The sequence below is a fragment of the Vipera berus genome, assembly GCF_964194415.1.
Source record: "Vipera berus genome assembly, chromosome: W".
In the NCBI taxonomy this organism is placed as follows: domain Eukaryota; kingdom Metazoa; phylum Chordata; class Lepidosauria; order Squamata; family Viperidae; genus Vipera; species Vipera berus.
The window spans coordinates 51,826,656-51,897,632 of NC_138210.1; the positions used below are offsets into that span (position 1 = coordinate 51,826,656).

Genomic DNA, 70,977 nt, shown 5'->3' on the forward strand with positions numbered 1-70,977 from the left:
CCCGCTTAAGTAATGCTCCATGCTGTCTCCCAAGTACAAATTATAAAGGAGGCTGCCACGAGGCTGCTAGTGTCCCATCCACCCACCCCACCCCACCCCATCCCCTTTGTGTAACAGTCTGCAGGAAAGCAAAGCCAGTGGGGGTGGGGAAAGAAAAGAAATAAAACTCACATTGTGCTGGGTGTAAATTTAGTGTCTGCTACACACAACTTCTTTGCTGGTGTCCTTCCTTCACCCTGTTCTCCTCCCCTGCCATCCCCACCTCGCCCCCCCCCCCAAGTAGATTCTGTCCAATCACATACGTGGTTGTCTATCTGACCCTTTTCAAGATATTCTGTCTTTCTGGCTTGTATGGAGCATTTGGCCTCTCAAGAATAAATTTCTCAGCAAAGCAACATTGTTCAACCTGTCCCTCCCTGTGCTGCTGCGTCACATCTGGTGAGCCCGCTGGGCAGATGTGCTTCCCTCTCTGGCTGGAGTGATCTTCTCTCCATCCAAGGAGGGGTCTGTATCATCCCAGCTTCCTTTCCTTCTCCAAGGATAGTTGTGTTCCCCCTGTCTTGGTTTTTAAACTGAATCATGCAAACTTCCATCTATCCCAGGCTTCCCCCCTCCTTTACCCCCCCCCCCCCTTAGAGAATGTCTTGCTTTTTTACTTGTTAGTACTAGGTGGTATTATCCCATTCCTTCTTGTCTTTGACTCTTACACTGTGGATAATGTTGACTAGGATCTGTACACTTCCAATAACAGGGGTGCCTTATTTTGTTTTTAATAGCACAGTTCCGACGGCAGATTAGAATTATACGCTTCCTTTGTCCAGCAGAGAAGAAATAATATAATATATATACAGGGTGGAAACATATATTCCTCTCTTATCACATCTTCACTCCTGTATGTATCTATATAAACACATTTATGCTTCCCTCACACATCTTCTTGGTCGCTGCTTTAATTCTGATCCTCACAATGTGTAGGGTTTTTACTCTTCATGGTGAGGGTGAAGGTGTACAGTACAGTAACTCCTCTGTTGTGTGTGTGAAAGAGAGCATGTGGATACGTGTGTGTGTGTGTGTGTGTGTCCTTCCTCTCTCTGCCTTTTCTGCCTTTTAAAGCAACTGAGCAAAAATTTCACAATCTCTTATTTGACCAAAGAAAAGGACTGAACAAGAAGAGATACTGAACTTCAGTTTCCTCAACTGGACTCCTCCAGATATTTTTGACCACAACTCCCATCAAGTCCAGCCAGTGTGCACATGACCTCTGGGTGGGTCTGGACTTAGATATGTGAAAGATATCCTGTTTAACGTGCCTTTGATGGCAGATGCTTCACAAAGATTTAAGGGGGTAGCAATCACTGTGTACAATATGCTGGACAACCAAACTATGAATGCTGTGCAGCCTGTCCTGTCCTCTTTAAGTTATTTTTCCCTCCTCAAGTACAATGGGATACTTAAATCTGCTTTTGCACATCAATATTTTATCTTTTGTTTCAGGTAGCGTAAGAGCTTGGAACCGTCTTTCCCCACAATTTCTTGGCACGTTCCACAACTCGCCCAATAGCCACCCTGAATTCCTGCTACATTCATACCCCAGCTGTCTCTCACATCTGCTAAATATTTGGGTTTCTCTAAGCAGTGTTTGGCCAAGATTCATCTCTTCCCACAGCCTGATTCTGAGGTTAATACGTCGGTTCACCAATTAAAAGACGCTGCACAAATTCATGCTTTGCAATCCTATTTGTCTGGCTACAGCTGGTCCTTTAAAAAGAGGGGAAAAATGGTCTTTATCTCTTTCATGCTCTCAACTTCTGAATGGGATGTCTGCTAACATCCCCCCCCCCAACACTTACTTCTACTACAACCTTCATTTCATTCATTTAAATGCAGGGGTCTTCAAACTTGTCCCTTTTATGACTTGTGGACTTCAACTCCCAGAATTCTGGGAGCTGAAGTCCACAAGTCATAAAAGGGCCAAGTTTGAACGTTCACATTTTAAACATTGCAATCTCACTTTTTTCTGTAGGATTCCCAAGACAGGTATTTCATGTCCTCCACTAGCTCTGTTGCCAAATTCTTCCAACTTCTTTTGCTGTCATTTCACTCTGGTGTGTTGGACCTGTAACATTTTTCTCTGTAAAGCCCATTCTGCCAATCACCTCCTTCTTTTGCTCTGGGGGGGGGAATCCCCCCCTTTTTCCATCTTCACTTTCACACCAGTTTCCACCATACATTTTTGATCTTCTTGTGATTCAAGCTGTTGACTCTCTGTTGGTTTAATTGATTCCTTCAGACAATTTCATTCATTCCGTTGTCGTTTCTTTTCCACTGGTTGATTGGCGGGATGGTGTGTTTGGTTATACAAGCCTTTCTGGATGTCTTATAGGTGTGCAAACACACCTATTTGAATTATACTCCACCTGGATACCTCATCTTTGAAGTTGTGGTAAGTTGCTCTAAGTTGCTCCATCACTGCCAGTTTGTAAACCAATTCATGGCTCTGAGCCCACTCCTTCACATCCCTGTCTGTTGTCTTTTGTAAACACCACAGAGGAGAGATCAGATATTCCTCTTTTCCAAGGCTCTTTCTTTTTCCTTTGTTCCCAGCAAAAACGTGTAAACATGCTCCCCCCCCACTATCTTCATAGGGGCTGTGGGGGGGGAAGAGCTTTTCTCCAGAAGTTTCTTGTAAACATGGAACATTGAAAGAGTTTTATTTGCTGTTGAAATTTGGCAGTCGATGGAAGATGGGCAGGCAGGTCATCGGTTGAACCGATGGATGGATGGACGGAGGGATGAAAAGAAAATGAGAGAGAAAGGGAGAGACTGTGGGAGAGAAAGTGGCAAACCTGCTCCTCCTTTTTCCTTCTTTCTCCATTGGATGGGGAGGGGGGTTGCTTCCAGTTTCTGCGGTTTTCTTTCATTTGCGTTTCCCCCCCCCTCTCTCTCTCCCTCTCATTTCCATCCTTGTGCTCTTGCTTTGTATGGTTCTGGGATGCAGGGAAGGTGGGTGGGATGAGAAGGGATGGGTGCGCTGTAGTCATACAGGTCCCCTGCTCCAAAGGTGGAAATTTTGAGGCCAGGGGTGCAGTAGCAGCCAAGGGCCGCCTTCACTGAAAGACTGGGAAGGAGAAAGGTTTGAGGGAAAGGGGACAAGGGCAAAGGAATCGAGGAGGGGAGGATGAACACAGGAAAAAAGAGCAAAACAAGGGACTTATTTACTATTTGTTGAGAAACATGAGGGATTAGTATCTCAGATGTGCTCAATTCACCCTCCCTACCCCTGGCACTCATTGGAACCCGAAGCATGCAGGAGCAGACCATTAGGAAAAGCAAAGGGGAGATTCATGATGTTATTTCAAGGGAAGTTGTGAGATTCAGGTGTGTGCAGGGGTCAAAAAAGTCAAAATGGCAGTTGTGACCATGTGATCAAAGCCCCACCCTCTTTTTATACAGATTGCACAGGTGATATATAGAAAGATTTGGTCTAGTGCAGGGGTATCTTTTTTATGACTCGTGGACTTCAGCTCCCAGAATTCCTGAGCCAGCATGGCTCAGTATGGAAACCTCTCCATTTCTCCTCAGCATGGCTAGCTCAGGAATTCTGGGAGTTGAAGTCCACGAGTCATAAAAGAGCCAAGGTTTCCTACCCCGGTCTAGTGGTTAAGGCACCAGGCTAGAAATCAAGAGATTATGAGTTCTAATCCTCCCTTAGCATGAAATCTGGCTGGCTGACCTAGGGCCTATCACTCTCTCTTAGCCCATCCCACCCCACCAGGTTGTTGTGGGCAAATTAGGAGGAAGAGGGAATACTGTGTGTGTATATACCACCTTGAGTTATGTATAAAAGTAATAACAGCGGCAAATGAATAAATAGACCAGGTGTGGCTTTGATGCCCTGACTGCAATTTTGACTTCTTCTTTTTTTTGCTATCGTCAGTGGTAAAGGTCTTAGGCTGGGGCTTTATCTATTATAATTAATATTGATAATTATATCTTATCTGGTTACCTCAAAGTCTCACAATGCTCTGGTTGGCTCATAGGCCTCCCCAGAAAAAAGACTGAACCCCCCCCCCAAAAAAAAAGAGCTTTTCTGGAGCAGCTGCAGGTTTTAATAAGAATGCTGATTTCCATGAGCCAGACTTTGTACTGTAGATGTGGGCTGCTTCTCTGTCAATGATCTTTTGGGTCATAATTATGTAACTTCTTGCCACAACAAGACTCTTCAATGTATTATGATGATGATGATGATGATTATAGCAGTTTATTTCTCTTGGGGGAACATTAGCAGCCATTAATGGTTGCAGCACAATCAACACAGTACCTCATCTGGCTTTGTCCTCCCCAGTGGGGTCCACTCCACAGAGTATCAACATAGACTCCATTTTAAGAAAAGGAAGTCTTTATTGTGAAATCATCTTCTGAAGTAGTCCAAAACAGTGTTCCTCAACCAAGAAGGGAGAACTTCAACTCCCAGAACTCCCAAGCCAGGATGCTGGCTGGAGAATTCTGGGACTTGAACTCCACACATCTTAAAATTGCTGAGATTGGGAATCACTGGTCTAAAATCTAAGCATCACAACTCTCTAGAGCAGGGCTCTTCAAACTTGGCCCCTTTATGACTTGTGGACTTCCACTCCCAGAATTCCTCAGCCAGCGTGCCTGGCTGAGGAATTCTGGGAGTTGAAGTCCACAAGTCATAAAAGGGCCAAGTTTGAAAAACCCTGCTCTAGAGAAATCCTCCCGTCATGCAGTGCTTTCCTGTCCACTCACCTCCAAAATTGATGGCACAAGAGGCCACAATGATGAGCAAGCCCCCGACCAGGGCCACGACACTCAGCAGCTTTGCTACCCGTCCCAAGCGCCGAGCCCCATCAATGTCTCCCTGCTGAAAGCTGTTACGGGACTGAAGAGGGAACAAAAAGAAAAATGATGTTAAAAATATAAGAGCTCACCTGAGCACCTCAACCATTTCCACATGACCCCTGGGCATTTTTTTCAAGCTCTGACTGAAAGACTGCAAAGGCCATGTTTGATTTAGAGACCCAGAAGAAGGAGAAGCTGAGATATTAACCATTAGACAGCTTCTCAATCAGGCATGAAAAAATCATCTACTGGGGCAGGGGTGTCAAACTCAATTTCATTGAGGGCCGCATCAGCATTGCGGTTGCCCTCAGGGGGCCAAGTGGGTATGGCCAGGGTGGGTGTGGCCTACTGGGTGGGTGTGGCTAGAGTGCGTATGGCCTACTGGGTGGGCGTGGCCAGCTCTACCTCGTTCGCATCAAGGGTGCCTATGGGGGCCTGGGCAGGAGTGGGACAGATCTGAGGGTCTCTGGCAGAAGGAGGGTCTCTGGGCCAGGGCCAAGGCAGTGGGGGCCGTTCCCTCACTGTTTCCAGGATGGCTTCGTGGGCCACATGAAACCACTTCGCGGGCCAGATCCGGCCCCCGGGCCTTGTGTTTGACATGTCTGTACTGGGGTATCTGAAAAGTCAGGATGACAGCCTGAACCACGCAATCAAACCCATCCCCTCTTTATGTGCATTAACTGCATGGTTGTGACACCACTTTGACTTTTTGCCCCCCTCCCCTCAGATCCTTGCCCACTAAGCTGAACTTGTTAGCACGATAGATTTATTTTTTTTTCATTTGTGCATATGCGCACATATATAGACAGATTAGCATGTGCAAATTTTACACAGGCCACAGCATTGTACTGTCCTTTCTTTTTTGACAAAGCAAGCGGGATCTATTTCTCCCCTGGCACGAGGGGCCAAAAATGGAAATCGAAGAGAATACAGGTAGTCCTCGACTTACAGACACAGTTAGGATCAGAATTTCTGTTTGTTAAGCGAGGCAGTTGTTAAGTGAGTTGAGACCGATTTTAGGATCTGTTTTGCCACACACCTTAAGCAAATCACTGCAGTTGTTAAGGGAATCTAGCTTTCCCCATTGACTTCATTTGTCAGAAAGGCAGCTGGGAAGGTCACAAATGGCAAAGTCACCTGACTCCGAGAAACTCCAATTGTTTGAAACAAGCTGATTGCCAAGTGCCTGAATTTTGATCACATGATGTGGGGATGCTGTGACAGTCATAAATGTGAGGACCAGTTGTAAGTAACTTATTTCAGTGCTGTTGTAACTGCAGATGGTCACTGAACCAATGGTTGTAAATTGAGGACTGCCTGTATCTTTGGCTCAGGGTTGAACTGTGGGTCCTTGCTGCTCTCTGAGCTTGGTTCTTTGTTTGCAGACATCTCCTTACCCAACTAGGCAACATCATCAGTGTGAGGGGGAGTGGAGCTTGCTTCCTGTTTATATACAGTAGCTTATCCTGCCTGTTCCACTCCTGCATGAGTAAGTGTACTTCTCTTCTTTTGTCTCGTGAGGATGAAGTGTTGGATGTAGCAGTAGGTAGGCTGGGTGGAAAGGGTGCATGCAAACCAGCATTCAGCCATGCTGGGGAAAGCGTTTTGCAGGATCCGCGTAGCCGGTGGTTCTTTTAATTGCCCAATCCCGCCTAGGCACTTACCATGACCGAGTACACGAAGGCCACAATGTTGATCGGCCAGATGGGGCAAAAGCAGGACAGAGCAGCCAAGAATATGTAGTCTCTGGGTTTTGCCCCAGCCTCCCCAGCTGCCGAACCGGTTGCTGAGGCCTGCCGACTCAGACTGGCCCGCGAAGATGCTGCTGTGCCCGCAATATGCACCTGAGAGCCGGACAAGCTGCTCCTCGCAACTGCCCGCGGGCCTCCATTGACGCTGTTCTGTGGCTTCAGGTCGTTCAGCGACGCTGACTTGGACCGTGCCGGGGGGCTGCCAGGAGGGGCTGGGGTGGTTCCTAATTCCTCCGCTGAGCCGGCCCTCAGCCCCAAAGGATCCCCATTCAGTTGTGGTCCCCCCACATTCTCCTCTTCAACGGTGACGGTCACCAGCATGGATGACGGAGGGGCTTCTGGTGCTGGGGGGCTACGAGGTGGAGGTTCCAGCTCTGGTTGTTGCTCCAGCTTTCCCTCTGGCTCAGTTTTTGGCTCCGGCTCTTTCTTCTCTCCTTCATCTTGCTTTGCCTCTGGCTCTGGAGGAGCCTCATTCTTCTCCACATCATCTGACATGACAGGCAAGGATCTGGGGGAAATTAGAGGAGGCTTGAATTCAATAACATCAAACTAGGAGATACCGTAAAACTAGGTAGAGGACAGGAAGGCCTGGAGGAGCGTTGTTGGTAGAGGACTGGAAGGCCTGGAGGAACGTTGTCCATGGGGTCACGATGGGTCGGAAACAACTTCGCAGCTAACAACAACAACAACAACAGGAAATACCTTGGATTGCATCAACCCCAGAGCTTGCTCTCTATGTCTGAATTGCTGTGAGGAAAACAGGGAATAACAGAGACCCTCTTTCCATGTCTTTCAACCCGAGGCTCCAAGATTTTCAAGGAGACCTTTAGAATTCCTAAAGTGATAATTTGGGGATAAGGACTTGGACACGGAAATGGCTATTAGCAGAGAAACGTCTGCAATCCTCCCACAAAGGATGAAGGGCTGCAAATGTTGATGGAGTTAGCAGAGATGGCTAAATCGACTGCTTTGGTTATAGAAAAGAACACAATTAATTTTGTTGCTACTAAGAAACCTCTTCTGGACTTTGTGCTTGAGCTAGAAAAAAAAATGAAACTTCTGATTTTGGGTTTTGCTGACTAGATTTCTTGATATAGAAATGGCTACCATATAGCACGGTGTTATATAAAAATAAAAAGTCAAGGTGTTATTACCTTGTTCTACTGGGCCAAAAGGAGTCAGAAGTCAATCCTTTTTTCCCCCCTCCTTTACCCAACACTTTTTTCTTCCCCTATTTTCACATTATCTTCGTTTTCTTTGTTTCTCTGTATTTTGTATTTTGATTAACTAATAAAATTTGCGGGGGAAAAAAAAGAAATGTTTGCAATCCCTTTGATCTCTTCATACTGCCAGGAACGGATATTGTCTCCTCTGCATGTGATTGGTTTTCCAGGGCCGGAGTGAAGGTAAATTAAAAACCGCTGGTGAAAGTCAACACGAGGGTTTGACGTCTGTTTTTCAGAAATAATAACAAGACAAGAGGATGTTGACAGCAGCAATATATGCTGCTGAAATGAAGAAGGGTGTGAGGTTTATTCAATTCCAGTACTTGAAACAACATTTATGACTTCCAAATTTCCATCTAGCGCTGGTACACACAAACACGCAAAACTACAAAAGGTCCAGGTCTTCCTCCTTCCTCTATTTTCTGCAGAGTAATAGGATTAAGCTTTCATATGAGGTACATTTTGGATGGAAATTTGCATTTTAGAAATAATGGCTTTTATTATGTTTAGAATAATAAATCCAGAACTGGCGTTAGACCTTAGTTACTTTTTAAAACTGCCTTTCATTTTTCCGTAGTATTACATTTGGGGGAAAACCCCCATCATCCTATTGATCAGAAATTGATATACTGACATTTTATGTATGCATATTAAATCTAAATTCATTTGGATTTCTATAATAAATAGACAAATTGAGCCTTGGTGGAGCAGTGGGCTAATGCCTCCTTAAGTAACACCAGCTGCCTGCAATTAGTGCAGGTTCGCATCCCACCAGGCTCAAGGTTGACTCAGCCTTCCATCCTTCTGAGGTAGGTAAAATGAGGACCCAGATTGTTGGGTGCAATAAGCTGACTTTGTAATAATGCCGCTTGGGGGGGGCGAAAGCCCTAATAAGCAGGCATATACATAGAATGAAGGCTATTGCTAAGCACATTGAGTTGTGCTTTAGATTGTAAGCCACCCTGAGTCTTCGGAGAAGGGCGGGATATAAATGGGATTAAAAAAAATATAAATAAAAAATGTTTAGTAAGGCATAGATTGTAAACATATTACTTTGAGCTTCTGCAGAATACCCTTCCTTTGCACAAGGCTTTCTCACACTTTGAATTGATTTTTTTTCCAAATAACAATTAAACTGAAGAGTTATAGCTAACATAAGGATGAAACGTGAAGATCCAGCCCAAGGACACCTTACCACCAACACAGCCTCATACAGATAGTCCTTGACTTATGACCACAATTGAGCCCAAAATTTATGTTCCTAAGCAAGACATTTGTTGAGTTTTGCCCCTTTTTACGGCCCTTCTTGCCACAGTTGTTAAGTGAATCACTGCATCTGTTAACTGCATTAGTAACACAGTTGTTACGTGAACCCGGCTTCTCCACTGACTTTGCTTATCAGAAGGTCGCAAAAGGTGATCACACGACCCCGGGACACTGCAACCGTCATAAATATGAGACAGTTATCAAGTATAGGATTTTGATCACTTGGCCGTGGAGATACTGCAATGGTCATAGGTACAAAACCGGTTATAAGTCATTTTTTTCAGTGCCGTTGTAACTTCGGACGGCCACTAAACAAACTGTTGTAAGTCAAGGACTACCTGTATCCCCATCCACCATCTTTCACCTCATTCTGAGGTGTTGAGAGTCAGCCTGAATGACGGTGGGAAGAACAGTGATGAGTTCCAGGCATCAGATGAAACCTGACCCATTGTGATTGCCATCTGGAAGAAGAACAGCTCTGAGATTTACGTGTAGTAGCTAATCTGAAACTGAACAGAATTTCAAACTGTCAGCTTAACTTTTCAGGTTGACTTGAGAGGGCTTATGCTGGCTAAGCTTATGCTTATGCTGGCTAACATAATTTAAGTTAAGTATGCCAACATCAATCCAACATAGAGTTGAATAATAGGTGAGAGAAAGGGAAACAAAGAGGAATTTCACGTTTGGCAGACAAGATTTAATAATAATTTAAAAAATACACCCTCGTGTTGCAATGCACACCTGGTGACTTCACAAATGTCTCTACTGTTGGTCTAGGCCAGAGGTGGAGAACTACGGCCCCTTTATCACTTGTGGACTTCAACTCCCATAATTCGGGAATTTGGGAAGTCCACAAGTCACAAACTGGCCATAGTCCCCCCACCTTGGGTCTAGGCCAGGGGTAGGCAACCTTGGCTCTTTTATGACGCATGGACTTCAACTCCCAGAATTCCTGAGCCAGCCATGCTGAGGGGAAAGGGAGAGGTTTCCAAGCTGAGCCATGCTGGCTGAGGAATTCTGGGAGTGGAAGTCCACAAATCATAAAAGGACTAGGTTTGAAGACCCCTGCACTAGGATAAGCGGTCCTAACCTGTGCTGGCAGAGTAAAAAAAACTCCAACCATTGGGATCCAGAAAAAGAGCCTCTCTGCTGTAGCACCTGCCCTTTGGAACATTCTGCCCTCTGGGATGAGATTTGGTCCTAACTCCTATCCTTCCACAAGGACCTGAAGATCTGACTCTGCCAGTTAGCCTGGCAACCCAATGGGAAAGTTCTACAGTGGAGGTGGTTGCTTTTATTACTGTAAGATGCCTAGAGCAGCCTCATGGTGAGATAAGCACCAAATAAATTGAACAAATAGAGGAAAATAAATAAATCTATAGAAGAGAGTTACTGCTGTTTTTTATTTTTTATTTTAATTCCATTTATATCCCGCCCTTCTCCGAAGACTCAGGGCGGCTTACAAGCTTAGCAGTAGCCTTTTTTTTTATTTAAAAAGTTTTACAATACATTTTGACTTTAATCCCCCCCTTCCCCACCCCTACCTAACCCTCCCTATCCCTCTCCCCCAATCCCTCCTTCCCCCCCCCCCGACTTCCCAGAGCTAAATACAGGGTGTAAAATCAAAAAACAAACATAAGCACCCCTATGTTATCAGCAATAAACTATTAATTCTATCTCCCTCTAGCTCATATAAAATGAATACAAACAATATTAATATTACAAATGAAGTAAAAAAGAAAAAGAGGAAAACAGAAAAAAAGCTTTACTCAAAATAGATTTTCTTAATCCCAGTCCTTATTCATATTAATTTCAAAAAAAAAGAAAAAAAAACTTTCACCTACTATTTAGATTCTCCAACCTTTCTCTAATTTCTAAACAAATTCTCAGTTACGCGCCAAAAGCACCTATCTCTATTAACCTTAATAATCTCCAACCAAACTAAACTATGATCAAAAATAGTTCTTGCATGTATCACACCAAATGTCTCGCATTTCCAAATCATCCTTGAGTTCAAATAAAAAAGTAAAAAAAAAAGGTTTAAGCAGTCTATTAGACAACTTGTTGTTAATTAGGAGCTTGCATACCCATTCTTAGTTCAACACATACTTTTAGTCCATAACCCTCATATACTTTTCTAACAAGCAAATAACATCAATCTTAAATTGTGTTAAATATTAAAAAAAAACTTTCTTTCTCCTCTATGATAAATTTAATCCATTGACATTCTAATTTAAAAATTTAATCACCAATCTTAACGCCCCAAAGCTTTTGGAGCACGTCTGTCATGACCCCCAAAACTTCCACAGCTTCACTGTAAGTACACTTTGGAGATTCCATAACTTTCTGCTGGTCTTGCTCTTGCTCTCGTCTCGCTCTTCTTAGGGCGGCACGCGTCATCCTCTGGCCTCCTACAACATCCGATGAAACTGTATCTTGATCCCCTCCAACACCATTGTCCTCTATCTGTCTATCTGCAACATCTTGAAGCTTTCCCTCGCCGTATCCCTTTACAGCTTCCAAAAATGATAGGGGGGTTGCTTTTAACACATTGCTATAAAAATCACGTGCCTGGGCCACAGTAACCAGACGATGTCTTTTACCTTCATGCGTCACCACCAGTCCAACTGGAATCTCCCATCTAAACTTAATATCACATTTCTTAAGTTCCTGTACTAGAAATGCAAAATCTTTCCTTCTCCTTAAAATCTTCGAAGGAATCTCTTTTAAAACCAAGACTTCTTGCTCAGCCACTACCAATTTAGTATCATAAGCAGCTTGAATAACTTCATCTCTAATTACTCTCTTTGTAAAATAGACCACCACATCTCTGGGTAACTTCCTCTGTCTTGCAATCCATGAATTTACACGAAAAATTTTGTCCATATTTCCCTCAATTTCAGATGCTGGCTGGCCCAATACCCCTTCCAGAGCCTCAGAAATCAGCTGCTTTAAATCTTCTTTACAATTCTCCTTTAAACCCCTGATTCTAATAGCATACTGCATCTGATGATACTGAACAAGGCTCAATTCTCCGTCCATTTTATCCCTTATATTTTCATTTTCTAATACCTTTGCTTCTAATATAGAGTTCTTTTGACTGAGATCCTTCACTTTTACATCCAGCTGTTGCACAGATTCAGCTACAGATTCAATCATAGACAACATGTCCACCCTCATTGCTCTAAACTTCTCTTCCATCTTCTTCTCCAATTTCTCCATTTTCTCCTCCATTTTCTCCTCCAGCTTTTTCAACTTTTCATCCATCATGTCAGACATCAATTGTGAATGCTTTCCAAGAGCGTCTTGTAAATCCTTAAGCGTCAATGCCGGAGGAGGTGCAGGAGGAAGCAAAGCTTGCAATGAGGTCTGTTGCACCAGGGAAGACCCCGCACTCCGAAGAACTTTAGAAGTTTTAGCCGCCATCTTCCCCACTTTCACTTATTGCGCACTTTCACTTTAAAGCTATAAAATCCATTGAGCTAGAGAGTAAAGATAAGAGTCCACATCACCTTGACCTCCTGTACCGCTCTGCCTGCATCTTGACAATCAAAAGTATTTCCTTTTGGCAGGGGTGGTTGCTAACGCCTGGCTCTGCTCCATAAATCCCGGAGCAGGGGCGCTGCGCAGCTCGGAGCAACCCAGGCTTCGGGGGGGCTCAATCCTTCAGCCGCCCAAACTCTCAGCTCAGGCGGCCCCGGAGAGCTCAACCCCTACCTGGGGCCTCACTCCCTCCTCTTCTCCCGAGGAGGGGGCTTCAAATCCATCTAAACAGCTGATCTGCGCTGTTTACGATGGAAAAACAGCTGCGGAGCGGGCAGTCCGAAAACGGCTGTCTTCGGCGTCGCGTCGCCACCGGAAGTCCCGCAGTAGCCTTCATTCTATGTATATGCCTGCTTATTAGGGCTTTCACACACCCCCAAGCGGCATTATTACAAAGTCAGCTTAATTGCCCCCAACAATCTGGGTCCTCATTTTACCTACCTCGGAAGGATGGAAGGCTGAGTCAACCTTGAGCCTGGTGGGATGCGAACCTGCACTAATTGCAGGCAGCTGGTGTTACTTAAGGAGGCATTAGCCCACTGCTCCACCAAGGCTCCCAGATAGTGGTTTTTTAAAAAAATGTTAACCACCTTATCTGCTTTCCCAGGGCAATGCAATGGCTCAGTGGTTAAGACGCTGGACTTGTTGGCTGGATGGCCAACAGTTTGGGTTCAAGACTTAAGACCAACTGCCGCGCAACAGAATCAAGGCCCATCTTCATCTAGCTTCTGCCCACCTAGCAGTTTGAAAGCATACAAATGCAAGTAGATAAATAGGTACCACTTCAGTGGGGAGGAAGCTCCGCTATGTCATGCTGGCCACATGACCATGGGAACATCTTCGGACAGCACTGTCTGAATGGCCTTGAAACAGAGATGCCACCCCTTATTGTCAGCAATGATTAGTGGAGTAAAATCCACGGGGACTCCTCTCCTCTCCTTTTCCTCTTTCCTTCTTTCTTTCCCTTCCCTTCCCTTCCCTTCCCTTCCCTTCCCTATCCTATCCTATCCTATCCTATCCTATCCTATCCTATCCTATCCTATCCTATCCTATCCTATCCTATCCTATCCTATCCTGAGATTTCTTAATGATCCCCCTTTCAAATATTAACCAGGTTGTGCTTGCTTTTGGAGGTCAGCAGGACTTCATAATACCTAAATGTCAAAACTTGGGATACATTCAAAATTAATGTTTGAATACAAGCTAACATAAAGCCCTTCATCCTTACAACATGTTTAGGCATTTGAAAAATAAAGGAAAACTGCTAAGAAATAATATACTAAGACTTTTAAATATATATATAGACATTATTTTAATTTTAAAAACTTACATCATTCCTTCTCATCTCTGACATCCTGATATTCGAGCTTATAGCTTCTACCATTGTCAGCTAACGTGAAACTTTGGCAAGACCAGGCTGGGGAAGAAACTATTATAGTAATTCATAGTTCACAGGAACTATTGTGGTTGCACTGCAACTCACCAAGGATCAATAATTAGACAACACACACACACACCATTTTCATTTTGGAATGCAGACCTAATATCAAGCTTACAGCAGGAGACATTTGGCTTATAGCCCCAAAACTGATTCCTAACTGATTTTTATCTTACATAAAATTTATGCCCTCTTGCACCGATGCTGAGGATATAAAAGAGTTGTGGGCACTCATGGAGAGGAGGGAGCCTCAGCTGTGTTAAATTCTTCAGGCCTTCAATTCCTACTGCTTCCTTTCCAGGTTCAAGACTTTTTCATCCCCCTTTTCATGCAGACACGAAACTGGGAAGAGGAAGCTGATGTGGACCTTTCCGCCAGGTTCGATGGTCAGGGATTCATCTTAAGATCCAACTCCCTGCTCAGTGGCCATTCCTGATACGTATTTAAAAACAGGTCTGAGGCATTCACACGTGCCCTTCTTAGGCATAAGTTAAAGATGCAAATTGTTTCTTAAACTGGCCTTGCATTACGACTTGCCTTGCTTGGTGTGAGCAGGTTTGCCTGATGCTCATCTGCCATGCAGACTGCTATAATTCCTGCATTGGTGTCTTCCAGATTGGAGGCTTGTAATGCACTTTTTATGGAGCTAAAGGCAGTTCAGGAACTTCATCTAGGGTCGAGTGTGGCAGGCTAATGGAAGCAATTTAATGGTCTCACCCATCATCCATTTGAGCAGTCTGCATAAATTGCTGATTAGTTTCTCAGCTCAGTTCAATACTGGATCCTCCCTCTTAACTCTGTAATTGCTAGAGTTCAAATGATCCATGGAAAAAAAATCCTTCTGCAAGAAAGTAATTCCCTCTCCCACCCCAGCCTGCCTCTTCAGATCCTACAAAGTGGTTTGATTCACTTCCAGTAGAAGTAAATGTTTTCCATTGGAAGGTCAGATTTACCAGAAACTTTTTAGATGGCACAACTGGCTTTTCCCCCAAAATGTCTTTTCAAAAATGTGTTAAGAATTTGCAGAAGGTGACCCTCATTATCACTTCTTAATTCTTGTTAGCCCCGTTCTTTTGATACACGATTGCCAATTTTCCATTTTTATATCTACTTAATATTTCATTATTGGCACATGCGTTTTGTTTTTAAAACAATAAAACCATCTGAAGCTTTATAAACACTTTAGGCAGCTGTTAAATAAGGAAATAAAAACAAGATATAATTGTTGGGATATTTTCCCCAAGAACTGCCAGACATTAAGCTTAAAGCACCAAAACGGATTCTTATCTTACATAAAATAGTTAACTGTAAATCAAGATTAGGAGCTATGATTCAGAGGAATATGTGGAAGTTCAACAGTACATATTATTAATTGTACATAAATTGTGCCTTCATTCAGTAATTCAAAATAATAGTCACCCAGTCTCTAAGCATATTCAGTCCAAGGGATAAATGAGACATCAGTTCACCTTTCAGTGCAAATTTAGTTTCAAACCAAAATGCAAACAACACTTAGTTGTTTGTAAAAAAAAATGCCGTTGTAGAGTTTTAAAGATGTAAAAATGTATAAATAAAAGGAAAGAGATCATAAAACGGTAATGATAAAAATGATAGAGACACATATATTATGCAAGAAAAGGATTCCTTGAAAAAGTATGCCTAGGACAAAATTGTGTTCCAAAAAGTGCAGATTAGGAAAAAAAAGAAAAGAGACTAGGCCTCTTCAGGTTTTTCTAAGCTCAAAGTGGTGTAGAAGTGGGACACAAACAATTGAAAATGAGAAGCAAACAGGAATAAAAATGGATGGATTTAGCCATCTTTGCCAAATCTACTTAGCTTGAGTTATTACCTTGTAAATCTATTGCAGAATATATTAATTCAAAAGAGATGAACTCATTTGAGTCAAATGACCAACAATGCAAAATATCTGGAACATTTTTTCCTGACTAAAATTTGTATGAAAGGCTATAAGCTTCATCCAAAATTTAGATATTTTTTTAACCCCACCTTTATTATTCTTTTTTACAAATAACTCAAGGTGGTGAACATATCTAATACTCCTTCCTCCTCCTCCTTGCTCCACAACAACAACCCTGTGAGGTGGGTAGGGCTGAAAAAGAGTGACAGGTCCAAAATCACCCAGCAGGCTTTCACGCCTAAGGCGGGACTAAACTCTCAGTCTCTGGTGGTTGGCCCGAAGTCATCCAGTCAGCTTTCGTGCATTAGGCAGGAGTAGAACTCACTATCTCCCAGTTTCTAGCCAGGTGCCTTAACCACTAGAGCAAACAGGCTCTTTTATTATTCATTTAGCCTTTTAATATGTTTGTTAACTGGAAAAGGTACTATTGGATTCCAATTTTTTTTGCCCCCACAACTCTTCTTTCAAGATCCATAATAGGGGGTGTAGCAAAGATTGACTCACATAATCAGGAATCATAAAGGGCAGTTTACACCTAATCAAAACAGAGAGAGTACCATGTTACAGAGCTCACTGGGCAAGAGATGAGGACTACAAAATCAGATGTTGATCCAATACAGAATACATGAACTGCAAGTTAACAATGAATTCTGGAGGGATGAGGCTGTTACAGGCTGCTGTTAATGTCATCCTTAAGTCATCTTAAACTCAGAATTTAGTTTAAATACTAAATACTTTAGTTTAGGTTTGGTTAACCACGGCTTATTACATTGTCTAGGTTTGCACAAGACGCTAAGTCATAAATAGTGCCTTGCAAACCACAATTGTTCATTAACAAAACACATTCCACAAAATAAAACATCCTATGGCTTCATGCAGCATGTGGCCCAAGTGATGTTTCAGCTAATGTGAGAGAGTTTCAACACATCCTGTGCAATCCCTCTTGATGCCAGAAAAAATTCCACCTGGAAATTCTGAATGCTGCAGTCTGAACACATCTAGAGGATGCCAAGATAGGGAAAGGCTGTATACACACCTACCTGGAAATGACTCCAACAGAACTCAGTCAGGTTTACTTCGGAATTCAACATTAGAAAAGTAATCTTCTCAACGAGTATGTGCTCCTGTATTTACAACGTGGTATTTTATGCTTTATCTCCGTATGCATACACGCACACCCTTTTATAAACAGGCTAGAAAAATAACCATTATTGTTACAAGTAATTATATAGCATATGTCTCCAGATGGCACATTCCCATTTTTTTCTGACATGCTATATAATTAACATACAATCACCAGCTTCTGATGCTGGCACATGAATGCCATAACTGATTTTTTGATGGACACAATTGTCCCTTAGAGAAAACCCTCAGACAGGGAAATTCCTTGTGTATAAAAAGGCATAGCGACTTGCTGATAGTCTTATGAGCAGCGTCACCAGCACATACAAAACAACTGCTAACCCGTTATTTTGTATTAATTAGCTGGCACACATTTGTGGCACATGGCCTGGTGGTACAAGTGTCTCTTTCCATTATTTACACACATTCATGAAAAGGAAACATCTGACTTGATTCTCTAAACTTTTTGACTGCTCATCGAAAGGCAAAAGAGTAATCCCAAGAAAAAAAAATCCTTGCCAATGCCTCCATCTTTGTCTGACAAAGCTGACTGGGGAATTCTGGGAATCCATGCATCTTAAAAGTTGCTGAGATTGAAAAGCACTACAGGATAAAAGGCATGCCCAGCCCCAAATCTTGGTATTTTTAATCATCTTCTCTCTTTTAATCTGATGCAGTTCTATATATTTTGAATTCATCTGTTTTGTTCTCTGAGGCAACCATAACTCAAGCTTGCAAAGAGATTCCTAACAATAAAGCCACATTATTTCACAGAAAGAATTAAAAGCGGATGGAATTTCAGCAGCTCTGTCTTGCACAAGGAATAGAAAATATCTGAGTATTAAGTTATGCAAGTTTTCTAAAACCAGATTAATTTTTATCATCTGGGATGGAGAACAGGTGCTAGAGTCACTTATCACAGAACAGCTACATTGGAACAGCTTCTTTTTATTACAAAAAAACACCTGACACAAAGATGGGACTTATGGTCCTCAAAATCGTCTCCCCCACTCCCATTCTTTCTTTTGGCTGGGTTGGTTGGGGTTGGTGCGAATCCAACCTGTGTACATGCTTTCCATTCTAAGCAGATGCCTTTTTCTCTACTCCTCCACTGATTGGAAGCCTTCTTGTCTAAAGAGGTTTGAACGGCTTGTATTGATTCCCTTCTCTTTACGGATATATCTCCAATAACCACCTTGATTTTTTTTGTTTCCTCCGTCTTGACCTCTGTCTTCTCTCTCAACCGTCCCCATAACTATTGCCTGGGGAATCGTACATATCTCAGATCACTCAACATCATCCAAGCACCCAAACCGCTTGAATCGGCTGTTTCCTTCTCCCCCACACTTCCCATCCGCTCTTGAGGGTGAACTCACTTCCACAAACCCTTTGCTTACACGCGTTTCTTCTCCGCCATTCAACCCTCCCCCAGATCTGGCTTTTACCATGGACAGCTCCTTAGGAACCTCTTACTTTCCGCCGCCAATCCCCGCCGCCCCGCTCCCTCTGCTCTTCTTTCTGCTCTACCTCGTGGCTACTCCCTCCCTCCACCAAGTTGATCCCTCGCTCCCTCCTCCGGTCTACAGGCCGTTCGCTCCCCTCCCCACTTTGCTGCCTTCAGAAAGCCCTGATGTCACCCTGCCCCTCTCTGCTCCACACACGCGACTAAGCGCGCATAAGGATCCTTGCGTTACTCCGTGTCCCACCAGCCTTCGCTTTCTCCCTTTTCAAGGTAGGGCGCGTCGTCTGGAAGACCCCCTAACTCAGTCAAAAGCCTTCATTGCCGAGCCCTCCCTCCATCAGTTTCCAACTTCATCGCACACCCTCTTCCCGCATCCCTAGTTCACACCCATCTTGGAGCAAAGAGGGCCAAAACCCTGTCTCTCCACCCACCCACCCCCCCGCCATTTCGCCGGGCAGGCGCGCGCGCACAGACACACACACACATACACACACACACACACGGGGCCGAAACGCCTCTCGTCGCCGATGTCTCCTCGCCTCCGCCAACCCGCCACTTTCCTCTTTCAGCTCCTTCCTCCCACGCACTCCCCCCCTCCCACGCCCTTATACCTGCTGCTCAGTCTTCCCGGTCTCCAGAGGGAACCTCATCCGAGGATGGGATCCACGCCCACCCAGCATTCCTGACTGCCCCTGCCCTTATTCCGCATCCCGACACTTTCCCACAGCCTGCTGCCCCCCAGGAGCAGGACGCCCCTTCATCTACCAGCGAGCGCCGCACTCCTCTCACCCACACCCAGCTCGCTTCGGTCTTTTTGGTCTCCCCCGCCCGCTTGCCGCAGCAACAACCGGTCTCCCGTTATAGAGATTGAGAGAGAGAGGTTTGGGGCGGCGGGTGTGTGTTGTGTGTGTGTGTGAGAGAGAAAGGCTGGACCCAAGCAAGGTCTCCCGTTCTCCTACCTGAGCTTCTGGCTATGTCCGGTTGGCAGTAGGTGCTGAGGTGGGGTGAACAGAGAGCTAGAAGGTTGGATGGCCCCCCTCCCTTACTCACACATCACACCCCTCCTTCTTGCTGCTGTAACCCTCCTTTCTCCCCTTCCATGGACAGGAGGCTACTGTAGATGGGAAAAAATGCAGCCTCCGCCCCCCTTCCCTCCCTCCCCCCCACACCCACTCCTCTTACTTGCTCGCTCGGCAGCTTTGTCTGCAAGGACGCCCCTTCCCCTCCCTTTGCACTGGTGCGCGTCAAATGGTCTCATCGACCCTGCTTCTTCAGTGCAAGCTGTGGGGGGAGTAGTTGTGGTTTTGAGTTTTATGAAGAACCAGCTGATCTGGCAGGGGCAAGAGATTAGCAGAGATGGTGCTGTTGCTGGAAAGTCCCATATATTCCCGGATATATATATATATATATATATATATATATATATATATATATATATATATATATATATATATATATATATATATATATATATATATATATATATATATATATATATATATATATATATATATATATATATATATATATATATATATATATGTGGATCTTTGGTTATTCGGGTTTTTCCCCGCGTAGAACTAAAGTTGTAGGCGCAACGTTTCGACGGAATCCCATCCGTCATCATCAGGCTGGTGGCTTTAGCTTCCTTCTTCTGGGAGAAGGAATATATATATATATATATATATATATATATATATATATATATATATATATATATATATATATATATATATATATATATATATATATATATATATATATATATATATAACGCCTGTCTTTCCTTGCCAATGATAAAAACTTCACATTGACAAGCTACAAGTGCAGAGAGTATGGAAGAACTAGAGTCCCAGAACAATTGAACACCATTTCCTCTGGGACTGCCCAGCGCAAATCAAAACCTGGCCAAATTAGGAAGCACTGAAAGCTCCCATCGAAGGTGCAGAACTGAAACGCCAGCCTAGGAAAGATGGGAGAAACCAGACTAATTAATTATGCTTCGGATCCAAACGAGCTCAGCAAGCTGATGCGGGAGGTTTGATGCAGAAAAATGTTTTCAGGGGGAAATCCTGCTTCCTCAGGAGAAAATTATATAAAATCTCTCGGTTCCAGTCTTTCATCAATTATTTATAAGCTGCCCAGGCTGCTGCAGGAGGGAGGACAAAAAGAGCCCACAAATTAACTCCAAACACAGCAGAGCTCCAGTGCAGCATTTAACAGCTTGCCAGGGCACAGCAACTGCATCACACCACAGTTTCTGGCTCCAAAACATTCAGAATTGCTCTTTCTCCTATAAAGAAGGCTATGCCCACTAAGCCATAACCCAGAAAGCAGTCTCATGAGTAATTGAAAGAAATAAGGAAGTGGTTTAGGAACTCACTTAGAATGGAGATAGGCAACCTGATGTTTGATCCATTACACATTTTAAATACATATGAGAGGTCCCAAGATAATGTGATAATAAAAGGAGGTGCGAGAGAAGCCAGGAACCAGGATACTTCCCCCCACGCCCACCAAGTGATACCAAAATAATCTGACAATAAATAGACACAAGTGTGGATTTTTCCCTTCAATTGTTTTACTAAAATCTTTTGCTGCTGAGACACAGATCCAGAAAGGGCTCACAGAAGAGGAAAGGATGGAGAGGGGGAAGGGCTTACGAGAGAAGGAACAGGGAGAGTGGATATAGGTGGACACAGCTTCATTACATTTGTGTTAACAACAAAAAAAAACCCACAAAGGAGGGTTATTTTAAATGTCAGGGGATTTTTTTTAATATATATATAATACAAAAAAGCGAGAGACTCTAACCCCGAACTGTGGGGGTCGCATGCAACAAGGGGGGTGTTCAGCAGGTGGGGCATCAATGCTTGGTGCGAAGGGCTGATGCGCTTGGAACACGAATCACGAGAGAAGCTGAGGAAATGGAGCATTAAAAGACACCATGGAAGAATGAGGCACTGGGCAAGGAGGGGAATTCAGAGCAGATTCTCAGCATGGAAATGGAGAACACTCCACACTGAAGCCACGGAGAAAGAAGTACAGCCCTTCTCCATCTCATCTCACTGCAGCCCCCACAACCCCAGCCATGAGCACAAGGCACCCAAGATGCCGTGATAATCCCAACCTGCACCCCCTTCTAACTTCTCTGTAGGCTCCCCAAGTTTTGTCAATCCCTCAACCAACCCCATTATTTCTAACTCAGTACTCCCTTCTCCTGCAATGTTGCTTATACTATGTCTCACAACTATGCCAGTCTTCAGTCCCCCTTGGTCTGTGAGCTGAGCTTACTAAGTCGTTCGGTCTCGCTGTTTCACTCTTTTTGTGTAGTTCCCTTGGGGGGGGCCACAGGGGGCACTGCTGGAATAAGCAAGATCTACTTTGATAAAAAGACTATCGTTATTTGGCTTAGACCATGGACAACAGAAATGAAAGCATTTCCAGGACTGTTCCGAGAGCCACAAGTTAAAGAGTAACAGAGTAAGGGAGTCGATAAAATGAGGGTGCTCTCAAAACGCACAAAGTCCTTTCGTGGCCCTCTGAATAAGAGTTGCTTCATTGGCTGAGCAGATGCTTTCTCAGCTCCACTATTTTATGAGCACAGGCAGGGGGAAAAGAATGAATGAAACTGCCATTACATTAGAAACCCATATATGGCCAATGAGTATCCATCTGGGCTTGGAAGGCTCCAGCTGCCAGTGAGGGAGAGGGACGGGTCTGGGAGGGTTGGCTTCTGTCTCCCCACTCCCAGAAATCACCAGGGCTGTGTGGGGAGGGCTTGGCTCACAACCGAAGCTCCCTCCATGGGCAGCACCGTGACGGCAGCTGAAGGTGGAGCCGAGACGGCTGCAGCGAGGGGGCAGACCTCACCCGTACCTGTGGAGGAAGAGAAATAGAAAAGTCAGAGTGTTCATACCCAAACTCTTACTGTTATTGGCCCAAGCTTTCAACTTGCTTCCTACATCCTCTTATTACTACCTTAAACTAGTTCGGGTTTAATCATCCGGTTTGATGAGGTAAAGGAGAGATGCAGCTGTCCCTTCTCCAAAATACCCTATTTAGCCACAGACTGGTAGAATTTCTCTCTAAAAAGCTGAACAGATTAAGTATTTTAAGTCTGCGGTATGCTAATTAACTGTTAAGCCTGAAGACAATATGGAAACTCGGTTTATCGCTTAAGTGCCTGGATTAGGAAACTGTAGAGTACAATATTAAAAATAAAATGGATCTGTCCAGGATGCATAGTGCAAGCAACGGTCTGTAAAGGCAAAAAGAAGCTCAAACACTTACCAATGGGTTTTTATCTGCTGATAACATAAAGGTATTTGTTGATATCCCCAACCCTCCTGGTTTTAACATTAAAAAAAATGACACAAATCCCGTAGAAAAATATTCAGATAAATACAACACTCAATGGACCATGTGTGGCTTTTTAAAAACTAGAGCTCAAATCCTGAAGATGAACCTGCAGGAAGATCAGTCAAATCACACTAGTCAGATACTGCTATACGCAGCACTTTAAACTGGCAAAGAGATGCTAAGTTAGGATGCAGCTGCCCCCAAGGAGCTGGGATTCTCCCTTTTCTCACTCAACATATAAGGATGCCTAAACAACCCTAGGGGGAAAATGGGCCTCCCCTCCCCCTTCCCAGGACAGAAGGAAGTGGCTCTTGCCTGGTGGCCCGGCCAGTGTTTCACCGCAGCGGTTGGCCCTCAGTGGCCACGGCCCCTTCTCCTGCGTGCGTCTGCAGATGCCCGTTGAGCTGAGCTGGGGTCTTGCAGTGCACGCCACACAGCTTGCAAAGGAAACGCTCCAGCCGCGGGGCGGCTAGTCCATGGTCCTTGACCGCGTGGACCCTGAGGTAGGCCGCTGTGGTGAACCCTACGGGAGGGGGAGAAGGACAAAAACCAGCCAGGTCAGTGTCCGGCCTAGTGAAAGCGTTAACCCGGTGTCCTGCAATGCTTGGTTGTGCTTCATCTTAGAGGTGGCTGTGTCTTGAAACTTAGTGAAGGATCTATTGCAACAAGCTTCCCTAATTTCAGAGACAGCTTCTCATCCCAAAGACAGCTGTTTCTTGCCACCAAGCAGGTTATTACTGCACAAACAGCACATCCCACCCTAAGGGCAGCTGCATCTTGCTACTAAGGAAATCAATATAGTACAAATAACCTAAACCTCTTAACATAAAATCATCAAACCTTCAACAGAGACATTTTGGTAAGAGAATGTTAGTAGAATCCCCCTACAAGAGATTTATAATGTTGTATTTCTATTATTTAATTCACTACAAACTTCAGAGCTAAAATTGAATAAAAATTAATAATTAACTGCTATTTTATGTTTCCAACATTCCAGATATATGAACATATAATTATAAATATATGGATAACACACATCAGTCAAAAATGTAATCCAGGAGATATAATAAAAGCACTGTTAAATTTTTAAAAATTCAACAATTTTTAATTTGCACATTGTCCAATAATTTTAATTAATGTATTAAGGCTATTGCATTGTCAAGATCATTTGGGATACTGATCTATCAGATGGATAGAGCGGAAACAGACACATCCACTGCAGATGCCTTTCAACCATTCTTAAAATTATTTCTTGTACACGTCTATCAATTCATTGGACTATATCCACAGAAATAAGAAGCATAATCTTTCACTTACACTGCATACTATAAATCTCTTCAGTGTCCTACAAAATGAAACTAAGGAAATGCTTTGATACATAAATGGGAGAAAGAAATACTGGGAACCATTTGTATTGCCCAGCAGTTTGCTTATTGTAAACAAATATAAATTGGCAGCCTGATTAACGCTTGTGTATTAAGAAAGTTTAGTTCACAATTTCCAAGGTGTATTATGGATAATCTTAACAGGCCACATCTGCATTTTTGCAGAACTGCTCATGGGCAACAAATTTGGTTCCATGTTTAAAGGTTTTTAATATCCTTTCCATAAGGCCTGAGTCATTTATATAAAGCTATTTAGCTGTATTCTAGTTGATGGAAATTATGCAGCTTTTAAAAAACATTTATGGAAATTTAGTAATATTCAAATAGGCTAGAAACTAGGAAACTAATTCTTGTACTGCATTAGGTTATGAAGCCAATGAGTTGACTTAAGCCGGTCATTCTCCCTCAGCTCTAGGAAGAAGGCAATGGCAACCCACTAACTGAAGTGACTCACTCAGACAGTTACCAGAAGCTGAAACTGACTTGAAGATACCCCCTTGCAAAAAAGGGAAAGTAATATCCAGAACAGAGATTAAATTGGGGTGGGGGCTGAGGCTGGGAATAGTACCCAGAAACAAAGTTGAACTTAAATTTATCTTCAAACAGGTTAGTCCAGAACAAAGAGATTTATGATTGAGATATTCCTCAAGAAAAGAGTGTAAGTGTAAAGCTTGAAAAACTAATTTACCTGGGATTAAATTCCAGTGAAACTGAATGAAACCTAAGAAAACCTGTACACATTTGCATACAGGGTCTCTTAGCACATTTCAAAAAAAGAGTAATATTTATATTTACAGTTAAGTTCAAATGTTACGCATCTGAGCCCTATTCTCTTACCTTTGTTGCACAGTTCACAGACATGATTCGGCCCTTGGCTGTGTACTTTCATGTGGTCTGTGATATAGGCAGCACTCAGCATCTTTCCACACACGTGACATGGGACCTTTTCCTCATGACGGACTGTGTGAGCACGTAGGCGATCCTTAGTGGCAAAAGCTGCTTCACAAGTCTGCAAAAATAGGAGCAAAGGAATCCTATGAATGAATGTTATATCCATTGGTCCATTGCTCAATGCATTTAACAGCTAAAGACTAAAGTGCACATAAGGTGTTAAGGTGGAGATCATCTTTGCTCCCTGTTGCATCAGGAAGATTCCCCAGAACACTTGAGCATAAATAAATAGAAGACAGTTATCAATGGAGAAAAAATACCTCACATTTGAAGGGTCTCTCTGTTGAGTGGACTTGTCGAACATGGCTGTTCAAATGGTCTGGCCTGTGAGAGGAAAGGAAAAAAAAGTAAGATGAAAAATGGTTTTCTTATTCAATCTCTAAAAGGGGTTGGGGTGATTCTACTTATCCACCAAAAAAACCTTGTGTTGAGGAATATTTGGGGGAAGACTGGAATAACAGTGGTAAATTTATTTTGTAGTAGGATTTTATATATTTTTTAAAAACTTGGAAGAATCATGTACTTAACTGCTGCAAAAGCAGCACATATAGAATAGGAACAGCCTTCAGAATTTTAGTTCCACTCTGGAAATTGTCATTATGTACAATACATACCACTAGTGGTGGAAAATACATGTTTGACACTTTAAAGAATTAACTAATGAGAATTTAGATAATTATATGCTGAGCAATTCATAAGAAATTAATCTGTTGGACTTATGGAGGGTCCATATCGAGCAAGTCTGGAAATTAGAATCCTGGATGTGACATTATGGTTTTCACGTGTCAGAACATTTACTATTAAAAATGAGACTGTTTAACTACACCTGGTTTAATTGGAACTAATTTCTGTAAGATTTTGCTTCTAGCATTCATAATAATGGGAACAATTTGTAAATAGATTCAAGTAGTGTCTGCTATAAATATTAAATAAAAGTAGGCAGGAGGGATTTATTGCAGACAGTGGTACATCCTGTTTTATGCAATTTCTTTTGCTTCAGACTATACTTGTATTTTGAATTCAATGACTGTCTTATTTAGCGACCATTTGCAATTATCACAGTAATGAAAAAGTAACTTAACCAGCTCAAACATTTATAGCCTTCACAGGTTTGTAAAGCAAAGAAAAACTGAAATAAGATCATAAGCACAGTTGCAGTTTCATTTAGTGACTCCATCCCTTAATGACTAATTGCCAGTCCCAATTGTGGTTGCTAGAGGACTATCTTTAACAAATCTTTCTAACCCAGCAAGCATCAAAGGTATTAGACTTTTTTAATAGAAGTTTTTAATTATTATAAAGTGTTTAAAATATTGAAGATATCTTGTATTTTTGAATCCAAAAGAATCAATTCCTTTTATAAAACAAACTGGTTTATAACTATTGGTTCTTTTTAAAAGGAACTTTCCTTAAGTAAAATGTAATAATTGATCAACCTGGCAATTTATTTGGGATGCAAAATTACAAATGCTTGGCATCTGCAGAACATGAATATACTGTAAACATTAAAAATATCATATATTTAAAAAGCAAGCATAGTGGGGGGAGGGGGAGTGAGGGCAGCAAATAGAAACCAAGGAAGTTTCTTGAGTACCAGCAACCTTTTTGATTGCTATTATCCATTTTTCCCTTGCCTTCCACATACAAGGTGCAACTTTTATTCAAAGTCTTTTTTTCCAAAACAGCCAGAAAAATGTAATATCCCTGTTAGTAGGCAAGTGAAAGCAACATAACTTTTAATTTTATTTGCTAAGACTCATCAGCTGGAACTATTTTTCCTGTGTATTTTTTTTTAATTCAACGTTTGTGGGAATGTCTGAAAATCACCAACCTGGTAAGCTTATTTGCATTTCTGAAGTGGAACACACATTCTTATTGTTTGGAACTTGCCTTTAGGGCAAGGATGTAAAAAAGTGTAGTTCATAAGCCATATGCATCTCATCAGCATCTGTCTGGTGGCCTCCAGAGTACGCAGGATCAAAACCGACTTCTTTGGTATATTTTGGAGTGATTTTAACAACCAAACACTTTAGAGGCAAAATCTTAGACCTGTTCAAAATCCCAATTTCCCTTTCCCTCTTGTGTCTTGTTTTGAATCTTGAGTCTTCCCCGCTTTTCAGTTCTAATTTTGAACTGAAGAAATTGTGCAGACTCTAGGTCTAAATACCGTTTGAGATTTCTCACTTCTGCTCATGCCAGTTTTAAATAATTTATTTTTCTTACAATCTATGCCCTAAATTAAGCAGTTTCAGTATTTTAGTCCAAGGTATTCCAGACTCTTGCTATTTTATAGTTCTATTTCTTCTGGGCAGGTGTTTGTTGAAATATTCTGGAGTGCCAAAGTATTTAAAACTTTTAACCACAGCACACTGACAAATATTTATAAGCTTGTTGCCAATACAGTACCATAATGTCATTACTTGATACACTTGCAAGGTTTTATTTCTGAAAATGTGGCATTTCCTTTTCCCACAAACTGACCACATGGTTTGCTGCTTGATCCAAGAATATTTTCTAATATGTAAAAATCAGACAGCCTGGAATCTTTTCAGACTCTCATTTTGAGGAAAATGTAAGGCATTCCATGTTAACATGGAGTTAAAAACAAAGATCTCCCCAAATGTAGTATGCTGGCAATGATAAATTTTGTTTCCCCCCACTTCCCATAACATTCTTAGTATAGACTTCTTTATTTGGAGAAATTCTAAGTCATTTACTACCTAAAGAGCAAGTTATTTTTAGAATGTCTTTGAAGAATTGTTTCAAACTGTATCAAGCTGACGAGGTAATTTCACAGGTAATATCAAAATGAGTATGCATTGGAATGAGATTAAAATGTTTTTCCCCCATTTCTTTTTAAATTCAATAGATCTTTTGTTCTCTGAGGTTCCAAACCTAATTCTTAAGCCTGCCAAGGCATTTCAATTCACTTTCGGTGTCTTGTGCACATAATAATCAGAAAACTGCCTGAGAGATTCTTTTATGTCAGAATCCAACGGAACTATGGCAAGAATTGGGAAGCTTTCCAAGTTAAGGTTGCACATTGTCACCTGTAGCCACACCAAGGAGAAATATGTTCTCACATTTGTTCACTATTTTTCTCTCAGCTGCTATTTATATAGAATAAGGAAATTGTTGCTAAGGTTAATGATGAAAAGAAAGCAAAGATTTCCTAAGGAGTTGACTATTATGGAGACCCATAGAACTAAGTGTCTACCAGTGTCTCTTAGAATGTTATGTAAAGATATATGGGGAAGTTAATAAAGGAGGAGGGCCTGGTCTGGCCCACAAACCTCCCTAGATGATTTGGGAACTTGCACTCCTATATTATTATGCCTTCGTAAGTCAGTTTGGCATGTGGTATGTGTATTTGTCTTTACCAAAAAGGGGAACTATTTTTCTCACATTTCTCGTGCAAACACTTTAAAAATTCCCATATGAACTGCATCGGGAGAAGGGCGGTATACAAATTAAATTAAATAAATAAATAAATAAATAAATCCTCCCTGAACCCTCAACTCCCTCATACCGAGAGAAACTCTTCCCACAGTGGCTGCAGATGTACGGCTTGTGCACAGCACCATCATGTGAACGGACATGATAGCTCATGCGGTCCTTCCGTTTGAACCGTTGCTGGCAGACAGGACATTGGTAGGGCTTCTCATCTGAATGTGACAACTTATGCCGATTGAGATGGTAGACATCCCGGAAGGCTTTCCCACACATCTCACAAGCATGGTTCTTCCGGATACGTTTGCCTGATGCTGTAGTGGTCACTAGGCCTGCACCTGACCCTGCTGTGTTTCCAGTACCCTCAGCAGGGGCAGGTGTTGCTGGGGCTGTACCACCGATGGCAGAAACGCTAAGCAAGCTGAGGGGAACCATAGTGGGCATCTTCATGGTTGTGGGTCCAGCGCGAGAAGCTTTTGCTCCTGTGTGTATAGCTTCATGACGCCGCAGGTTGTAGCCATTCTTGAATTCTTTAGCACACAGGGAGCAGATGTAGGGCCCTTTACTCTTCGGTTTCTTCTGGGCCTCAGCTGCCTGTGGGTTGGCAGGAGCTGCCTGTGGGGTAGGGGCTTGCGTGGTCTGAGTGGATGGCACTACCTGCCCACTCCCACCTTCGGAGGCAGAAGGCTGCTGCTGTTTCAAGGCAGCTGTATCTACTGTGGAAGCAGCTGGTGCAGAAGCAGTGGCAGCAGCAACCACAGCAGCTGCAGCTGCTGTTTCTTGTGCTGCAGCCAAAACAGGCAGGAGGTCCACTTGGAGGGACTCCGCAGGGGTAGTTGTCTGTTGGGGAGGAGCAGTTGTGGTGGCAGTCTGAAAAAAGAGAGATTGTATAATTGAGTAACATAGTGATGAACAATGAAGTCTGAAACCCTACAGTAATCTAGCAACTTAAATACAAAGCTAAGTAAATTCTCACTTCAAAAGCAAGCATAGTTTTTCCTAGCAAAAAGAGCTGGATTAATCAATATGCAGCATGTGCTACTAAGCAAAATAAAAGCAAATTAGTTTTTAATATACCAATATTTGAGAGTTCCATCATGTGGAGAATTTCCCTTTTCTGCTCCCAGAATGTATTACAATGTCCCACTACTGAGACTAAAATAGTTTCCTTGTTGCATAACAGATAAGTGACACAGTGTGTGTATTTAAAATTGATTGTTTACAAATATAAGGAACAAAATCAGCACCTGTGAAATATCCTTGGAATAAGAGTAGAAGAAAAGTAGCTGGCTTTTGTCTATGACAGTGCAGTGGAGGGAGTAATTCCACAGTTCAGCAGAAAGATATTGTGATATGTTGAGTTCTATCCCATTTGTTTTCCAGAGAATGTCTTTCTCTACACTAAACAGAGGTGATCAGTTTTAATGTGTGCACAAACAACTGTCATCTAGACTTAAGGGTATATAGATGTGCAAATGCCCAAATGATGCTTTTATGTTTTAATACCTGCAAGGCAGAACAATCTCATTTTTCTTATGGTTTTCCTTCAGTACTATGTATTAGAGATTAAGTCCATGTAGTAGTACTCTCTAGAAATGAATGCTTTTGACTAGGTTGAACTTTCCAATTATACTTTTGCCAAATGGTTGGGAATTTCTATGTACTGTACTGTACTGTGAAGTGAAAATACAGGCATCCTAAAATGTGAAAAAAACTGTAGCAGTTTATAATTATTTTTCTTTTTAAACAATGCCTACCACTAGTTTAGCTTCCTGGAGGAATCACTTTAATTTTACCTTGATGTTCTCAGCACTGCAGAAATGTTCATTCACAGTGATAGGGAGCATATTTTCATTTTTTAAGACAGACCTGCTTCTAATTTATCCTGAAGAATTACAGTAATAAAATTTAACTTAAAATATTTATTTTTAAATGATACTGAACAGTGATCTCTCTTGCAGCACATAATACAGTTTTCTTAGTATAAAACTAATTATACTCTCTCAAGTCTGTGCTGTTAAATAAGTTTCTGAGTCAGTTTCAAAAACTATTTTTTAAATTAAATCAACCTTGAAACCGCTTCCATAAAAATGACCACCCTGTTGCTCAAACATGCTTGCTTTCACAATTTCAGAAAATTTATAGGCAAAATCAGTAAGGGAAGGCCTACCCTCTTCCTCAGAAGCATCAGATGATCAGCTATTACAAGGTAGATTTATAGAACCCATCTAGGAAAAATTTAGTTGCATTTTAAAATGCATGATTATCCTCAATCATGCATATTTCAATAAGTTTATCTAATTTCTCTCTAGTTGCCCAGAGCATGGAGTTCTGAGATTACAGCACTGCTAAAATTAAACATAAACATATATATATATGAACGATTCCTAGGTTTCAAAAATCAATCAATTCTAACAAAAACATGTAGATACTGTTGTCATATTTAGGCATTTTATTTTGCCTTTCATACTTACAAAAGAAGTGCATCTTCACACCACAAGGTATAAATATTATGTTCTGCATATTATCTGTACTGCTGATTAAAATGAAGGGCAGAAGTATAGTCCAGACAATCCAAGGTATAAGTGAACAGTGATACTGCCATACCTATCTCAAAGACAGATTCTCAGTATTATAGTGATTGCTCCAACCACTCAACAGAAAGCACGGAACAGGAACTATCATATAGTTTAACTTTTCTAAGACATATGTAAGATTGAACATATAAACTTGTGAAAAAGTAGAGAAAAATGCCGCTTATTAGATTTATATATAAATTCTTGTTTGTGATATAATAATCTTGTGATATAATAATCAATATACAAGGCATTCAGAAAGTTTTCAAACTCCCTTCACTTTTGATTCTATAATTGTTGAAATTCATTTTTTCTCATTAATCTACACTCAGTATCCCATAATGAGAAAGTGGATACGGAATTTTAGAAACGTCTGTAAATTATTAAAAAGAAAAAAAATACCCTGAAATATCAGATTGGCATAAGTATTCAGACCCTTTGCAACAACACTTGAAACCTAGCTCAGGTGCCCCCCATTTCTCTTAATTGTTGCTGACATGTTTCTACACCTTGATTGGAGTCCGCCTGTGGTAAATTAAATTGATTGGACATGATTTGGAAAGGCACACACACAGCTGACAATGCATGCTGTAGCAGAGCAAAAGCCATGAGGTCAAAGGAATTGCCTGTAGAGCTCAGACAGGATTATTGCAAGGCACAGATCAGGGAACCTCTATAATAAAATTTCTGCTGCACTGAAGGTTCCTACAAGCACAGTGGCCTCCATAATTCTCAGGACCATCTGCTACCGGGAACAAATTCCCATCGTCCAGTACGCTCACACAGAGAAGGCCTCCTCAGGGTACCGTCAGCTAGGCAATGTCGGCTGGCGACCCCCAGGGGGAGGGCCTTCTCTGTGGGAGCACCAGCCCTGTGGAACCAGCTCCCCCCTGAGCTTCGGATGGCCCAAAATCTCCAATCCTTTCGCCGCGGCCTCAAAACACTCCTTTTCCACCAGGCTGACCTGGACTGACAGGCATTTTAATTAATTATATTTAGAATTTTTAATTTATTTTTAGTTTTTAATTTTAATTTATTGCACAGATAATTTTAATTTTATTTTTATCTTGATTTCTGTACTTATTATATGTTTTGTTGTTAGCCGCCCTGAGTCCTTCGGGAGATAGGGCGGGATATAAATCCCATCAATCAATAAATAAATAAATAAATGGGAAAAGTTTGGCACAACCAGATCTCTTCCAAGAGCTGGTCACCCGCTCAAACTGAGCAATCAGGGGAGACCGACCTTAGTAAGAGAGGTGACCAAGAACCCAATGGTCATTCTGAGTTCCAGAGATCCTGTGTGGAGGTGGGACAGAGTTCCAGAAGGACAACCATCACTGCAGCCCTCCACCGATCTGGGTTTTATGGCAGAGTGGTTAGATAGAAGCCTCTCCTCAGTGCAAAACACATGAAAGCCCAAATTTGCAAAAAAGCAACTGAAGTACTCTCTGACTATGAGGAACAAGATTCTCTGATCTGATGGAACAAAGAATGAACTGTTTGGCCTCAATTCTAAATGTTATGTCTGGAGACAAGCAGGCATCGCTCCTCACCTGCCCAATATCACCCCAACAGTGAAGCATGGTGGTGGCAGCATCATGCTGTGGGGGTGTTTTTCAGCAGCAGGGACTGGGAGTTTAGTCATGGTTGAGGGAAGGCTGAATAGTGCAAAGTACAGGAATATCCTCAATTAAAACCTGTTCCACAGCACTCAGGACCTCAGACTGGGCCAAAGGTTCACTTTCCAACATAACAACAATCCTAAGCACACAACCAAGACAACACAGGAGTGGCTTAGGGGCAACTCTGTGAATGAGTGGCCCAGTCAGAGGCCTGACTTGAACTCTATTGACCATCTCTGGAGAGACCTGAAAATGGCTGCCCACCTAGGGTCGCCATCCAACCTGACTGAGCTTGAGAGGATTTGCAAGGAAGAATGGTAGAAAATCCCCCCAATCCAGATGTGCAAAGCTTGTCACATCATAACCCCAAAGACTCAAGGCTCTCATTGCTGCCAAAAGTACTTCAACAAAGTACTGAGTAAAGGGTCTAAATACTTATACCAATGTGATTTTGCTGTTTTTTCCTTTTTAATAAATTTACAGACATTTCTAAAATTCTGTTTTAACTTTATCATTATAGGATACTGAGTGTAGATTAATGAGGAAAAAAATAAACTTCAAAAACTGTAGAATCAGGCTGCAGCATAACAAAATTGATAAAAGTGAAGGGGTCTGAATACTTTCTGAATGCACTGTAGGTGTCCAGATCAGACATTTTTTGTAACTTTGAACGAGTTAATTTTATTTGGAAATAAATCTCAATACGTTCAGCAAGATATAGTCATGAAACATGCAAAGAAATATTGTCACTAAAATGATATAATTACGGTAACATGCCTTAGAAAAAAAATGACCATAAAACGCTACATAATCTTTGACCTCCAATTTCAGAAAATGATCTGTTAGCTATATTATTAACAAGTAGGTTTTAGTGCTTTATAAAGAAAAATATATTTAAATATAATCTTTAAAAAGCAAAACAATTTATTGACATAGAGTATGCCAATCTCACTTGCTTCTGTGTCCATGACAAAAGATGGCAAAATGGTAAGATAAGCAATTCTAAGTCTTTCAAAATTACAGCTGTAACGGGGGGGGGGGAGAGGAGGGAGCCCCCTCTTTCCATAGTCCCAAACATGGGTGCAAATTGCTACTTGTTCTTGTGGGATACAAATAAAAATCCAAAGCAATCAAGCCACAAAATGAAGAGAAAAAGTGGGTAGACTTTTGACTTATCCCTGAAAAAACTGGCATCTCAGCTACAAGGTCAAAGATAGCAACCTGTGTTTCATGCTATTTATCTACTATAAGCAGTAAAGGCATGGATGTTTATGTTTATGCCTGCTTGGTAAATGAAGCTCCAATTGACTGCAAGACTTACGTGACAAAGCTATTCCAGATGTATTGTGTTTTGGGATACATCATCTCAAACCATGTTTGGATAGTAAGTACACGGAAGCATTTTTTTCCTAGGGCTGAGCAACACTCATCTGTCAGACATCTGTCAGCATCAAACGTTTTGCATTTTCCAGAAATACAGTACCATTTTTATGCAGATTGGCTTTATTTTTAAATAATCATGAGGAAATCTTAGGGTGCAGTTATACTGGGAGTTAGGCCCCATTGAATAATTTAATCTTTACTTTAAAAAGCAGAACAAATCCAAAATGATGGGTCAAACTTTTTTTTCTGTTCAATCCTGTCCAATACTCAAGACTTGTCTGAATTAGTCTCTGCAGTTTTTTTGGCAAGGTTTTTAGAAGTGGTCTGTCATTGCCTCTTTTCCTAGGGCTGCAAGAAATGACTAGGCCAAGATTATTCAGCTGGCTTCGTGCCTAAGGAGGGACTAGGATTCACAGCTCCTAATTTCTAGCCTGATGTTTTAACCACTACACTAAACTGACTCTCACCAGTTTTATTAGTCTTGGCCTAATCATTATTTCAGAGCCAACAGTATCAAAATGAAAGTGACTTCAAATAATGACTAGATTATTATAAAACTCATTTATAGCAACAGCAACAACTTTCAATAAAAGTCTTGCAAAGGGTACGATTACTTCTGATATACATAAAATCTAATCTGCAATAGTGAGACGGTTGCTTCTAGCAATTGTTTTCCAAAGAATCACTTGATTTTCCTTTATTGCCTAAATAGCTCACCTGGAAAGGACTTTGACTACAGCCCTGAGCAGCAAAAAATCTTGACTGGATTTCAGACCCGACCTGTAGAGGATTCTGAGTATGACTCTGCTAAAAAAACAAAATAAAGATCAGGGAATTTTAATAAAAAATGACTCTTATGACAGGCAACTGCAAGAGTTAAATTCAAAAACCAATAGAGAGAAATAACTTAGTGATTCCACAGGAAAGCTGATTTAAACTGGAAGAGGAGCTCATTATAAAAAATAAAATACCTTAAACCAGGTGGCAGCATGACCCTTAGAAAGGATAAAATATAAATACAAATATAACAGCTGTAAAGATCAGAAACCATTTTTATACCCTTTTCTTTCCTTCATTTTTTCTTTGCTATTTATCACTTTTCTTTTACCTTAAATTTCTCTTTAAATTTGAGTTGTTTTTACCTTATAAAAAAGGCTTCTTTAATAAAAATATTTTTGAAAATGTCAGCCATATTGAATTTTTGGATTGGGAGAAAGCTCAAACTTTTCTTTATCTGAGCTAAGTAATTTTAAGCACTGTATGCAAGTATGAACAAATTATGAATACATTGCGAAATTGAGTTGGAAATGAAAAAATAGCAGGAAAAAAAAAGAATTTATAACATTAAGTACATCAATTAGCATTCAAATTCAAATCACATGAAACAGCATGGTGTCAAAACAGATAGTTGATTATGTTTGCAGCCAAAATAAATTGAGATTCTATCTAGAATACTAGAGTTGTATGAAAATGTTCTGTAAGGAGACCAGAAAAGATAACTGGTAGCAATAGATATAGGCAGTCACTGTATATGTATGTGCCTTACATTTCTGAAGTATAGAATAAAGGCTATGATGGGGGAAGATAAAGAGAAAGCTGCAGATGAAGTTGAGGTGTAGTGTATGAAACTTAAGAAAACAGTTTAAAGGAGAATTATTTAGAAGTGGTTTGAAAACTGAGTGGTGGTCTATCTGAAAAATAGAAGGCCTTGATTGTCTTCTGCAGAGAAATTTCTGATCAGAAAGAAAAGGTACTGGAAAGAAATACAGCATTTCTTTTGGGGGAGCATATAACAGGAAAAGGCTAGTCTTTGCTGATAAACACTGAAAACTGAGGTTCAAAGAATTAAAGGTGGTAGCAAATTAAGGCAAATAGTTAAAGGTGGTGGAAAAAAGACGTTGAAGCAAATACAATCAACTGACTTGAGGCCTCTGAGCCATATGCACATTTTTGTCCCAAAACACTGGGGAGTAAACGAATGGAAGAGACGTGCCTCTTATTAGGCATATCTACATCTATTTATATAATATTAACTATTTATTGGCAAGACGGCAGAATCCAGGATTTACATGTATGTTTGAAACTGTTGGGGAATGGACTAAAACAGGCTTAAATAATTACAAAAGGGGAACAAATTAAGACAACTCAATGGAGTGAAGAAAGGACAGCATGTCAAGGCAAGTCCAAGGCAACACACCTGGGGTGGGGGGTTTGACCACCCACACCAATTCACCCCAAATGTTGGAAAGTTAAATAAATGGAGTCAATATGCCTCTTCCTAGTGATGTCTATAGCTCTCTATTACTAGGTCAGATGGAAGACTTGGGGATTTTTCTGTATTATCCTATGGCAGACCACCTACCCTTGAGAGTTCATACCAAAAAACATAAGAGGAAACAGGTGGAAAATTCACACTACACCTGTTGGCCCCAGAAGGTAGTCCATAGCCACCCCCTACCGTAAGTGCATGCGCTTGAGGGCAAGCAAATACTGGGGACCGGAAAAGAAGAAGGAAGCACCTTTTGAGCATGAGTGGCCAAGTTCAAACTAACGCGGGGTGGAAACCCCTGGGATACCGGCCTGACAAGCAGGGAGCCAACACGGATAAGGGGCATGATATTGGCAGAGGGTGGTGGGAGCGTGGAGGGAGCAGGAAAGGGAGGGTTACGCGCGTGTGGCAAAACTAGGGCGAGGCGACTAAGGCGCGCCTATCTTGGGGGGCATTTTGGAAAGACAGCTCCCTCGGAGCGGGGCTGAGGAGGCACCGAGGTAGCAACTGGCAGAGGAAAAAGGTGGGGGAGCAGCGCGAGGGGCTGGGAGAGCAAGCGCGAGAGGGAGGTGACCGTTGGCGGGGGGGGAGAGAAGCGCGAGGGGCTGGGCACAGCGAGCGTAGAGAACGAGGGGGTAGAGGGAGCGCAAGGCAACGCTGGGCGGAGGGAGGTGACCGTTGGGGCAGCGCGAGGCGGACGGTGGAGGGGGGGAGCGCGTGCCGAGTGCGCCCTACTGGCCCGCGCGCGCAAGGGCCCCCGCCCGCTGAGATTCCCGAGGGGAGGGGCGGGGCAGGGAGGGTGTGAGTAGGGAGCCTAGAGCTGCAGCTTGCGCTCTCTTGTCCTTCCCTGCTCGCGCTCCCCCCCCCTTTTTTTTTTGCGGAGAAGGGAGGGGGAAGGTGGAGGAAAAAAAAGGGGGGGGTTACCTGGAAGATGAAGCTGCTCCAGTTGCTCGGGTCCATGGCGGCGGTAACGAGCGGGGGAGGGGGTTCGGCTCGGCGAGAGGGGGGGTCGGGAAGGGAGGGGGGAGCGAGTGGGGAGCAGCAGCAACGTCGCGCGGGCGGGGGGAGTGAGGTGGGAGGGGGGATAGAGCGAGGAGGCAGCGGCGCGAGGATTCCTCGGCGCGCACGCTGATTGGCCCCTTCTGCGCGCGCGCGCGTTCCCCCCCTCCCGCGCCACAGCGTTTCTGAGCGGGAGGGGGAAAGGAGGGGTGTGGAGAAGGCGGCAGGTAGTGATTGGGTGGGGCTGTAGTCCTCGCTCCCGACGTGCGCGGAACCGTACAAGGGATCCCACGTGTGGTGCCTGCTGATTGGGCGGACTGGCGAGCGCTGTGACCGTAGGGCTCATTCTTTTAAAGACTAAAGTTGACTGGCCAATGCCAAGACGGCCGCGCGCGAGTAACGGTTGTCTGTCTCTTCGCCGTTATTTTTTTTTCTTATCTGAGTGACATGGACCCGTTTTACAAAATGGCCGCCAGCCTTGATCTTTTCACCTTCTAATTTGGTTACATTTTTGCTGCCAGCCGTCCATATTATTCGGCTTTACATCGATTTAATCTTTACTGGAAAAAGCGCGACAAGGATTAACGAAATTCATATTAGCCTGTTAAGTTTAAATTATTGTATTGACCAGTAAAGAGCTCCATTGCAGAGGACAAGTACCTTATAATGTAAAGTATACATGTACCTTGCGTTCTGAGAAGCTGTAACACGGGATTTTTTTCTTCTAACCCACCTATTCAGGAAGCATAGTACCTTCCTCTCTTGTAATTTAGACAGTATACAAAATAAAGCATTATCAATGTTTAAATAATAGACAAATTGATTTAAAAATTATTGGGGGAAAAACAAGTTAAGTGATCTTGATTCTAGCAGTGTTACCCTATAAATGCCTGGGTGAAAAGGTATCTCTTAATTGATGAGCCAAAGATAGTGTTGCAGAATTAAGAGACTCAGACCTCGGAATCAAAAGAAGTTTGTTTTATTTTGCGCGCAAAAGGTTCAGATTAGAAAGCAAAGGCAATGTCTGAACAACTTTCCAGGAAACAAGCAGGTACATTTATAGTCTTCAAAAGTCACAGAACATGGAAATGTAAATTATTAATTCTGATTGGTTACATGGATTCTAAGCCCCCTTCTAGCTCATCCCTAGCCCCCCTTTGCAGTGCGAAATTCTAGCTAAATATCGTGCAACCTTGTTTCTAACAATGGTCACAGGCACCTTGCTAGCATCTAAGTTTCCTGTGCTATGTCTGTGGTTGGGTACAAGCGAGACATATGTGGTTAGCTGTAACTGAATTCTGTGACAGCTATAACAAAGGTGCCCCAGGGGTGAATGTGTGGTTTGACATTTTCCATTTCCTTGTTCTTCTTCTAACTAATACATGCATTATTCTCTATGCCTCACTGTTGTGTCCTACCTCACATTTATGACATACAGCATCCATATGTATTATTTATATTTTTCCTTATGGCCTGCCTCATTCCCCCCTGTTGAGACTCAATTTCCATTTGGACAAGGAGTCTCACCTTCCATGTTATTCCTTTTTCTCAGCAAGCAAAGATCAAAACCATTGTATATTAGGATAGGTGAACAGTATAGCAGAGCAACACTTTGAACTGACACTTATCAAGATAGAGATAGATAGCGACAAGCAAAGAGAGAAAGAAGTATTCCATGAGTTAGACTTCATCCTCCTCAGGCACTCTCTCTAAGCCCCAAGGTCCAAACCGCACATATATTCCACCATCCGGATCCTTTCTTTCCCTTGGAATCCCAGGTGTGTATCCATTTTCCAAAGTTCCCTCGAGCATAATTAATTCCTTTTCAATCCTTATCTCTTTCATTGACCTCACAGCCAATTGTCTCAATAGGGGTATTCCACACGGGATGAAGGCTAGTCCTGTTATCCCACATAACAACAGGAACAGCAATTGTTTGACCCATGCTGTTCCTGGTAACCATGAGAACCATTGGTCAGTTCCTTGGATTCTCTGGCCAATTCTGGATGCTCTGTCTTGCAGGTCCTTTGCCACCTCTGTGACCACTCCTGATTTATTCATGTAAAAGCAGCATTCTTCTCCTAAGAAGAGACACAAGCCACCTTTCTCAGCTGTCAGGAGGTCTAGGGCACACCTGTTCTGCAAGACTACTGCTGCCAAGGAATCTATTTGGTCTTGTACTTCGACCAAGGTCCCAGCAATCTGAGTTAGCCTTGTTGAAATTCCTCAGAAAGCTGTTTAAACTGGGTTGTAGAATGGGCTAAGCCTCCCACACCTGTTCCAACTGCAGTGCCTATTCCTCGGATAGGTAACAAGGGTATCACTAGAGGTACTCTTTTTTGCACATGTCCTATGAGAGGAACAGGGAGGGCTTGTTCCCCATTAACAACACCCATCTTTGGGAAGAGGTGTACCAGAGTACAAGTTCCAGTCTAAGTAGTAGGCAAACATACATACACATTTTCTCCACACAAGAAAAAGACTCCATCCTCTTCCAAACACACTGCCATACTCATGGAAAAGGCATGAAATCTATGATTATACTCATTGCTCCAAACCTAGTTTTAGTCTAGGAATAACACGCTTAGGTTTAGGAGCTGGGGTTGGCCTGGGGTGCACTCCCCACTGGGAAATAAGACCAGGAGTGGGTTTGCTCCAGTCCCTCTTTGCCGAGTATCTCCAGTGGCCCCAAAGCCTGGGCTTTACTTGTCCCTTCAGGTTCTTCAACAGCCCGAGCCTTCCTCTAGGGTGAAAGGAACTGTCTGACCATTCTCACAACATTTGGGACTACCATCCATGGCTTTCTTACCCAATAGGCCACTTGTAAATAGTATCCATAGCCATAGGAGATTCATGGTTGACAACCTGAAATAGGTCAATGTCATTTTCTATTATTTCTATTCCACACTCACAGTCATAACAAGAGGAATAATTACAATTACAAGGTTACCACGTTCGGAGGATGGAGGGGATTAGGTGGAATTTGGGAAAGGACAGTATCAGTATTGGATGAATCACAAAGCCTAGTCTTATTTGCTAAATTTAGTATCCACAATCCCAAGACTCCCAACAGACTCCAAAGAACCCACTCCCAGGGTGTTTCAAACATAAGTGTCCACAGAAGATACACACTTTCCTTGGTCACACTTAGTGATTTTAGGTGCAACACTTGTTACTTTGGGTGTGGGGTGATTCCAGAAGAAAAGGTTTCCAATGCAGCAGGTTACAATCAAAATAATTAAAATCACTAATGCCAGACACATTACACCTATGACTATATATTGTCGGACTACCATTTCTCGAGATAGGTCCAACCTACACCACACAAACCATCCCTAACACATTAACAATTGTTTTTCTTCTCCTTGTTTTCAGCCGTACGTAGAGGGTCAGCTTCCGGAGTGACACCAGTAGGGACTCTTCTGCCCCGTATGTTGCCTGCCCATTGCCGGTAGGGCAGCTATAGGGGGCGCTTCTTCAAGTGTAGCACTAGAGGACGGGTCTCGTCCTGCTCTGCCTCCCAACAGTCATCAGCTGCGGGCTTAACTCAAGTCCAGTGAATCCAAGACTTGGATTCTAACACTTTTACTTCTAGGGGAGAACACATGACCACAATATACGGGCCTTTCCATCTAGGTTTCAAGTTTTCCCCTTTCCAGTGTTTTACCCATACTTTGTCTCCCACTTGGATATTATGACTGGGAGTACTCAGAAATGGTGGGCTTAGGGACACACAATAGTGTTGGATTTCTTGTATTTGCTTATTTACCGTATATACTTGAGTATAAGCCGAATTTTTCAGCCCACTTTTTGGGCTGAAAAATTCCACTTCGGCTTATACTCCAGTCAACAAAAAAACTTACCGAGGACTTGTGCGCGGCCGAGGCTTTGGTGCTTCCGGGATCGCGCGCACCTCTCCCAAGCCACCGCCATCCGGAGACCTGCCGAAGTTTGGGGAGGTTTGGGGAGGTGCGCGCGCACCTCCCCAAACCTCCCCAAACGTCGGCAGGTCTCCGGACCTCCGCGCCTTGCCTGCCTGCTTCTTTCCGCAGCGGAAAGAAGCAGGCAGGCAGGGCGCGGAGGAACGGAGACCTGCCGACGTTTGGGGAGGTTTGGGCGCCTCCCCAAACCTCCCCAAACGTCGGCAGGTCTCCGTTCCTCCTGCCGACGTTTGGGGAGGTTTGGGCGCCTCCCCAAACGTCGGCAGGTCTCCGTTCCTCCGCGCAGACCTGCCGACGTTTGGGGAGGTTTGGGCGCCTCCCCAAACCTCCCCAAACGTCGGCAGGTCTCCGTTCCTCCTGCCGACGTTTGGGGAGGTTTGGGCGCCTCCCCAAACCTCCCCAAACGTCGGCAGGTCTCCGTTCCTCCGCGCAGACCTGCCGACGTTTGGGGAGGTTTGGGCGCCTCCCCAAACCTCCCCAAACGTCGGCAGGTCTCCGTTTCTCCTGCCGACGTTTGGGGAGGTTTGGGCGCCTCCCCAAACCTCCCCAAACGTCGGCAGGTCTGCGCGGAGGAACGGAGACCTGCCGACGTTTGGGGAGGTTTGGGGAGGCGCCCAAACCTCCCCAAACGTCGGCAGGAGGAACGGAGACCTGCCGACGTTTGGGGAGGTTTGGGGAGGCGCCCAAACCTCCCCAAACGTCGGCAGGAGGAACGGAGACCTGCCGACGTTTGGGGAGGCGCCCAAACCTCCCCAAACGTCGGCAGGTCTGCGCGGAGGAACGGAGACCTGCCGACGTTTGGGGAGGTTTGGGGAGGCGCCCAAACCTCCCCAAACGTCGGCAGGAGGAACGGAGACCTGCCGACGTTTGGGGAGGTTTGGGGAGGCGCCCAAACCTCCCCAAACGTCGGCAGGTCTGCGCGGAGGAACGGAGACCTGGGGAGGTTTGGGGAGGCGCCCAAACCTCCCCAAACGTCGGCAGGTCTCCGTTCCTCCGCGCCCTGCCTGCCTGCTTCTTTCCGCAGCGGAAAGAAGCAGGCAGGCAGGGCGCGGAGGTCCGGAGACCTGCCGACGTTTGGGGAGGTTTGGGGAGGCGCCCAAACCTCCCCAAACGTCGGCAGGTCTGCGCGGAGGAACGGAGACCTGCCGACGTTTGGGGAGGTTTGGGGAGGCGCCCAAACCTCCCCAAACGTCGGCAGGAGGAACGGAGACCTGCCGACGTTTGGGGAGGTTTGGGGAGGCGCCCAAACCTCCCCAAACGTCGGCAGGTCTGCGCGGAGGAACGGAGACCTGGGGAGGTTTGGGGAGGCGCCCAAACCTCCCCAAACGTCGGCAGGTCTCCGTTCCTCCGCGCCCTGCCTGCCTGCTTCTTTCCGCAGCGGAAAGAAGCAGGCAGGCAGGGCGCGGAGGTCCGGAGACCTGCCGACGTTTGGGGAGGTTTGGGGAGGCGCCCAAACCTCCCCAAACGTCGGCAGGTCTGCGCGGAGGAACGGAGACCTGCCGACGTTTGGGGAGGTTTGGGGAGGCGCCCAAACCTCCCCAAACGTCGGCAGGAGGAACGGAGACCTGCCGACGTTTGGGGAGGTTTGGGGAGGCGCCCAAACCTCCCCAAACGTCGGCAGGTCTGCGCGGAGGAACGGAGACCTGGGGAGGTTTGGGGAGGCGCCCAAACCTCCCCAAACGTCGGCAGGTCTCCGTTCCTCCGCGCCCTGCCTGCCTGCTTCTTTCCGCTGCGGAAAGAAGCAGGCAGGCAGGGCGCGGAGGTCCGGAGACCTGCCGACGTTTGGGGAGGTTTGGGGAGGTGCGCGCGCACCTCCCCAAACCTCCCCAAACTTCGGCAGGTCTCCGGACGGCGGCGGCTTGGGAGAGGTGCGTGCGATCCTGGAAGCACCGAAGCCTCGGCCGCGTGCAAGTCCTCGGTAAGCTCCGGGCGGTCACTTGCTTCGCGTCTCCTGAGGGAAGGGGGGGCGACTGGAGCGGGCGTGTTTCCTCGCCTGCTGGGCGCCGCGATTTGCCCGGGGAACGCGCGGGCCCCGAATGGCAGCGTGGAGCGAGGAAGCGGACAGCCAGGGCTTCCCCGAGAGCCGCGGCCACACAGGGTATTCCTGTGTATTCAGGCTTGCAAAATGGCGGATCGAGCCTCTGCTGGCGGCAGAGGCTTGCAGAACGGCGGATCGGCTTATACTCGAGTCAATAACTTTTTCCAGTTTTTGGGGGTGAAATTGGGGGTCTCGGCTTATACTCGAGTCGGCTTATACTCAAGTATATACGGTAACTCTCCCACCATTTGACTCACCCATGAAGTCCCTATTTGACTTAAGTTCCCTACATGATTTTTCAAATTAGTGTTTATGAGGGGGAGGTCTTCCAAACATCATTTCATAAGGAGATAGCCTAATTCCCTTTTGAAGGGTGCATCTCACAGACCAAAGTGCTAGTGGCAATGCATCCACCCATTTAAGGTGAGCTTCAAGGCACACCTTAGTCACCTTTTCCTCTATTCTGCCTTGAGTAAGTTTCTAACCACTTCTCATGCATGCTTTGTCTTGGTAAGGAAACATTCAGGCCACCCAGTATAATTACACACCATAACTAGCATTGCTTTATATAGTCCACATTTTGGCATTTCTGTAAAATCAACAACTAAAGAATCCATGGGGTGATATCCCTTAGGCTGGCTTCCTGGCGGAAGAGTAGGTCCTTGTTTTGGATTAACCTGGGCACAGGTATTACATCTCTTGGTTGCATGGGCACACAGCAAGTGAAGGCGATTAATGTACACAATACGACGGAGGGCTTCAGTTAGTGCACTCTTCCCCATGTAAGTAGTTAGCTGAGCTTCTTTTACTACTGGCCAGGTTAAATTCTCAGGGACAAAAATCCTTCCATCTGGGAGTATGTACCACTCTCCCTGTTTGTGTCCTTGCAAGTCTACACTTGCCTGTAATTCCTCAGCTTTGGAATATTTAGGGCTCAGTCCTCTTGGCATTTCTAATGCTACACAAGCTGTCATGTCAGGGTAGGGTTGGCTATCTCGAGTTGCTGATAACCTTGCTTCATCAGCTGCTGTATTTTCTCGGGCTACATCATCTTGTCCCTTTTGATGTCCTTTACAGTGCACGACACTACTCTTTTAGGTCCCCGCACAGCTTTGATGAGTCTTTCAATCAAAAGAGGATGTTTAATTTCTCTTCCTGCTCCTGTCAAGAGTCCTCTCTCTCTATAGAGTGCAGCATGTACATGTAATGTGAGGAATGCATATTCAGAATCTGTCCAAAGTCAACAATTTATTAGCTTCCTCTATCAGGAGAGCTGTGGCTGCCAGAATTTTTAGACATTGTGGCCACCCTTTTGAAACTGCATCAAGTTGTGTTGACAAATAAGCTATGGGCTGTTGCCAACTTCCCTTTTCTTGAGTCAGGACTCCAATAGCCACATTACTCTTTGAGTCCACATACAAATTAAAAGGTTTCTCCAGATTGGGAAGTCCTGTGACAGGAGCTTGAGATAAAGCTGATTTTTAAAGTCTCAAAACAAAAGGCTCCTTTTCTCCCCCCTTTGTGGACTCATAGAGTGGTTTGACTAGCAGGGCAAAATTCAGTATGCAATGGGGCAAGGGTAGCTTCTCTGCCGGAGACGAATAGGCACTGCCAGAGGCTTCACTTGGATGACTAGTGGTGCATGCTGGGCTGCATAACCTGGAGGATTATCTTCTGCCCATACTTGGGGCACTCCAAATTCCTGCCACGTATCGGGGACTTGAACCTCTTGGGCCACCATTATTCACCACATCTCATCTGGAGGGTACTTCATTACAAGTGCCATTCTGTCTTCTTCAAATGACAATGTCTCTCCCATTTTTCATAGCAGGTCTCACCCCAGCAAAGGAATGGGACACTCAGGCATATATAAGAATTGATGTTCAATGTCCCTTCCATTTAGGGAACGTCTCAGGGGCTTCAAAAAAGAATGACGATTAACAGAGCCATCAACTCCTTGCACATTTATGACATCAGTAGAAAAGGGAGCCAATAACTTAGTAACTACAGATCTAGATGCCCCTGTATCTACTAGAAAGGTCACATTATTGTCCCCTATCTTCATTCGGACCAAGGGTTCAGGGGGGGCTTGACTTAACTCTGGTCCCCTTCAGTTTTCAGTCCATTGTTCAGCTGCTGCCAACCCTATGGCCTCAACTTTTTCTTGAAATTGGCCTCAGCCTCTATTTTCTCTTTTTTTCTTTTCTTTTCTTTTCTTTTTTCCCCACTTCTGGGTAAAGAACCCCTTCCTGTAGCCATTCCTTTGTCTGTATTCACAAACAAATTGCTTAGTAAAGAGCAACAAAGCAATCCTCACCAAACTCTGGTTGAGTTTGTTTGCACATAAATCTTCACTCAAAACAATATACAGTAACTCATTTATAATCCCAAACTTTTTCTCAACTTCTTCGTTTTAAACAAGGGTTGAATTACAATTCCTTCAATTCTCTTAGGTATTGTTTTCTATCAGTGTGTCCCACACACAGGCATAAAAACATTAAAAAAATAAAAATAAAATGACAACAAAACACAACTCCAGCAAAATAAATAAAATAAACAAGATTAATAAGATATTGTGAGTTACTGAAATAGTTTTGTATCAAACTCTAATATCAACTCTTCGCTCTTAATATAAATTTAGTCAAATTCCAATTTAATCAGATTCCATTCAGATGGAAACAAATTTCCATTAAGTAGGTTAAAACATTAAATTTCACATCCATCCCAGCTTCCTCAAACCAGAATTCTAAACCGAAAAAAAATAGTTAAAAAGATTAGACCCCCCCTTTTCCTTTCTGTCTCTCTCGCTCTTAAAGCAACACAACCAGCAAAGGTGAGAAGACAGAAAAAGAAGAATTACACAAAAATCTAACCACTAACAAAATAGTTTTCTCTTCTTCACATGCATTTCCATGAATTCTCTCACACATCTTCCATGAGACTTTTCATGCAAACGCTTATATTGCTTTTTCATTTCACTTTTTAATAAACAAACAAAAGAAATTCTGCAGTTTACTGCTTCTTTCACAGTCTGTGGTGGGGGAGAAACTCTCTCTCTCACACACACAGAGGATTATCATGTCCATACATTCATTTCCATTCAAACTGCTTGCATAAACAATTTCACATACAGATATTTCATTTCATACTTTCTTCTGACAAATCAATAACTAATATTATAATTACAAGGAGCTGTTCAGAAGCCAATGAGATCCCTTGTTTGTTGGTTGTTTTTTTTAATAAGGCCTTTTTATTAATTATTATTATTAGACACAACACAGACACTTAATTATTATTATTAGACACAACACAGACACACAAACACTACCTCCACACTCCTCTAACAAAAATGGACTATATACTGCCTGGGATCCATCAGGCACATAAATTTCTTTTATTAACCTATATGTTTAGTGCTTGACATAGCCAATTTTTAAAACTTCCATATTTTGAGCAAAATGCACTAGTGCTTTTAATAGGATTTCTTGGTGAGTTCCTTGGGCTCCTATCCCTTGAACTTGATTAGTGTCATTATCAACATCTGCGGGTTGAACTGGACTCACCACTGGCTGCTGGACTGGAACCACTGGTGGTGGGACTTGAGGCACAGGGTGATACACAGGGACTTGGGGGAGGGGCGCATCTTCTTCATAGGGATCAGTTTTTGAAACAGGTATGGTTTCAATCTGACCCTTTTTTTTCCTTGACATCTAGGATTTCTATTCATTCGTGCCACACAGACCCGCAGGAATTCTACTCAGCATTTGCGGAGCCATTCAGGATTCTCCTTTACTACTATTTGCCACTATTGATATTGATCTGGGTGACCATAATCTCCACTAAAACCTTTCTTGAAATTCTTCAGCATACATTGAAGAGGTGTCCGAGGGACACTTCCTCCACCACCCATTTTCTAAGACACTGCCACTGACCTGTGGTGCCGGACGTTCCAACGGTCACCAACAGGAACTGCAATGGCTTAACCACCCACACAACACTATCTCCAGGGTCACATTAGGACGCGCTGATCCTGGACCCAGGGGGGTGATCAGGCCCCCTCTTCCACTCTTAGTGGGTCTATAGTCCCTACGTTTTACAACAAATGGGACTATTTCATCCACTTTTTTTTAAAACGAGTGGGACTACCCTTTTTTCAATATACTTGCCTGCAGGCGTCTTCTCCCTCAGACGTCAAGTTCTGGTTGTGGATGACTTATTTTGATTCCGTGCGGGTTCTTGGATCGGTCGGGTGTCCACCAGGCGCCCCCACAGAGTCCTCCGCCTCCTTTCGGAGAAATCGTCCGTGCCGGCTAAAGGAAGACAGGACGACCCCGGCTGGGCCCCAGGTGGTCCGTGCCGTCCTCAGTGAAATATCGCTCCAAGTCCCATCTCTGGGTGCCAGAAAATGTTGCAGAATTAAGAGACTCAGACCTCGGAATCAAAAGAAGTTTGTTTTATTTTGCGCGCAAAAGGTTCAGATTAGAAAGCAAAGGCAATGTCTGAACAACTTTCCAGGAAACAAGCAGGTACATTTATAGTCTTCAAAAGTCACAGAACATGGAAATGTAAATTATTAATTCTGATTGGTTACATGGATTCTAAGCCCCCTTCTAGCTCATCCCTAGCCCCCCTTTGCAGTGCGAAATTCTAGCTAAATATCGTGCAACCTTGTTTCTAACAATGGTCACAGGCACCTTGCTAGCATCTAAGTTTCCTGTGCTATGTCTGTGGTTGGGTACAAGCGAGACATATGTGGTTAGCTGTAACTGAATTCTGTGACAGCTATAACAAAGGTGCCCCAGGGGTGAATGTGTGGTTTGACATTTTCCATTTCCTTGTTCTTCTTCTTCTAACTAATACATGCATTATTCTCTATGCCTCACTGTTGTGTCCTACCTCACATTTATGACATACAGCATCCATATGTATTATTTATATTTTTCCTTATGGCCTGCCTCAATAGCTTTAGGCAAGCCAATACAGGTACTCAATTTACGACCAAAATTGAGCACAAAATTTATGTTTAAGTGAGTTTTGCCCCATTTTACAACTTTTCTTGCCACTTCAAGTGAATCACTGCAGTTGTTAAATTAGTAACGGTTAACTGAATCTGATTTCCTCATTGACTGCTTGTCAGGTAACAAAATGAGAGTCCTTCAGGATACTGCAACCATCATAAATGAGTGAATTGTCAAGCATCTGAATGTAAATCACTTGCCCGTGGAGATGCTAAGTGAGAAAAACTGTCAGAAGTCAATTTTTGCAGTTATGTAACATTGAACAGTCACTAAACAAACTGTTGTCAGTGGAAGACTACCTATACCTCCAATGAAAATAAATTTCCACTGATGGATAACTGTTGGGCCATAATTGAGTGCATTTTTAAATACTTTAACTATTTTTACCTGCTCCCTGGATAGAAAAATGGGATATAAATCATTGTGAAAAACAATAAGAGCAACAGATAGATCCAATGTTTTAAACTGATTTTTTTTCCTTTTTGTATACTACTGCATGCCCCTTTGGTGAAGTGGTTAAGGAATCAAGCTAGAAATCAGGAGTTGTAGTGCCACCTTTTTTGCACAAAGCCAGCTGGATGACCTTGGGCCAGTCCTTCTCTTTCAGCCCTCAGTAGAAGGCATTAGCAAGCCAATTCTGAAAAAAAGAAAATTGCAGGGACTTATCTAGGCAGTTTCCAAGACTCGGACACAATTCAACAGAAGAAAAAAAGGGGAATTCAAGAAAAATGGAGTAGAAAATGGAGTATTAAGTATTAATAAGCAATAGTAGATATGCTACTCCAGAGCTGTGAGAGCTGCATAACAGAACTTAAAGTTAGAGCTCTGAACAGGTCTTTATATATTGCCAAAATTTGCTGGAAATTTGTCATTTTTTACATTGAAAGATAATTTATTTCTAGTGAACAATAACCTAAAATAAAATATCATTTCTTTACACTTGAAAAAAATTGCAATTCTGATTTTCACTTATTTTACTTTTGTTTGCTTTCTTCTAAGGGAATCCAGTGATATATAGTCCCTGAGTTCATACCTGCCATGCTGAAATTTAACAGGATTGCCATGTTGGGAAAATATATATGGCTACTGACCACAACAAAGAGATCCAAGTATAATGACTTGGCATGATGTGCATATTTAGCCATGGTTAAATCATGGTTTAACTTGACCTGAACCCTTTTAGTAGTTCTCAAACCAATTAACATCACTGGATTAGGATATGCTCCCAATCTTCTAATACTGATAAATTTTTGTATTTATTACTTTGAATTGCATGCAGTACAAAATATTTAATGAAGTCTTCAAAATCCACTTTACCACAGTCCAGATAAGCTGTTTTCACACAGCATCTTGGATCACAAATTGCTTTTGTATGTGGTTATTTTATGACATGGTATGTTGATCAGAAAGCTGTACTGTATTGAATAAAACCACATCCTGCAGATATACTCTTTGGATATCTTCAAAGGAGACAAATAATGCGCATGTTATCAGGCCAGTGTCCACATATATAATTCACAACTGACAGGATGCAAGAGAGAAATAATGGTGGCATTTCTGTGATCCTCTCATCATGCACGTATCATTTTGATATCACGGGCTTGCTACAAATGCTCATCCATTTTTGATACATCCATTTTCTGTGGACTGATCTGTGGACTGATCGCCTTGGTGGAGCAGTGGGCTAATGCCTCCTTAAGTAACACCAGCTGCCTGCAATTAGTGCAGGTTCGAGTCCCACCAGGCTCAAGGTTGACTCAGCCTTCCATCCTTCCGAGGTAGGTAAAATGAGGACCCAGATTGTTGGGGGCAATTAAGCTGACTTTGTAATAATGCCGCTTGGGGTGTGTGTGAAAGCCCTAATAAGCAGGCATATACATAGAATGAAGGCTACTGCTAAGCTTGTAAGCCGCCCTGAGTCTTCGGAGAAGGGCGGGATATAAATGGAATTAAAATAAATAAATAAATATCGTTTCCAGTTGTTGCAGATATTTTCTTAGTTGTCAGGTTTCCAAATTCTGCCCTGGCAGCTTCTAAAAACCTTGTTTTAAAAGCACATCAAAATACAAGCTCAGCATTTCTTTCTACTTATCTGGTCTGAGCAAATTAGATATCTTTCTAGTGACTGCAGTTTACTTCTCTATTATCTTATCAGATTATTACCAGATGACAATAAAAAGTGCTTCCATTGCAGTTGTACAATCCAGATGTATGCATATTTACAGTATTCAGTAATATTTATGACCAAATATAACGAATTGATGCAATGTGCTGAAACATACAGAATGCCTCATGTTTATCGTAGGAGCAATACTACGTCTCGTCCCTCAACAGGAGAAAGTCAAAGAAAATGGCTGACGAGCTAGAAGAGACACACACTTCCCGGTTTTGTTTCACCCAATCCTTTCAACTGGCTGAGTCACTTACAGATACATAGTAACAAACTACATCTCCGTAATTCCACCAACCAATTTTCTCTAAGCACATGCGGGCTGCGTACGCCAATTCCACGCTCGTAGATCAGAAAAACGCATGCGCTCCAGGAAGGAACGGAACCGTGCACGGAGAGATGCGGAGGCACTGCGAAAACAATATGCTCGTGCTCGACTGTCGTGCGCGCCTGAGCGCAAGAGAAGTTGTAAATAAAGTAAAGCGCATGCGTCTCAGGGGTCTTGTGATTCCAGATTTACACCGCGTCCGCCGCGGTGTGCAAAGTAGCTCGTTTTGCGCATGCGTTTTTCCACAAGTGTGAGAATGCGGGGACAATATGCCGCATGCGTAATAAGACCGGCTAGCTAGTAATTCTAACTTCCGGGTGGCGACTGGACGTGGGGTCGCTATTTCACTGGATGCTTAGGCGAGATCGGTGAACGTTTGAACGGCTCTTTAAATAATTGCAGTTCGATGGTGCTCCGGATGGATTAAGTACCCTGTAAACCGCCCTGAGTCCTATGGGAATAGGGCGGTATACAAATCCAATAAAATAAATAAATAAATAAATACCCAGTCCCATCACGCTGTACTGCAAGATTCCTTTTGAAGTCTTCACTCTACAACTATCCTCAGAGAGGCTGTTAGGAGAATTGAGGGGATCCATGCTACTCTGAGCTTGGTTGCTCTCTTGCAGACGATTCATTACCCAAGCTAGATAACATCAATGCTAGTAAGGAGTCGGGTTTGCTCTCATTTTATATTCTAGTGGCTTTCCCTGTGAGAATATAAATTGAGAGCAAATCCCACCCCTTTTAGCATTGATTATGCTACCTAGTTTTGCAATGAAACCTCTGCAAGAAAACAACCAAGCTCATAGGGCAGCATGGACCCCTCATTTCAAGCCCGACCTACAAATATTCACCTTTATCAGAAGAATTTTCTTGGTCTGGTTTTCTGAGCCAAGTCATCAATAAACACAAATGGCAGCTGCTGGAAGTAAAGTATTTTATTCATTCAACATAAGACAGTGGTTAAAGGTAGCCTACCTCATTAGGGGCCTACCAGTAGAGGAATATATCATGACAAGTGGGCTTTGATGTTTACATGTGCAGATCCAGATGCTCCTGCCCTTGGCTTTGTTCCTGAAGTGCATGCTGGATATTATGATGTTAGTCTGAGGTCATGTAATATCCGGAGAAAGGAAAGGAAGGTTGCCTTCAGCTGTATAGATTCCTCCCTAGGTGTGGATTTATAATAAGGGAATCAAACGAGTATTGACATAAAAGATTTCCCTTATCTGCCTAACAGGCAGATCAGAGGCTTTTTTTAACTTCTAACAAGGGCATTCCAGAAATGTGACATTTGTCTTTTATTTCTGTAGTTGTGGGGAAAATAGGAAGTAGAATTAGGTGTGTTTGCCACCTTGAGTTATGTATAAAAATAAAGGCTAGAAATAAATATTATTAGAAGACAAGCATGAGATGCTATAAATTATTAGGTAAATCTATAAAGTCTTACATATGCAGGGGAAAAGAATAAAGACTAGATGGATATCTTAAGTCTTATGTTATTCTACCCTTATTAGATTCATTGCTAAAAGAAATAAAACTGTATATTGAGAAAAAGCAAATACAAATAAACATAGACAAAAATTCATTGCAGTGCTCAGTTTCCCCTCAATTGCCAATTCTAGCTGAAAACATACTTGAAGATTACACACACAGAGAGATACCCACCCACCCTTACATGTATGTAATTTGTTCAAATGTACATCTATCTGAGGCAGGCCATAAGGAAAAATATAAATAATACATATGGATGCTGTATGTCATAAATGTGAGGTAGGACACAACAGTGAGGCATAGAGAATAATGCGTGTATTAGTTAGAAGAAGAAGAACAAGGAAATGGAAAATGTCAAACCACAAGTTCACCTGTGGGTCACATCTAATAAGCTAGCACACAGTTCAGTTGCAGCTAACCACATATGTCTCACTTGTAGCTAACCACATACATGGTACAGGAAACCTAGATGCTAGCAAAGAGACAGGTTTGCAAAACAATTTAGCAATGCAAAGGGGGGGCTAGAAATGAGCTAGAAGGGGGCCTGTAATTCATGTAACCAATCAGAATTAACAATTAGGACGCGCATATTATCTATATAATTGTAAAGACAATTTACATTTCTGTGTTCTGTGACTTTTGAAGACTATAAATGTGGAACGTAGAGGCTATAGACCCACTAAGAGTGGAAGAGGGGGCCTGATCACCCCCCTGGGTCCAGGATCAGCGCGTCCTAATGTGACCCTAGAGATAGTGTTGTGTGGGTGGTTAAGCCATTGCAGTTCCTGTTGGTGACCGTTGGAACGTCCGGCACCACAGGTCAGTGGCAGTGTCTTAGAAAATGGGTGGTAGAGGAAGTGTCTCTCGGACACCTCTTCAATGTATGCTGAAGAATTTCAAGAAAGGTTTTAGTGGAGATTATGGTCACCCAGATCAATATCAATAGTGGCAAATAGTAGTAAAGGAGAATCCTGAATGGCTCTGCAAATGCTGAGTAGAATTCCTGCGGGTCTGTGTGGCACGAATGAATAGAAATCCTAGATGTCAAGGAAAAAAAAGGGTCAGATTGAAACCATACCTGTTTCAAAAACTGATCCCTATGAAGAAGATGCGCCCCTCCCCCATGTCCCTGTGTATCACCCTGTGCCTCAAGTCCCACCACCAGTGGTTCCAGTCCAGCAGCCAGTGGTGAGTCCAGTTCAACCCGCAGATGTTGATAATGACACTAATAAAGTTCAAGGGATAGGAGCCCAAGGAACTCACCAAGAAATCCTATTAAAAGCACTAGTGCATTTTGCTCAAAATATGGAAGTTTTAAAAATTGGCTATGTCAAGCACTAAACATATAGGTTAATAAAAGAAATTTATGTGCCTGATGGATCCCAGGCAGTATATAGTCCATTTTTGTTAGAGGAGTGTGGAGGTAGTGTTTGTGTGTCTGTGTTGTGTCTAATAATAATAATTAAGTGTCTGTGTTGTGTCTAATAATAATAATTAATAAAAAGGCCTTATTAAAAAAACAACCAACAAACAAGGGAGCTCATTGGCTTCTGAACAGCTCCTTGTAATTATATTAGTTATTGATTTGTCAGAAGAAAGTATGAAATGAAATATCTGTATGTGAAATTGTTTATGCAAGCAGTTTGAATGGAAATGAATGTGTGGATATGATAATCCTCTGTGTGTGTGTGAGAGAGAGTTTCTCCCCCACCACAGACTGTGAAAGAAGCAGTAAACTGCAGAATTTCTTTTGTTTGTTTATTAAAAAGTGAAATGAAAAAGCAATATAAGCGTTTGTATGAAAAGTCTCATGGAAGATGTGTGAGAGAATTCATGGAAATGCATGTGAAGAAGAGAAAACTATTTTGTTAGTGGTGAGATTTTTCTGTAATTCTTCTTTTTCTGTCCTCTCACCTTTGCTGGTTGTGTTGCTTTAAGAGCAAGAGAGACAGAAAGGAAAAGGGGGGTCTAATCTTTTTAACTAATTTTTTTCGGTTTAGAATTCTGGTTTGAGGAAGCTGGGATGGATGTGAAATTTAATGTTTTAACCTACTTAATGGAAATTTGTTTCCATCTGAATGGAATCTGATTAAATTGGAATTTGACTAAATTTATATTAAGAGCGAAGAGTTGATATTACAGTTTGATACAAAACTATTTCAGTAACTCACAATATCTTATTAATCTTGTTTATTTTATTTATTTTGCTGGAGTTGCGTTTTGTTGTCATTTTATTTTTATTTTTTTAATGTTTTTATGCCTGTGTGTGGGACACACTGATAGAAAACAATACCTAAGAGAATTGAAGGAATTGTAATTCAACCCTTGTTTAAAACGAAGAAGTTGAGAAAAAGTTTGGGATTATAAATGAGTTACTGTATATTGTTTTGAGTGAAGATTTATGTGCAAACAAACTCAACCAGAGTTTGGTGAGGATTCCTTTGTTGCTCTTTACTAAGCAATTTGTTTGTGAATACAGACAAAGGAATGGCTACAGGAAGGGGTTCTTTACCCAGAAGTGGGGAAAAGAAAAGAAAAAAAGAGAAAATAGAGGCTGAGGCCAATTTCAAGAAAAAGTTGAGGCCATAGGGTTGGCAGCAGCTGAACAATGGACTGAAAACTGAAGGGGACCAGAGTTAAGTCAAGCCCCCCCCCTGAACCCTTGGTCCGAATGAAGATAGGGGACAATAATGTGACCTTTCTAGTAGATACAGGGGCATCTAGATCTGTAGTTACTAAGTTATTGGCTCCCTTTTCTACTGATGTCATAAATGTGCAAGGAGTTGATGGCTCCGTTAATTGTCATTCTTTTTTGAAGCCCCTGAGATGTTCCCTAAATGGATGGGACATTGAACATCAATTCTTATATATGCCTGAGTATCCCATTCCTTTGCTGGGGTGAGACCTGCTATGAAAAATGGGAGAGACATTGTCATTTGAAGAAGACAGAATGGCACTTGTAATGAAGTACCCTCCAGATGAGATGTGGTGAATAATGGTGGCCCAAGAGGTTCAAGTCCCCGATACGTGGCAGGAATTTGGAGTGCCCCAAGTATGGGCAGAAGATAATCCTCCAGGTTATGCAGCCCAGCATGCACCACTAGTCATCCAAGTGAAGCCTCTGGCAGTGCCTATTCGTCTCCGGCAGAGAAGCTACCCTTGCCCCATTGCATACTGAATTTTGCCCTGCTAGTCAAACCACTCTATGAGTCCACAAAGGGGGGAGAAAAGGAGCCTTTTGTTTTGAGACTTTAAAAATCAGCTTTATCTCAAGCTCCTGTCACAGGACTTCCCAATCTGGAGAAACCTTTTAATTTGTATGTGGACTCAAAGAGTAATGTGGCTATTGGAGTCCTGACTCAAGAAAAGGGAAGTTGGCAACAGCCCATAGCTTATTTGTCAACACAACTTGATGCAGTTTCAAAAGGGTGGCCACAATGTCTAAAAATTCTGGCAGCCACAGCTCTCCTGATAGAGGAAGCTAATAAATTGTTGACTTTGGACAGATTCTGAATATGCATTCCTCACATTACATGTACATGCTGCACTCTATAGAGAGAGAGGACTCTTGACAGGAGCAGGAAGAGAAATTAAACATCCTCTTTTGATTGAAAGACTCATCAAAGCTGTGCGGGGACCTAAAAGAGTAGCATCATGCACTGTAAAGGACATCAAAAGGGACAAGATGATGTAGCCCGAGGAAATACAGCAGCTGACAAAGAAGCAAGGTTATCAGCAACTCGAGATAGCCAACCCTACCCTGACATGACAGCTTGTGTAGCATTAGAAATGCCAAGAGGACTGAGCCCTAAATATTCCAAAGCTGAGGAATTACAGGCAAGTGTAGACTTGCAAGGACACAAACAGGGAGAGTGGTACATGCTCCCAGATGGAAGGATTTTTGTCCCTGAGAATTTAACCTGACCAGTAGTAAAAGAAGCTCAGGTAACTACTTACATGGGGAAGAGTGCACTAACTGAAGCCCTCCGTCGTATTGTGTACATTAATCGCCTTCACTTGCTGTGTGCCCATGCAACCAAGAGATGTAATACCTGTGCCCAGGTTAATCCAAAACAAGGACCTACTCTTCCGCCAGGAAGCCAGCCTAAGGGATATCACCCCATGGATTCTTTAGTTGTTGATTTTACAGAAATGCCAAAATGTGGACTATATAAAGCAATGCTAGTTATGGTGTGTAATTATACTGGGTGGCCTGAATGTTTCCTTACCAAGACAAAGCATGCATGAGAAGTGGCTAGAATTTTACTCAAGACAGAATAGAGGAAAAGGTGACTAAGGTGTGCCTTGAAACTTGCCTTAAATGGGTGGATGCATTGCCACTAGCACTTTGGTCTGTGAGATGCACCCTTCAAAAGGGAATTAGGCTATCTCCTTATGAAATGATGTTTGGAAGACCTCCCCCTCATGAGTACTAATTTGAAAAATCATGTAGGGAACTTAAGTCAAATAGGGACTTCATGGGTGAGTCAAATGGTGGGAGAGTTAAATAAGCAAATACAAGGAATCCAACACTATTGTGTGTCCCTAAGCCCACCATTTCTGAGTACTCCCAGTCATAATATCCAAGTGGGAGACAAAGTATGGGTAAAACACTGGAAAGGGGAAAACTTGAAACCTAGATGGAAAGGCCCGTATATTGTGGTCATTTGTTCTCCCCTAGAAGTAAAAGTGTTAGAATCCAAGTCTTGGATTCACTGGACTTGAGTTAAGCCCGCAGCTGATGACTGTTGGGAGGCAGAGCAGGATGAGACCCGTCCTCTAGTGCTACACTTGAAGAAGCGCCCCCTATAACTGCCCTACCGGCAATGGGCAGGCAACATACGGGGCAGAAGAGGCCCTACTGGTGTCACTCCGGAAGCTGACCCTCTACGTACGGCTGAAAACAAGGAGAAAAACAATTGTTAATGTGTTAGGGATGGTTTGTGTGGTGTAGGTTGGACCTATCTCGAGAAATGGTAGTCCGACAATATATAGTCATAGGTGTAATGTGTCTGGCATTAGTGATCTTAATTATTTTGATTGTAACCTGCTGCATTGGAAACCTTTTCTTCTGGAATCACCCCACATCCAAAGTAACAAGTGTTGCACCTAAAATCACTAAGTGTGACCAAGGAAAGTGTGTATCTTCTGTGGACACTTATGTTTGAAACACCCTGGGAGTGGGTTCTTTGGAGTCTGTTGGGAGTCTTGGGATTGTGGATACTAAATTTAGCAAACAAGACTAGGCTTTGTGATTCATCCAATACTGATACTGTCCTTTCCCAAATTCCACCTAATCCCCTCCATCCTCCGGGCGTGGTAACCTTGTAATTGTAATTATTCCCCTTGTTGTGACTGTGAGTGTGGAATAGAAATAATAGAAAATGACATTGACCTATTTCAGGTTGTCAACCATGAATCTCCTATGGCTATGGATACTATTTACAAGTGGCCTATTGGGTAAGAAAGCCATGGATGGTAGTCCCAAATGTTGTGAAAATGGTCAGACAGTTCCTTTCACCCTAGAGGAAGGCTCGGGCTGTTGAAGAACCTGAAGGGACAAGTAAAGCCCAGGCTTTGGGGCCACTGGAGATACTCGGCAAAGAGGGACCGGAGCAAACCCACTCCTGGTCTTATTTCCCAGTGGGGAGTGCACCCCAGGCCAACCCCAGCTCCTAAACCTAAGCGTGTTATTCCTAGACTAAAACCAGGTTTGGAGCAATGAGTATAATCATAGATTTCATGCCTTTTCCATGAGTATGGCAGTGTGTTTGGAAGAGGATGGAGTCTTTTTCTTGTGTGGAGAAAATGTGTATGTATGTTTGCCTACTACTTAGACTGGAACTTGTACTCTGGTACACCTCTTCCCAAAGATGGGTGTTGTTAATGGGGAACAAGCCCTCCCTGTTCCTCTCATAGGACATGTGCAAAAAAAGAGTACCTCTAGTGATACCCTTGTTACCTATCTGAGGAATAGGCACTGCAGTTGGAACAGGTGTGGGAGGCTTAGCCCATTCTACAACCCAGTTTAAACAGCTTTCTGAGGAATTTCAACAAGGCTAACTCAGATTGCTGGGACCTTGGTCGAAGTACAAGACCAAATAGATTCCTTGGCAGCAGTAGTCTTGCAGAACAGGCGGGCCCTAGACCTCCTGACAGCTGAAAAAGGTGGCTTGTGTCTCTTTTTAGGAGAAGAATGCTGCTTTTACATGAATAAATCAGGAATGGTCAGAGAAGTGGCAAAGGATCTGCAAGACAGAGCGTCCAGGATTAGCCAGAGACTCCAGGGAACTGACCAATGGTTCTCATGGTTACCAGGAACCGCATGGGTCAAGCAAGTGCTGTTCCTATTGCTCCGTGGAGTAGCGGGGTTAGCCTTCATCCCGTGTGTAATTCCCTTAATGAGGCAATTGGCTGTGAGATCAATGAAAGAGATAAGGATCGAAAAGGAATTGATTATGCTCGAGGGATCTTTGGAAAATGGATACACACCTGGGATTCCAAGGGAAAGAAGGGATCTGGATGGTGGAATATATGTGCGGTTTGGACCGTGGGGCTTAGAGAGAGTGCCTGAGGAGGATGAAGTCTAACTCATGGAATACTTCTTTCTCTCTTTGCTTGTCGCTATCTATCTCTATCTTGATAAGTGTCAGTTCAAAGTGTTGGTCTGTTATACTGTTCACCTATCCTAATATACAATGGTTTTGATCTTTGCTTGCTGGGGAAACTGGAATTGCTTGCCGAAATAAAGGAATATCATGGAAGGTGAGACTCCTTGTCCAAATGGAAATTGAGTCTCAACAGGGGGGAATGAGGCAGGCCATAAGGAAAAATATAAATAATACATATGGATGCTGTATGTCATAAATGTGAGGTAGGACACAACAGTGAGGCATAGAGAATAATGCGTGTATTAGTTAGAAGAAGAAGAACAAGGAAATGGAAAATGTCAAACCACAAGTTCACCTGTGGGTCACATCTAATAAGCTAGCACACAGTTCAGTTGCAGCTAACCACATATGTCTCACTTGTAGCTAACCACATACATGGTACAGGAAACCTAGATGCTAGCAAAGAGACAGGTTTGCAAAACAATTTAGCAATGCAAAGGGGGGGCTAGAAATGAGCTAGAAGGGGGCCTGTAATTCATGTAACCAATCAGAATTAACAATTTACATTTCTGTGTTCTGTGACTTTTAAAGACTATAAATGTACCTGCTTGTTTCCTGGAAAGTTGTTCAGACATTGCCTTTGCTTTCTAATCTGAACCTTTTGCGCGCAAAATAAAACAAACTTCTTTTGATTCCGAGGTCTGAGTCTCTTAATTCTGCAACATATCTGTAAATATATATATCTGTCAGAAGACATACTCTAGGACAGGGGTGTCAAACCTGCAATGTTATGTGACGTGTTGTGACTTTTTTGCCATTGTCAGCAATGGGGTGGGCACGGTTTCGCTATGATGCATCCGGCCATGGACCGTCAGTTTGACACCCCTGCTCTAGAACCAGAAATAGGCACATATTTCACTGAATTAAAAACTAATTGAAACAGACATATTATCTATATTATTTTACACAAATAGGCTTTTTAAAATGTCAGTATATTTGACATTACATACCTGAGTCATCAGAAATTAGGGCACTATAAAAATGTTGTAATACTCAACTGGATAAATAAAATCAATTGTCTGTAAAATTAGTTAGCCTACTCACATAAGTAATTGATCCATGTATATCAACAATTTTCTCACCCACAGACTTCTCTTACCCATTAAAGCCCACACATACCTACGGTACAAGTTTTCCCCTCTTTTCCTCTAGTCTGGTAGGAATAGAGGAGGTGGTTTTACTTATATCAGTATATGTACTTATTGACTACAGTATTGTAGGTTGTAGCACTAAGCTAAAAATGAGCTTTAAAAAGTTACACTTAGAAGGGAAGAAAAGAGGCGAGAACATAACTGGATAGAGAAATTAAGTGGGAAAGTTAACAGAAAGAGAAAGAAAAACAGAAGTCTCGCTTAAGTCTTTCAAAAGGGTTAAATTCACCTCAGCTAATCTCAATGTACACGTTGTACTTTGACAATAAAGGTTTTATTATTTATTTATTTTTTTCAAAGACATCTGCATTTTGCTGTGATGATGTCTCCAACTATTTAACTTTTCTGCTGGGTAAATATCATTGTCTGAACTACAGTATGAAAAATTCATATACACACTCAGCTTCACATGTGAAGCAATGTCAGCAATGCCCATGGGTTGTACTTAGGATAAATAGGATAGTTTAAAATATAAAGGCATATAGGTGACATCAGAAAGGATAATATAAAAATAAGGCAAAGAAAACATGCAGAGCATGGCTTATGGAATTCTTTGCAACTCCTTTACTAGTAGTGCCCCTATTTCCACTGGAAAGCAGGGGGTTGCTTCATATGCTGGATTATTCTGGGTTTATATGAGTTATTCCTCCTATTCTGGGCTATTGGGGCGGGGGTGGCGGCATGTTAAATGGAGTGTAACCAGCATCCCAAGCCATTACCAAACTCTTTCTCTGAGAGGGGATTGCCTTCTATTGTAATTGATTAATTTTTATTAATTTTATTAATAATTTTATAAATATTGTTATAAATTATTTTTTTTACAGAACAGGCAAATAAAAACTAACAAACTAACAATCAGAAAGAAAGAGAAATGTGCAAAAAGTCATTTAGAAAAAAGAAAACAAAAACACAGAAAAAGAATGACTTTAATAATAATAATAAGTTGGAAGGGACCTTGGAGGTCATCTAGTCCAACCACCTGCTAAGGCAGGAAACCCTATACCATTTCAGACAAATGGCTGTCCAGTCTCTTCTTAAAAACTTCCAGTGTTGGAGCATTCACCACTTCTGGAGGCAGGTTGTTCCACTGGTTAGTTGTTCTAACTGTCAGGAAGTTTCTCCTTAGTTCTAGGTTGCTTCTCTCCTTGACTAGTTTCCATCCATTGCTTCTTGTCCTTTCAATTTCCTTTTCTGAGAATATAAAATCTTTTCTCTCTCTCTCTCTGCAGCCCCAATCTTCTCTGGTCTGGCCCATTTTTGAACTCCCCTCCTTCCCAAAATTTGACCAATTCTATTAATGTTTCTGTTATTTTACTGACCAACAAGCAAGGTTCTAACCTTCCTTTATACAATTTCTTTACAATACTTTGTGGGAAAGTGTAAATATAAGAATGTACTGTCAAGCAAATAAAAATATAAAAACACAAATAAAATAGGGACATCCCAAAGAGCCTGACTTTGGGAATTCTTTCCAATCCTCTAACCAGAAACTAGGTCTCTTATTTTCTTCTTTGAAATGAAATAACATGTTAACTGTGTGTACTTTCTCTGTAGGGATTAATTAGGGCGTGCATATTTACATTACCTCTGTCTTCTGCTTTTTCCTTGGATTATATTTATTTTTCACATCTCTACACCATCCATCTCACAAACTCTGGATTATCTATAATAAAATCATAAAAAGTGATATAAAAACAAATAAAAATGGAGGTAAAATAGAATTAAGAACGTTAAAATTAAAATATTAAAAAGGCAGAGGAATAACCCTCATGTCAGCAACCACCCTCAGGATTGAATCACACTCTTTGACACACACACCATACACCAATTGGCAGAGCAGGGTCTTTAACACTCCTTTGGAAGGCCAGAAGAGGGGGGGCGTTCCACCTCTTTTCTGGGCTGATATTCCGAAGAGCAGGCACAACTGCAGAAAAGGCTGCCATTTTGAATCCCACCAGTTGAAATTCTTTTAACTGATGGGATCTGCAACATACCCTCCCTGCAGGATCAGGTGGGACTGGACAATGTGATTGGGATGAGACAGTTCCTCAGGTAACCCGATCCCATGCCATAAAGGACTTCAAAGGTGATAACCAAGATGGTTTTTTTATGATTTTTTTTTATTAAAGAGTTTTACAAAAACAAAATTTTACAATATATCCCCAAATCCCTCCCACCCCAAACCCACCCACTTCCCCCCCCACTTCCCAGAGCTAAATACAGGATTATAGTTACAATAATCATATTCTAAATAAAAATTATGCATAATATACAATTAACCAAATTCATAATGCGCTTTAACTCTCTTTTAACATAACTACAAACAACGTACCAATAACAATATCCCACTAAAATCTACTCATAAGCTAAATGATACTTTTTAGTCCCATATTTGTTTTGAATATAATTTATCCATCTCCTCCAAACTGAAATATATCTTTCCTGTGAATGATCCTTTAGATAAGCAGAAATCTTAGACATTTCTGCAAGATTCGAAACTTTAAACACCCATTCTTCTACAGTGGGCAAACTATCCTTCTTCCAATATTGTCCCACCAGTAACCTTGCTGCTGTTATCATGTTCAACATCAAGTTAGTTTCTTTAACATCACAATCTACAACAATGCCCAATAAAAACAATTGCGGGGAAAACTTTATCTTTCTCTTAAAAATCTTTTGAATGTTCCACCAAATTTTAATCCAAAAAGCTTTTATATTTCTACAAGTCCACCACATGTGAAAATAGGTAGCTTCTAAACTACCACACCTCCAACATCTAGACTGTAAATTAGGATACATGTTGGACAATTTCTTGGGATCCAGATGCCATCTATAAAACATTTTATAAAAATTTTCTCTTAGATTTTGAGCCTGGGTAAATTTAACATTTCTAACCCAAATTATCTCCCAGGTGTCCAACGAAATTGGTTCCTGAATATTTTGTGCCCATTTTATCATGCAGTCTTTAACCAGTTCCGTTTCCGAATCCAATTCAATTAAAGCATTATATATCCTCTTTATATGTGCACAATTTGAATCTCTAATTTGCTTTACTAAATTTTGATCTGTAGTTGTGATGCCAACCTTTTGATCTGACTTCCACCTAGCTTTCAATTGGGTATATTGAAACCAAGAGTAACTTATGTTTTCTTGTCTTAACTCCTCTACTGGTTTAAGTTGCCAATCATTCCCTTGCAATCTAAGTAGTTCCTTAATTGAACCCGGAAGCTAATTGACATCCAATGCAGCTCCTGCGGCAGAGGTGTAACATGCATAACTCAAGAGGCACCCAAAACTGCTTGCACTGCTCACTGTACCCATCTGTAACTTACAAATACTCTTCAAGAATAGCCCCAGGTAGAGTGCATTGCAGGAAAGGGTGTAATTGATGCACAACACTAAGTTGCACAACACCATATTTATCTATCTACATGTGTCTACTACCTACCATGTGCCTATCTATATACATTTGAACAGGGAAGCACAGGGTAGGCTGCCTGCTGTATTGTGTGCTCTATTCTCTGTCACATGACTAAAAGAGTGGCTTAGACTGAAGCAGTGTTACCCACTCATTAGCATTTCCCATAGAAGAGAAATAATTTTTCAGGATTTCTATTTTTCCGTGTCCCCAGCTGGATCTCACCCATCCTTTAGTAACATAATCCTCCCATTTCTCATTAAATTCTTGTCCAATACTGTTTTCAAAGGGTTATTTTGCTGACCAATAAAGTCACTTTTTGCATGATTTCCTTTATTATTCTTTTAGTTGGCTTTTCAATAATAGCAAAAAATGTGGTGGTTTTCCCCCCTTTTTCTTGTTTTTCTTTCTGTATTTTGGTTATAAATGAATGAGTGAAACCATCATTTCAACAGTCTGTTGAGTTGGAAATAATAAAAGTAAACAAATTTCTCAAGTTTCTAGAGATCTCTATACCTGAATTCATAGAATATGCTAAATTAACTTGTGGCATGTTTATTTGGGGTTCACTATGTTGTGTGAAGTCAACAACCGGATTAATTCAGTAATTAATACAGGCAGTCCTCATCTTACGACAATTGAGCCCAAAATTTCAGTTGCTAATTGAGACAGTTAATAGCACTAGCAAGAGCACTTAGATTTATATAGCACTTCACAGTGCTTTACAGCTCAAAGTAATTTACAAAGTCAGCCTATTGCCCCCAACAATCTGGCTCCTCATTTTACTGACCTCGGAAGGATAGAAGGCTGAGTCAACCTTGAGCCAGTCAGGATTGAACTCCTGGCAGTCGGCAGAATTAGCCTCCAATACTGCATTCTAACCACTGTGCCAACATGGTGAAATGAAATTTGTCCCATTTTACGATCTTTCTTGCCACTGTTGTTAAGTGAATCACTGTTTTTGTAAGGTTAGTAATACGGTTGTTAAGTGAATCTGGCTCACCCATTGACTTTGCTTGTCAGAAGTTGCTGACAAAAGTTGCTGACATGACCACAGGACACTGCAGCTGTCATAAATATGCGTCAATTGCCAAGCTTCTGGATTTTGATCATGTGACCATGGGGATGCTGCAATGGTCATAAGTTTGAAAAATGGTCATAAGCCACCATTTTCAGTGCCATTGTAACTTCGAACAGGTCATTAAAAGAACTGTTGTAAACTCAAGGACTACCTGTAATATACAGTTATTGTTTGAGCAGAATTCCAAACTCACCTTAGGCTGTCCATTCTTGAAGAAAGAAATTGTGCTGTTTCCAAATTCCAGAAACTTGAATTTATTCCATCAAGTGCATCTTCTTTCAGGTTAATGAACAGAAATTTTTTTCCTGCTGAAATCTTGCTGTCATAAGTCAAATCAGGAACAGCATACTTAATACTCTTTGTATGTTATATATTGGGAGAATAGTTATTATTTTGAGATTACAGTATAGGAGTCTGGGAAGTCAAAAGAATCTCACAGAAGATAATGCTAAGACATTTCTATAGTATTAACAACAGAACAGATGAAAATGAGCATTATGTTGCGACACCTCAGATAACAAAAATGTATAATTTAATCCTATTAACTGACTTAAAGTATGCATCCCACATCATCAGGAACAGCTTTAGAATATCATTATTTATTTATTTATTTAATTAGATTTGTATTCCGCCCTTTCCCGAATCCTGAGCAATCTCTCTCTCTATGTAGTTCATAATGTTCTTGCATCATTAATCAAAACAACATGGTTTAAAAAAAAGGTCTCCACACTTCAAATAATCAAAAGGTGTTTTAGAAGTCATTTTTAACTTTTTAATAGGTGGATTCTTTAAAACAGCAGAAAGTGTGGAAAAGCACACAGTTTTAATCAACAATAAAGAGGAGTTAGGATTACAGGAAGTCTGAATCACATCTTCCAAATCCTTTTCAAAGTAGATTTAGCCTACATTCAAAGCCTATGGATGCACATGGAACTGCTCTTAATCCCATGACTTGATGGACTGCAGTCAACAACTTTATTTGGGATTTTTGGGCATAATAATCCAGACAATCTATGGATGATATCAGCGATGTACAAAAAACAATTGTAATTTTCAGCCCACATATTACAGGCTAATACAGTCCTTTAAGTACTATTGTTTTCTCATTCACCCTTCCTTTAAAATTCCTAGGGATGGTGTCTTGGATCCTCAGCATTCTAACCACTGCACCACCATGGCGCTTTTAGATTAGTTACTGGTATGAGGAAGACCTTCTTGGCAGTAAAGAGCCATCAGTCAGTGGAAGTGGTTTCTTTCTCTTCACTGGAGGTTTTTAAATGGAGACTGAGTAGTTATCTATTGAGGATATTGTCAATGTGCAAAAGGTTGAACTTGATGACTTCTTAGATCATTTCCACTGGTATGATTCTATGACAGGGGTCTTCAAACCTGGCCCTTTTATGACTTGTGGACTTCAACTCCCAGAATTCCTCAGCCAGCATGCCTGGCTGAGGAATTCTGGGAGTTGAAGTCCACAAGTCATAAAAGGGCCAAGTTTGAAGTCCCCTGGTCTATGACAATTCCGTTTTCAGTCTCCTCAACAAAGAAGTCTTCTTTAACCCGAATGGTGATCAATTTACCCAGCTGAATAAATGTTAGCAGAGGTAGCCATGGAGATGACCTTGGAGAAGTCATCCAGAAGCTGTTAAGACAACAGGTACAGAGAAAGCAACAGGGAAGGAGAAGTATGGGGGGGAGGGAAAACAGAGACAGACCTGCAAGATTCTGTTATTATAATCTATCTATCACTAAATCAGACATCGTGGAGTCTGTTTTCTGATCTGATGTACCTTGGCTGAACTGTAGTTAACTGTTTTCTTGCTACACTTATGTTTATAACAGCTGGGCCAAATTTGTCTTGCATGGAAACCTAATGATGGAAAAAAGGATCAGCTGTCTCATTTTTTCCCCCACACAGCAGCTAAAATGAAGGTGTTTTGACATATCCAAGGAAAGGAAGCTTGTTCATCTATTTGTTGCGAGTAGGATTTGCATACCTGTCAAAATCCACAGCCAGGCAGAATGTTAAAAGAGTTTTCACAAGCTTCAAGCCCACTTATATCCAGAATATTCTGAATATTTGCTATCACTTTCTGAAGTTTCAACTTTTTTTTCTCTGCTGGATTAAATGACATTTTTAGTCAACTAAGCTAATTATTGAATCCATAATTTCTAAATATATAGATGATAAATTCTGTCATTTAGTCATCCATCCTGCCAACCCTTGGTTTATTTAATTATAATTTACTGAATAAACCAAGGAGTTGTTTAGAATCCTCTAGCTCAGGGGTGCCCAACTTTGGCAACACTTAGATTTGTGGACTTCAACTCCCAGAATCCCCCCAGCCATGCTGGGTAAAGTGCTGAGCAAAATACCCAGTATCTGTTACTATTGGCTATGCTGGCTGGAGGTTTGAACACCTTACAATCACTGTGGTCCACAAACCATGGATGTATGTGTGTCGTGGCATATCTATGTCATTTTACAGTTCACTATAATACAGAGATCTAGCCATAGGTTTCTCCAGCATGCTGGCTGGGGAATTCTGGGAATTGAAGTCCACCAAAGTTGCCAAGGTTGAAAGGTTGAAACTGTCAAGTGACAGTTTCTAATAATTTTTTAAAATAGAATCTGCCTATTGTAATGGAAAGGGGTTGGATTAGGACTAAGGAACCTCTTCAATCTGGACTTCAGTTCCCAGAATTCCCTAGTCAGCATGCTTACTAGGTGACTATGTGCCACTCTCTGTTTCTGTCAGCTCAGCCTACTTCATAGCGTGGGCACCATTGGAAGACGATCATGCTTTGATCCTCAGCGGTGGCGGACTATGAAGCTAAGAAATAAAACCCCCATGAATAAATACGCCTGCAGTGTTTATGTGAGAAACCGGAACTTACTTCAAATAGCACGAATAACTTACTTTTACATAATAACATAAACCACCCATTTCTATAACAACAGATCTACCTAATCAGTAAAACCCAAAATCAAAGTTTCATTTTTTTCCATCTCAAGCACAAAGTCCAGAAGTGGTTTCCAAGTACAAGGCTTTTCAACTTTTTCACCCATTGTATCACTTTTAGGATATGGCAACATCCAAGTACCACCAGTCGCCTAGCAAGGTGTCAAAAACTTGATGACCAAAAAATAAGGAAAAAAGTGATGAAGCACAGGTAGTCCTCGACTTACAGAAGTTCGCTTAGTGACTGTTCGAAGTTACAATGGCACTGAAAAAGTGCCCCCCCAAGCCACAGCCGAGTAAGACACTTGCCTGCCCGCCCGGCGGTGCTCTTCCTCCTGTCTGAGGTTTTCATTGTTGTGAGCATTTCTGTTGAGGATTGGCAGTGGGGGTGGGGTGGGGTGGTGTTTGGTTTTTATTCCCCCCGTCTGCTGGGTGGTTGTAACAGTTTTGGTCACTTCACATGACCCTGGGACACTGTGACTGTCATAAATATGAATCAGTTCCCAAGCATCTGAATGTAAATCACAAGACCTTGGAGATGCTGCAACATTCCAGCTGATCGGCGGTTCTTCTGGGCTCAGCAGAAGCGCCAGGATCAGCACCGAGCTCCAGCTGGAGCCTGGCGCTGATCCTGGTGCTTCCACTGAGTCCTGACAGCCCTGCAGCTCCAGCCGTCTCTCGCTCAGGCTTGTGTGGTGCTACCACTGGTTCAGCTCATTCCCCTCGCCCGCTACCACTTTTCTAGGATGGTCACGTACCACCTGCCAGGTGCCAATGTACCCCAGGTGGTACCCGTACCACTGGTTGAAAAGCCCTGTCCAAGTAGAAACAAAAGTACTTTTAAAAAAAAATCAGTCAATTTAGCTAACTCTGCTAACTCCATCAGCTTTTGCAACCATTCATCCATTGTGGGGACAGAAGCGTCCTTCCATCTTTTTGTGCATAATCTTGCTGCCATCAACATACATAATATCAAAGTTCCAATTTTTTTTACCAAGTCTTTTTCCATTAAACTCCAAAGAAAAATTTCTGGTTTTATCTTTATATTCACTTTAAGAAACTTCTGTATTAAAATATGAAGTCTACTCCAATATTCCTTTGCTTTATCACATGTCCACCATAAATGATCAAACATCCCTTCTTTACATTTGTATTACCAGCATTCATTTGAAATATCTTTATATAGTCTTGATAACTTAAGGTAAAGGTAAAAGTTCCCCCGCACATGCGTGCTAGTTGTTTCCAACTCTAGGGGCCGGTGCTCATCTCTGTTTCAAAGCCGAAGAGCCAGCGCTTGTCCGAGGACATCTCCGTGGTCATGTGGCCGGCATGACTAGATGCCAAAGGCGCACGGAACGCTGTTACCTTCCCACTGTAGTGGTCCCTATTTTTCTACTTGCATTTTTATGTGCTTTAGAACTGCTAAGTTGGCAGAAGCTGGGACGAGTAACAGGCGCTCAGTCTCCTATGCGGCACTTGGGATTCGACCCGCCAAACTGCCGATCTTCTGATCGACAAGCTCAGCGTCCTAACCCACCGCGTCCCTTCTTGATAACTTATCTGGTGTTAAATACCAGTGATGCATCATCTTATAAAAAATTTCTTTTAAATTGTAATTTAATGTAAATTTTAAACTTTTCATCCACATATTCTCCCATTGTTCAAGCTTTACATTAGATCTAAGGTTCCTTGCACTCTGACTCATAAATGCTTTACATATTCACTTTCCAAATTCAAATTCAATGTTTTATAGACCTTAGCAATGATACGTTCATCACTACCACACAGTAGGGTTTCCAATTCATTTTTAACAGAGTCAAATTCAGTCCTTTTTGTCTAATTTAATTCTTTCAGTTTTAAATATGTAAACCAATGGTAGACATGTCCTTCTGAGACTAGCTCTTCCTTAGACTTGAGAATACAATCACCAATATTAAAACATATTATTTTACCATAAGTCCACCAGTCTGGCTTTGTCCCTGTTTCTTTTCAACAAAAGCTTCCTGCAGAGACACCCAAAGGGGCATCCTCATAGAAAACCTTATTTTATATTTATTTCTAACTCTTAGAATGGCACATCTAACAAAGTGATGGTTAAAAATCAACATTTACCTTAACCTTGTCATACCATAAATAATCTATTTCTAATTTCAGTTTGATCAGCAAACATGACACTTTTTTTTCTCGGAAACAATTTTTACATCTTCCAGCTGTGTAATAGGCAGGATTCCAACAGGTAAATTCTTCATAAAGCTGTGTTTCCAAGCATACTTCATCTGTTGTTTTAAAACTGGTTTTCTGCAGTAGTCAGCCAAGGTTGAAGAAAATAACCTCCAAGCTTTACTATTTTAATTGTAAAATCTGAAATGAATTTATTATCATTGCCTCTCACAGCTTCAGGGTTTACATAATTATACCCCAATATACAGTTATATGTCTCTTTGATTTATTATCAGGGATAACCCTCTGGTTCGTGAATTCTGTTGGACTGTGTAACTTTGAAATCATTTATAACTACTTCACCTTTGGCAATAAAATATACTTGCAAACCAGTGTCATGTGCAGACACAGATCTCCTCAATATGCCAAAATTTGTTAGATGGAAAGAATGTTACCAGACTTATTTTGATTTTTAGTTTGGATGTAGACCAAGGGTGTCAAACTGCCGGCCCACAGGCCGGACGTGTCATCTGGAAGCCACACCCACCCCATTGCCAGCAATGGCAAAACAGTCCCGATATGTCACGCGCCGTCGCGAGTTTGACATGTCTGATGTAGACAGTCTGTCAATTATTCTGAACAATTCCATAAATAAATTCCTTCCTCCGGTTCCTTCCTACCTTCTCCACAATGCAGGTAATCCTCAACTTACAACTGAGTCCAAAATTGCTGTTAAGTGAGACATTTGTTAAGTGAGCTTTGCCCCATTTTATGACATTTCTTGCCCAAGTTGTTAAGTGAATTCCTGCAATTGATTAGTAATCTGGTTGTTAAGTGAATCTGACTCCCCCATTGGCTTTGCTTGTCAGAAGGTTGCAAAAGGGGATCACATGACCCCAGGATGCTGCAGTGGTCATAAGTATGAACCAGTTGGCAAGCATCTGAATTTTGA

General features: G+C 42.2%; 2 protein-coding genes and 1 long non-coding RNA gene across 8 annotated transcripts; all 3 read right to left on the reverse strand.

Annotated features, from left to right (window-relative positions):
* Window positions 1-2,803: 2,803 nt before the first annotated feature.
* Window positions 2,804-7,338, reverse strand: LOC308676750 (proline-rich transmembrane protein 2-like). Its single transcript, XM_081342769.1, has 3 exons — window positions 6,528-7,338; window positions 4,771-4,903; window positions 2,804-3,118 (listed from the first exon to the last, which is right to left on the reverse strand). The coding sequence occupies exons 1-3, from the start codon at window positions 7,107-7,109 to the stop codon at window positions 3,108-3,110; spliced, it is 726 nt and encodes a 241-aa protein (XP_081198895.1). The 5' UTR covers window positions 7,110-7,338; the 3' UTR covers window positions 2,804-3,107.
* Window positions 7,339-21,148: 13,810 nt separating this feature from the next.
* On the reverse strand, window positions 21,149-37,703 carry LOC308676489 (myc-associated zinc finger protein-like). 6 transcript variants are annotated; one of them, XM_081342308.1, is made up of 7 exons: window positions 37,515-37,703; window positions 35,039-35,125; window positions 28,817-29,607; window positions 25,548-25,611; window positions 25,174-25,345; window positions 23,267-23,474; window positions 21,149-22,468 (listed from the first exon to the last, which is right to left on the reverse strand). In XM_081342308.1, the coding sequence occupies exons 1-6, from the start codon at window positions 37,548-37,550 to the stop codon at window positions 23,287-23,289; spliced, it is 1,338 nt and encodes a 445-aa protein (XP_081198434.1). In that variant the 5' UTR covers window positions 37,551-37,703; the 3' UTR covers window positions 21,149-22,468; window positions 23,267-23,286. The 6 variants fall into 6 exon arrangements, with proteins under 6 accessions (XP_081198434.1, XP_081198433.1, XP_081198431.1 ...); XM_081342307.1 differs by having other exon boundaries at window positions 35,039-35,128; XM_081342305.1 differs by lacking the exon at window positions 37,515-37,703 and adding an exon at window positions 36,684-36,891.
* A 5,759-nt stretch (window positions 37,704-43,462) lies between these two features.
* LOC308676515 lies at window positions 43,463-51,152 on the reverse strand. The gene is made up of 3 exons (XR_014028304.1): window positions 51,014-51,152; window positions 47,735-47,999; window positions 43,463-45,835 (listed from the first exon to the last, which is right to left on the reverse strand). It is a non-coding gene; the product is annotated as an uncharacterized lncRNA (long non-coding RNA).
* Between the last annotated feature and the right edge of the window lie 19,825 nt (window positions 51,153-70,977).

What these genes read in the sequence shown, in the direction of transcription:
- LOC308676750 (XM_081342769.1), bottom strand. Translation starts at nt 7,109, where the DNA reads ATGTCAGATGATGTGGAGAAGAATGAGGCTCCTCCAGAGCCAGAGGCA. An exon ending in CCTTCGTGTACTCGGTCATG is followed by an intron (nt 4,904 to 6,527) that starts GTAAGTGCCTAG and finishes TTCCCTCTTCAG; the next exon opens with TCCCGTAACAGCTTTCAGCA.
- LOC308676489 (XM_081342305.1), bottom strand. Translation starts at nt 36,851, where the DNA reads ATGCTCAAAAGGTGCTTCCTTCTTCTTTTCCGGTCCCCAGTATTTGCT. An exon ending in TGTGGGAAGAGTTTCTCTCG is followed by an intron (nt 25,612 to 28,816) that starts GTATGAGGGAGT and finishes TTCCTCTCACAG; the next exon opens with GCCAGACCATTTGAACAGCC. An exon ending in CTGTGAACTGTGCAACAAAG is followed by an intron (nt 23,475 to 25,173) that starts GTAAGAGAATAG and finishes CCCCTCCCGTAG; the next exon opens with GGTTCACCACAGCGGCCTAC.